At 35.2% G+C, this 72089-nt stretch overlaps 1 protein-coding gene across 1 annotated transcript; it reads left to right on the top strand.

Moving 5' to 3' along the window:
- Positions 1-15774: 15774 nt before the first annotated feature.
- On the top strand, positions 15775-39556 carry LOC131151148 (methionine--tRNA ligase, cytoplasmic). Its single transcript, XM_058102391.1, has 17 exons — positions 15775-16112; positions 16515-16659; positions 18040-18193; positions 18370-18525; positions 18765-18995; positions 19159-19302; positions 26484-26574; positions 26720-26826; positions 26933-27047; positions 30212-30330; positions 30482-30547; positions 30661-30789; positions 30903-31046; positions 31184-31301; positions 38090-38325; positions 38425-38526; positions 39030-39556. The coding sequence occupies exons 1-17, from the start codon at positions 15977-15979 to the stop codon at positions 39258-39260; spliced, it is 2424 nt and encodes an 807-aa protein (XP_057958374.1). The 5' UTR covers positions 15775-15976; the 3' UTR covers positions 39261-39556.
- The last annotated feature ends 32533 nt before the right edge of the window (positions 39557-72089 follow it).

Here is a 72089-nt window from a genome sequence, read left to right as displayed (position 1 = left end):
AAAGACTGGGATAAACACAGATGCTGACTTTACTAGTATCAATTTTAGCAAGACATGGTATCAAAATGACCATTTTGTGCTAGCGACGCAGGCAGAACAAGTGTTCTACCTTAAGGACACAAAATTGAAGGGTGAATGACATATGGCCCAAAAAATTCCTCCTTGAAGTTTGTATGCTATTACAGAAGCTGCAGATGGGGAGAAGAGTGTCAGTGAGGATGCATTCCAAGAATAGGGTTGGTGCCACAACAAAACACGTATAGACTGCTGACTTTGGAATTGAACCTGTTATACATATTGACTTCATCAACAATGATGAAACTGATAGGGAAGATGAAACTATGGTCGAGTACTGTAATGAGGAGGAAGACATCCTAGAAAGTAAGGATGATATCGATATTAAGGATGTATAGGGGGTAAGCTTGGACGTTGTCACCATGTATCTGACATGTGCAAATAATTTCAAATATATTTACTATGCATCCATCTAATATCCAATCATCTTATATTTACTTATGTATTATTTTGTAGATATGGCACCAGGAGGTCGTCGTCGCGTAGTTCAGTCAAGTCTCTCAACAACATCGTCCTCGAGGATAATCCAACATCCTCAAGATCAATGAAGGACGTTGGTGCTGATGCGGCACTGTCTCGGCCCTTAACTCCCTAACCCGACATGGATCCATCCTTTGGGGACTCGACCTAGGGTGAGTTGCCTACCATAATGAGCAGCGTTGGTAAGGTTACGAGTATTTGATGCCTAATAATATGTTCATAGTTGTACATATGTATGATCACTATATTGTTTTTTAACTCTTCTTTCAGCATCGACCTCTACGACACAGGCGACGAGGTCTGGTCATGGTGTGGCAAAGAACACAACTCTTAGAAGGCACCTGGAGAGGACCTGGAAACGGATCTAGATCGACATCCCTCCAGGCTTCATGGCCCCTCTGGGTGATTGGTCCCAAGCTTGGACGTTGGAGCTCGGCATTATATGTCGACAATATGCTCCAGTCACCACCTTCACCTGGCCGCAGGTGACTGAGGCTCAACACATGGTTCCTTACAGGCGCATCTTGGTAAGTAATCCCAAACCATTTTTTTTTCACTTCTAATATACTAGCCAAACAACTGTCTAATGTTTTAACTGTATTTCATATGCATGAGGAGTTTGATATGGACATTCTCATCATAGACCATGTAAAAAGGGCGGTGGACATGTAGTTGTGCAACAAATTTAAGACCTATCACGCCAAAATGCGCTCCCATTTTAGGAAGATGGGCAATCAGGCTGAAGCACACCCATATGATAAGATCTCACTAGAGGATTAGGGGGTGGTGTGTCACCATTTCTGCGACCCTACCTATCAGGTGATGTATTCCTATTATAATAACTGCTTTTTCGTATTCATATGGCTAATGAAAACTTATTGCATCTGGTTTGTAGGCTATCTATGCAAAAAATGCTATGAACCGCAGCAAACTTGATTCGATGCATTGCGGTGGGTTGAAATTATTCGTACGCCATCGAAAGGTCATTACTATAAAACTATCTGAGCAATACATGAAAACTTTTATTTATGTTTACACCTGTTTACATTCATATTAATGACATTTTATATGATAATGTAGCGTAATCCTGAGACTGAGAAATGGGAGGTAACGTTGGTTCTTTAAAGAATAGATAGAGGCTATCAGGGGAGTGGTGCCAGGGTGCGGAGAGAAAACATGTAAGTCAAATATATTATTTAGTTCATTATTTTATTCAAAACATCAAAGTTGTATTCTTATTTCTTTATTTTCTACATTTTCATGACTGAAAATAGGTGAGAATGGTCGAGCTGAGGAATACACCAGTTCCAAAGGGGAGTGAGCCACTTTCGAATGATGACATCTATAGGAAGGTGCTTAGGGAACGCGCGGGGGGTTGGTTGAATGGTCTTGGTAGTGGATGTATCGCCCCAACATCATCATATTCTTCGAGTGTGGCATCTCGTGCTGAGCTTGACCGAGCGTGTCAAGCGGCCGAGTCTCAAAGGGAGGAGATGGTTCTCTGGATGCAAGCGATGGAAATGGAGAACCAATAGCTAAAAGAGAACGTGTCTGGTTTTGAAGCGCAAATGAAACAAGTGAAGCGCCAATCTCGTCCAGATGATGTCGATGGCTCCTCCTCTCATTAAACAAAATTCAAACCGTTAGTGACTGTAAGATGATCATTGGTACTGTTTATATATTTGTTTGTCAATTTTAATTCTATTTTACTATACCTTTTTTATGCTAGAGTCTTAAGAAATGTTTTGTTTGATGTTCACTTTGGGTTTTTCTGTAATGACCCCAAAAATATTTATATAGGATTAGTGTAGTGATCTTAAAAACAATAATAATAATAATAATAATAATAATAATAATAATAATAATAATAATATAATAATAATATTATTATTATTATTATTATATAATATAATAATATAATAATATAATATATTATAATATTATAATATAATATATTATAATATTATAATATATATATATATATATATATATATAAACTCCTGAAGCTTTAGGAGAAATCTCATTTCTCTCCCCCCCAAACGTCTCCCTCTCTCTCTCTCTCTCTCTCTCTCTCTCTCTCTCTCTCTCTCTCTCTCTCTCTCTCATCAATCTCTCTTTCTCTTAATTTCTCTGCTATTTTTCGGTCAAATTGAAAAACAGACATCATTCTCAGGTCCCAATTATGCTCTTCAACGATTTAACTGGAGAAATGTCATCATCCGCACGCCGTAGGAACCACTTCAGGGTTAGGGTAAGTGGGCTAAATTATGTCAGATTTTACTTTAAAATATACCTAAATTATATTGATTACATTAATTTAATTATATCCTTATGTTTTAGTTAAATTATACTGCGGGGATTTGATTATATCGGGTTTTTTGATTATATTGGTATTAAATTAAATAGGTGGGTTATTATACATTTTCTCTGGTAATTTGTTTAAAATTATAATTATTAGACAAATTGTGTAACATGAGTTTATATTATTTTATTGCATAAATGAGCTAATTTGGGGATTTTTGTAGAGTATATTTAGATGTCCTAGCTCGAGAGAATATACATGTGCCCTGCAGCGGATATACAATATAGAGTCAAGGGGTGAATGACTGTTTTCACATATTTAAAATTTTCTCCACAAAATAAAATACTAAGCAAGAAACAAGCAATTATATCACAATATATAGCAAATGCAAATCAAGCACAAGACAATATAATAAAGAGTAGGGAGAGAAAAGCTTAACATCGAGTTTTAACGTGGTTTGGCACCAAGCCTACGTCCACACCTTAGCACCAAACCAAGGATTCCACAATCCACTATAGACGCTCCTTCCCCGGCGAAGTAAGCCTTACAATTCGGGTACAAGACCCTACACTTGGGAACAAATCCCTACGTGCTCACAAAGAGTCTTCACTTCAGTTCACAAAAACCTTCACCAAACCAGTTCATAAAGAACCTTACAAAGAGACGAAAGATTACAAATTGATCTCCTCAAATGAGCAAATATGAAATACAATGCAAACCTCACACTACTCGCTTAAGGAATGATTCAAACAAGATGAATAAGCAAGAGAGATTGAGCAATTTGTGAATGAATGACTAGAATGCAAGTGCAAAGTGCTTGGTATTAGATTTAAAGATATTTTTCACTAAATGCTTGTAATAAATAATCAAAACCATAGTTAAACAAGCCCAAGGACTTGTATTTATAGGCAAAGTGGGCTACTAGCCATTTTATGGCCGTTCGGCATTTAAAATAATAAAAAACTATGCAAACTAGCTGTTTATAGTCATTGGGGCGGAAATCCCAATGCAAACCGATGGTTTCCCCAAAACCGTCAAAGTCATCAACGTGAAAGTTGTAATATTTTTTCTTTACTTTCCATAGACACTAAGATCACCCTTTTTGGATTTTTCTAGCAAAAGTTATGCCCCAAATACCAAAAGGTATTCAGGAAATTTGATAGGTGCATAACTGAGGTTTTAAACCCAACCAAAAAGTATTTTAATCACTTAAAACATTCTTGGAAAAAAGTATACAAAATATATAAAGTCTAATGAAGATTAAAACTTGTCCAAGTGAGCTTTTCCTCAAATATAAGATATCTTGATTTATGAAAACACAATTTGAAAGATCATTTGATATCTTATATACTTAGAATGTCCTTTTACAAAAATATACTTAACTTTCTTAAACTTTGGGACATTAGCCATGCTTTGAAAAAATCGGGACCAAGTATAAAAATGTTCTTAAAACTACGATGTTAAAAACTTGTTCTTTTGAAAACATATTTTGAGTTTAGGATTGTTTTTGACAAACTCTTTGAATTTAACTTTGAAAACCATGAATGTGAGTTTGTGACTTTAATGAAATCCTATAAACTCAAGTGTCCTAGTATGCATATGCAATGCTTAAATCTTGCTAAAAATTATGCAAGAAACACACCCGCAAGAGTTACAACATAGACTACCTCAAACACTCTCCCAAATATATATAAGACTACATTAAGTTTCCTTTGGTCATGCTTGGGTCCATTCGAGTACGTGTCCATTTGATCTTTCCTTCTTGACGTCTACTTGGTTCGATCTTTGCCTTCGATCCAGTACTTCATGTATGAGTACCTATACTAAACATGATCTGCAAAGATAGGAAAACACTAGGAACAATATATAAGTTAATATCATCAAAACACTTTAAACAATGATGGTGTAGCCACCAAGGCTAACAATATTTATTACATGTAATATTTTGAATTTTTACAGTGATATATTTATTCCGTGGTTGGTTGTGAATAACGATAAGATTTGTTTACAAATTGTACATTGGGAAAGATGATGAGAATCATTATATTTGGAAAAGGATGAGATTATTATATTATTTTTATTGCATAAATTGCAATTATATGTTTTAAGAACCCTGATGGGTTAGATGTGGTGGATGCTCGGTACCGTAGCCACAGAAAAATGTTAGTGCAATCACACTATTGTGGAAGTGTTGGCGATGGATAGTCAGTTTGGCCTGAGTAGAGATGAAGTACCCACCTATTTCTGTACCAAGATATGGTAGGCAAACTAATCTTACAGATATAAACTTTTTGTTGATTTAGGTGTAATCCCAAGAGGGGGTGAATTGGGTATTTTAAAATTCTTTAAAAACTATTTACCTCTTTGTCCCCCTTTCTAAATTTAACAAATTACTTATCAAGTTCGTGTGAGGTTATTCAACATACATACATGCAATATACGTAATGAAGTGCATTGCAGAAATTAAAAAAGATAAGGGAAGAGAGAATGCAAACACAATTTTACAAGGTTCAGCCAACCCGGCCTACGTCCTCGCCTTGAGCAATTCACTCAAGGATTCCACTAAAATCCCTACTCCTTAAATTGGGACGGAACTTCCCTTACATCCGCTGCTTACAAGAGGTATAACTTCCTTCTAATCCGCTACTTACAAGAGATACAACTCTCTCCTCTAGCCCGGTTCACAACTCGAACCGTGATTACAATATAATATCAAATCTGCAAAACATTTAATGTTACTTCTAACAAAGCTAGTGAGTACAATTGAAATTCCTAACACATAATCATATGATGAAACTTGAAACTCAATATGTATGTAAAGATACAATCGTTAATGAATGAATATGCTTCACCAAATTTCTCTTTTATCAAAACTTTCAAAATATTTGTATGAGTAATAGTTTTGAAGACAAGATGCACAAATATCAAATATGATCTTGTTAAAAAAATTTGTCTTGAATATTATAAAGATCTAACTCGATAAGCTTTCTCCCAAATTTTCAACCACAATATGATCTTTATAATATGCAAATTAATATATATATATATATATATATATATATATATATATGATGTGATTACCAAAGATCAAAACCTAATATAAGATTTTTCAGAAATATCCCTCAATAATATATATATATATATATATATAGTTATGAATTTCTAAGGATATTTAATCAAGTGGTTTTGTAGTATCAAAAATATCAAGTCTTTAACTAAGAACACACTTGAATGATAACTATTTAATCAATGGCAAAAGAAAAACTTTCTCAAGTAATAAACTTGTCAAAACACTCTCTATATGTATATGAAAACTCAAGATCGATCTCTCTCTAATAATATTCAATAATAAATGATGAGATGAAAAACTCTTGAAAATAATAAATGGATTTACCAAACCCTAATACCAAATAGAAATCAAGATGTGTAAATGAATTCCCTTTGTGTTTCTGAGTTCATTTGCCCAAGCTTGATGAGCATAAGTTGGAGTGTAGGCAATCGTATAGCAATATGTTCAAGTCTCTCAAATCTATGTCAAAAAGATGTTCTCTTCTCTTCCAAAAGTCTTAGCTTTAGCACTAGGATTTAGATAATGTATAAATAGGTATTTTGCCCTTAGGATAAATCTCAACTGTTGGATCAAATATTAGCTCACACGTTCTTTCATTAAAAATTAGATTTTTAAACTTCCCTGCAGGTTCAGATGACTGAGGTTAAAGGCCTAGACGACTGAAGTTCCTTAGAGCTTCAAAAAATTAACCTGGACACGGGGTCAGAAGACTGAAGTTAGGGTTCAGTCTTCTGAAGTGTCAGGTTCAGATGACTGAAGTCTGAGTTCAGTATTTTGAGGTGCTTCTGTCAAGTTCTGTGTTTTATCATAAATTTTTTAGGCAATTCAACTTAATCTTTGGTCTTCTGAAGAAATTCTTCAGATGACTGAACTTAACTTTGGTCTTCTAAAGTTGTAACTTTAGGCGACTGACCATTGAGTTCGATCTTCTGAAGTCACCAATTCCGAGATTTTTCTTTTTATTTCAAAAAATCTACTTTGCTCTCTTTCTTGGCTCTTTTATAAAAGTATTCCTAGGGTTTTAAAAATATTTCTAATTCCATAAATATCCCTTAATGACGTTCATGAGATGCATGATTCCTAAGGTCATTCTAAGGTATGAGTTGAGCCTCAAATTGAATCATATGAAACATGTGAATACATAAGTTCTAAATACACATTCCTATGACGTTCTTGAACTTGTCGCTTGCACCTTCATTTTTCAACTCTTTTAGTTCCATGGATTTTGTCAAGATGTGTATGCTTTAATCTTCATGGCTTTCATGACTTGTTATCTTTCCGTGTATGCTAAATATTGTTCCTATTCACAATTTCAATGCACAAATCAAATACCAAGTGATTTGTCATTATCAAAACCAGATTAGACTTATAGAGTCAACACTTTTGACTTAGCTTTGGTTGGTTAACCAATGCTAAATCTAGTCTTCGAATCGCACAACCTGTCATGTGCATCGGTTAGAAGTTGTTTTGTGACACCCCGATTTTCATACAAATTTTTTTTATAATAATAAATAAATATTCACTCGTCATCCCCAACATTCACAAATCGGCCACGTCAACAACCTTACTACCATTCATATAACCGGGTAAAAAGTCATTTTATTTATACTCCCTAACAGTGGAAGATAGTATATACTTAATAACCAAAATACAATACCCAGATACATATATATACACCTCCATCACAAACTCAAAAACAACTCAACTCTAGGGGAACTACACCTCCCCTAGTCCAAAAACTCACCCTGTGTGTCAGGGTCCCAGCTCCCTATGGTCACGGAGCTCTATCACCTGACCTATCCCTGTTTCCTGAAAATTTTAGATAATTTGGTGAGACACATCTCAGTAAGAAGGAATAAATTATTTATAGTGTGTGGCCATATGAGTTCAGTTATAATATACTTTACTTTTCAAATCAACATTTCATTGGAAAAAAATACATTGATAAATATATTCTCATAATCATATAGATATACAACACAAAATTTTATAAGTTTTAAAATCATTTCTTAAATTCAATTATTTCCAACACATATTTACTTAGGAAGTTCCTAAGAATAGGGAAGATTACCCGCCCATACAAGTAGCTTCCCTCTGTCCTAACACGTTATGCAGCCAGGTATGGCCACATCTAATACCTATCAGGGCACTCACCTTACTCAGTAAGCCCTAAGGCGGAGAGTTTCACTTCGCCTCAATCATTTATATTATTAACTCACACGGTTTCATTTCTTAATTTTATTATTCTTTATTTCTCAATTTCCATTATTTCTTTCATTTATTATTTTAGCCCATTTTATCATTCTTTCACTTTCCGTTTCCATTTTACTATCCAGCTCATGAGTATCCTTGGTACCTACTACCAACATCGCGTCTGTAACTCATGGCTACCTTGAGGATCTTTCTTCTCACGCCATGCTTCCCCCCATAGTCAAGGTTATGCGGCCTGAAGGCTGGATCTAACCGCAATTGGTCGACCCGGTTAGATCAAAATATCATATCACATATCGTGTATGTAGTACGACTGGCCGACCTATAGGCCTGATCTGAACTCATGGGGCCCAACAACCTACAAAACAACTCAGTCAACTATCACGCCACACGCTCCAAGAGTCCGTGTGGTTGCACTACACCACTAGCAACGGTACCGTGCTCAATATCACAACCATCCATTAGGGTTCATTACCACATACCCACAATCATTATGCAGTATTGGCATTTCATTAATCATATTTCAATTCCATATTGCAGTATTCATATTTCCCATTTTCACATTTCAGTATTTCCATATCAATATATATCATTATTCTCATATCAGTATTTCTCAATTCATCTCAAAATAAATGTTCTCATCGTTTTTTGTGCACAATGTCATCATCTCATAATAATATATATCGTATTTCATGTATTTCAACATTTCTCAAAATACCCATTTCAGTAATTCACAAAATCTCATTTTTCATGTAAATCATTTTTACTCACATATAAATATCATATTTCATTATTTTCCACTAATCACAATAATAATTCTCATTTCAATATTTTCTCAGAAATTACTCATCATTATATTTCACATTTTTCAATACACGTCATATGTCACACAGTTCTCATCTAATATTCATAACATATTAATTTCACACACCAAAATATTATAATTTAAAATTACTCAAATGCCACACAATTTATCTGATATTTATATCATAATAATTTACAGACAAAAATACCATATGCTCATTTTTACATATTAATTTACACAGTAATTCTAAAAATATTCCTGTAATTTATTCCCCTTACCTGGCTTATTGAGAGTCTCGTTAGAACCCAAATCCTACGCCCTTGGTGCCCAAAACTCAAATCCTGCAATTTGCATTTTCTCCAAATTAATTAACTCATTTTCCCAAAATAATACCCATCTAACCTTTTCTAAACTCCATATACCCCAAATTAACATTTAAACTAATATTTAATACCCTCACTTAATTTTCTGAATTATGCTTGCGGGTCCCGAAATTACACCCGCGGCACTCATTCGAGCTCTAAATTTCAAAAATCCTACTTCAACCTCAGATGCTCAATATCCTAAGAATTCTAAATCAACATTATTTAAATAATAATAAGCCCCTTAATAACCCTCTTATCCTAAATTTGGGTTTATGCCCACAACAACCCCACGAGAAATCCGCTCCGCTAGACTTGTAGGGAATTATCCCTAGATTCTCATGGTGGTGTCCGATCGTCAAATGAGCTTATAATTTACAAGAAATTGAGGTAAAAGGGGAAATTTGGCTTACCCCAGGAGATACGCCTACGCTGCTCCTGCCATCAATCCGCTCCGGTAGAAATGACGGCAGCAAAAAATGGAGCCCAACAGTATCCTCTGATTTTCGATCGGACGAGGATCCATCGCGGAATTGAGGAGAGAGGGAGAGAGAACGAGAAGAGAGCGAGAGACCGGGGGGGCTGTCCTGTGCAGCTTCTCTGCCTTCTGTTTGAAACTTGAAGCTTCAGGTAAGTTGGATATATATATATATATATATATATATATATAATATTTAATTAATATTAATAATAATATATTTTATTAATAAAAATAAAAATAAATTTTAATTATTATTATTTTTCTTTTCTTTTTTTATAAATTTAATTAACTAATTAATTTTATTTATTTATTTATTTAGTTTTTTGGGAATCACCCCACTAATCTTGTATAGTCATTTCTGGGGTTACTACATGTTCTTTTATACATATTTGTGTATTTATGTGACTTTGGCCATTAAATAGGCTTATATGTTGTTATGTGATTCAAAGTTTATAAATGCAATTTTTAGTATACTAAAGTTATTTAAAACTATTATTAAATTATTTCTACACTAAAGCTTATTTTAGCCACACACTAATAATAATATAGTCCTTACTTACTGATAGGTGTCTCATTCCAATTATTTCATACATTTTAGATGCCTTGAGGAGCATAATCGACATCAGAGTAGCGTAACGGAAGCGTGGGTGGGATGAGTAGGAGTTATCTAGAACAGATCTTAAATTAGTTGTATTTTTAATACTTTAGAATTTTAAGGATGATAATATTTGATATTGGAGATATTGTTGCAATAAAAAGTTTTTAGTACTCTGGTAAATGAATTTGAGGTCTTCCGCTATATAAAATTTGGGTCGTCATAGTTGGTATCGGAGTAAATTTCTAGGTCACTTCATTTTCATTCAAAAAAGGAATATGCTTGTTCACGTTACAAACCAACTACTTTTGAGAGCAATACAACGAATTGAGAAATAAACCAACTACCGCCATCATACTCATAAATAAAATGACCCATGGGAATTAAACTTGCTTCAATTTGCCAACGATTCCCATATTTGTATCGTATGATCTATAAAACAAGTCAAAATGGGGTTTAAGGGGACCTTAGTTCACAGTTTTGCACCCAAGGGTCCAATTCGTGCATACGAGGTCCAAACCGAGTGTGGCTAGTCCTGACACATTCATCATATTGACTTGGACACGTTTGAGCTGACTGTGCCTAAAAACTCCTTTCTGGGAGCTTTTTCCTCACTTAGAAACAAAGTTAGAATACAAACAAACTTAATAAACTTAGTTCATTTTAAGCACTCAGGTGTCCAAGTAAGGCATACGAGGTTCAAGCGGAATTTGGTCAGTCCTGACATGTCCATCACATTGATCTGGACGTGCCAGATCCGACGGTGCCCAAAAACTCCTCTCTAGGAGCTTTTTCCCTCTTAGAAGCAAAGTTAGAATACAAATATAGTAACTTTAGTTCACGATTTTGCACCCACGTGTCCAATTCGGGCATATGAGGTCCAAACCGAGTGTCGTCAGTCTTGACACATCCATCACATTGACTTGGACGTGTCAGATCTAACGGTGCCCAAAAACTCCTCCCCATGAGCTTTTTTCTCACTTAGAAGCAAATTTAGAATACAAATAAACTTAAAACATAATTCATTTTAAGCACTCAGGTGTCCAAGTCAGCCATGTGAGGACCAAATCGAGTGTGGTTAGTCCCATAACGTCCGTTACATCGAACTGGACGTGCCGGAGTCGACGGTGCCTAAAAACTCCTCTCCATGAGCTTTTTTCCCGCTTAGAAATAAAGTTAGAATACAAACAAACTTAGTAAATTTAGTTCATTTTAAGCACTCAAGTGTTCAAGTCAGGTATACTAGGTCCAAATGTAGTTTGGTCAGTCCCGACACGTCCATCACATTGACCTAGACATGCCGGATCCGACGGTGCCCAAAAACTCCTCCCCGGGGGCTTTTTCCCCACTTAGAAGTGAAGTTAGAATACAAACATAGTAACTTTAGTTCACGGTTTTGTTCCCAAGTGTCCAATTCAGGCATACGAGGTCCAAACCTAGTGTCGTTAGTCCCGAGACATCCATCACATTGACCTATACATGTTAGATCAAAAAGTGCCCAAAAACTCCTCCCCGAGAGCTTTTTCCCCATTTAGAACTAAAGTTAGAATACAAACAAATTTAACAATTAGTTTGTTTTAAGCACTTAGGTGTTTAAGTCAGCCATGCGAGGTCTAAACTAAGTGTGATAAGTCCCGACACATCCGTCACATCAAGCTGGACATGTCAGAGTTGAAGGTGCCTAAAAACTCCTCTCCGGGAGCTTTTTCCCCACTTGATAGCAAACTTAGAATACAAAAAACTTAGTGAACTTAGTTTATTTTATGTACTTCAATGTCCAAGTCAGGCATACGAGGTCCAAATGGAGTTTGGTCAGTCTCGACACATCCGTGACATTGAGCTCGACGTGCCGAAGTCGACGGTGCCTAAAAATTCCTTACCAATTGAAAATTATGTGCTTAGAGGCAAACTTAGCATGCTTAATTGAATTTTAACTATCCAAATGTCCAATTTGGGCATATGAGGTCCAAACCGAGTGTGGTCAGTCCTAACACATTCGTCACATCGAACTAGACGTGCCGGATTTGGCAATGCCCAAAAATTCATCTCTAAGAGCTTTTTCCCCACTTAGAAGCAAAGTTAGAATACAAACAAACTTAAAACTTAGTTTATTTTAAGCACTCAAGTGTCCAAGTCAGCCATGCGAGGTCCAAACCGAGTGTGGTCACTCCCGACACATCCATCACATTGACTTGGACGTGCCAGATCTGACGGTGCCCAAAAACTCCTCCCCGGGAGCTTTTTTCCCACTTATAAGAGAAATTATAATACAAACATAATAACCGCAGTTCACGGTTTTGCACCCAGGTGTCCAATTTAGGCATACGAGGTCCAAATCGAGTGTCGTTGGTCCCAACACGTCCATTACATTGACTTGGACGTGTCGGATCTAATGGTGTCCAAAAACTCCTCCCGGAGAGTTTTTTCCCCACTTAGAAGTAAAGTTAGAATACAAACAAACTTAGTAATTAAAACTTAGTTCAATTTAAGCAACCAGGTGTCCAATTTGGGCATACGAGGTCCCAATTGAGTGTGGTCAATCCTGACATATCTGTCACATTGAATTGGACGTGACGGATATCATGGTGCCTAAAAACTCCTCCCCGAGAGCCTTTTCCCCACTTAGAAGTAAAGTTAAAATATAAAGAAACTTAAAACTTAGTTCATTTTAAGCACTTAGGTGTCCAAGTCGGCCATACGAAGTCCAAACTGAGTGGGGTGAATTTCAATTGATCAAACTAAGTTATTTACAATTGTATCATCTTTTTATGCTATGTTCGAATGTTTGATTATTTTTCTATCTAATCATTTTTAATTATAGTATATACATATAGTGCAAACATTGTATATTAATTTCTTGTATAATTATTATTTTGTAGGGTTTGCGACTGTCACAACATTACAACAATGATAGACACTATAGCTGTAGTCGGATGCACGCAACTCTTTACTTTTCCCGCTTTCTTTGTTATCTAAACAAAATTTTTCTTTATTTTTTATTTCCAATTTGTATTTGTATATATGTATTTGAATTTTGAATAATTTATGAATGTTTTAGTAATTCTGGTTTAATTTTATGCATGTTAAAATGTAATTACAGGTTTTTACAGGAATTTTAAAAAAAAATAATTATTTCATAATATTAGTGATGATTTTTCAAACCTTCACTACTAATTGTAGGATGAAGTGACACAACCTAATTTCACAAGGAGGCTTGGGTTTTAGAGACTTAGACCACTTCTAATAAAGCAAGTTTGGAGGTTACTCACTAAGCCAAAATCCCTTTGGGCTATATTGTGCAAGTAGATTTATTTCCCTAATGCTCCTTAATGGGAAGCAAAAGCCCAAACTTAGCTTCACAAAGATGGAAAGGTTAAGAACCTTAATTTTGTGATGAAAGGCTACTTCTTGTCTGTGGGGAGTGGAAACTCTAACATATGGCGGCCCCATAGTTTCCTGACATGGAGGCTAGTTTTCTTCATCCATCCACATTGTTGCCTGAGACTATTAAAGAACTCCTTGGCAAGGACTTGTGGTGTATTGATAGAAGAGGGTGGTTGTCAGAGAGTATTTTTGACTTCATATCTAAGGAGCAAAAGGAATTTATTAAGAAAATCCTTATTCCCTTATGTGAAAGAGAGGATGAATGGGTATTGAAGTTCTCTAAGACAAGGGAATTTTCAATTAAGGTTGCATATAGATTCTTAAGAAAAGAATGCTCGGATATAAATATTAACAATAGCCTTGTCTCTAACTGCCTTTTCACCTTTATTTGGAAAATTGATTGCTTGCCCATAATTATATTCTTTTGAAAAATGGTTAAAAACATCCTGTATGTAAGAAGTGTTTTAAAGAAAAGACACAAGTTGAATAATGACTGTTGTTTAATTTGTACAAATGCTCCAAAAGATGTTAACCATATTTTTATTAGATGTTGAGATCTTCAAAAAAATTGGTAGGCTTCCCATATTCAAACAAAATTCAAATTCCAAGAAGACTTTTTGGCAGTTTTATCCTTGATCATTGTGTATGCTTAAAAGTCATTCCACAAACATCAATAATGGGGACATGTTAAGGTCATTTTTATGTCCACACATGGTTCACCCCCCTCTAAGTGCTCCAAGCACAGAGGCTTAAACTCCCATTCTTTCTTTCGGGTGCATGCCGACATAATTGATGAACGAGGGCATGTTGGCACAATCAATGGACGAGGGCATTGGGCATCGATGTGGGGGTCAGCACACACCTTTGAAGCCGTGATGCACCCTTCCTTGAAGGCTCAACCACAAAAAACTCGAAAAGTGAACAGAGCCACAAGAAGAAGCTTGAAATTATAAAACTCTTTGCTGAAGGGTGTTGGTGCTTTTGGAAAGGAAGAAATAAACTTATCTTTGAAAACAAAAGGTAGAACCCAAGGACATTATTAAAGATCTACATGATTTATTGCATCAAAACTTACCATCTCTCCTGTCATAAATGGTAATAGGAACCTGTAGCAAAGGGAAGATCAGCTGGTCATCTAATCAATAAGCAATGAGAATTCTATGTGGTGCAACGTAGGATGGTGGGAAGATTTGGGTTTGAATTTGATGGGCAAACCTCTCCTTAGTTAGGATTTGGGGCAAAAATACACCTTCAGCCCACTAGCATTGTATGTTGAGGCCTGAGCAATTAGAGAGAGCATTGCCCAAACCATCAACTTTAGATGTGATGATTTTTGTTTGATTTTGGATGCCAAAAAAAAAAAAAAAAATGTCAATGCTTTATACTTTGGTTTGTGTGCCAATTGGGAAATCTCCACTCTTTTTGATGATATTGTTGTTATGCAAAATTGCTATTCCAATATTGCCCAACAAAATATAATGGTCTTGCGCATTATGTGGTCCAACGTGTTTAAAAGTCTATTCTAAGGAATTTATTAAAGACCCTCACTTTGGGCTTTTATTATGTAAAGATTCTATTAGTGAAATTAATATCCAATTGCTTCAAGAAAAAAAAAAAAAGTCAAAATGAATGAATTTGTTTTTTTTTTTTTTATAATTTATCTCATAGTTTTGTTAAATTAGTGACGGAAATTCGTAAGAGTTGAAACGAAAAAAAGTAAAATGAACGTTCAAGATGTTTTTGCCTTCTTAAGGGTATTGTTATGTTCATAATTTCTCTAACTTAATTATAATTTTGATTAAATATACTTGTTTTATAACATTTAAAATTTTTATTTTAATAATTTTAAAAGCTATAATTAATTATTAACTATTTTAAATTATTATGGTTAATAATTGCCCTTGCCCTATTATTATTTTTTTCCTTTGAGAAATATATTAATGATAATAATAACAGAAGTTTTTTTTTTTTTTTTTTAAATTTAATGACATATTTAACTCCGTATTGTTGAAGCGGAGGGAGGGCAACTAGACAGATGCTTCCTTCTGTTTACCCTAACACCTCACAACCAAACGCCGACGCCCGTGGCTCGCATCCCCCTTGGACTTCGACATTTCCTCTGACATCTCCCCACTTCTCCAATTCTGAGACGTCACCTCGCTTGTGTCTGCAATTTCCAATCAGAGTCTCCCTGAAGCTCAAGAATCTTCGATGGGAGATCTCCCCAGCACTGCCGGAAATGGCCTGAAGGCCACTAAAGTTCCGATTCCCGGCAAGCGTAACATCCTCATTACCAGCGCCTTGCCTTACGTAAACAACGTTCCTCATCTCGGCAACATCATCGGCTGTAACTCTCTCTCTCTCTCTCTCTCTGGAGAAGCGCAGTGCTTCTGTTGCCTTCTCTTTCCATTTGTGCGCGTCTTTTTTTTTAGCTTGTAATGGTGAAGAGAGAGAGAGAGAGAGAAAAAAAAAAGATTTAAGATAGCCATGCTTTTTCTATTTTATTGATTTTAATTTGCGTTCTGTGATTTTCGTATTGTTGCATGAAGTTACTAAACGTTTTGGTTCATTTATGTTTCATCGTCTGTGGGTTGAATTTGATGGTTTGTGTTTTGATACTGTTCTCTTGTGTTTTATTTTATGTGGGTTGGATTAAATGGTTTATATTTTTTATAATTCTTTTTTTTTGGTGTTTCATTTATGGGGGCTGAATTAGTTATTTTATTTGGATACTTGATTTTTGTTGCAGGTGTATTAAGTGCGGATGTGTTTGCACGGTATTGCCGTCTTCGCGGCTATAACGCTATATACATTTGTGGGACTGATGAGTATGGGACAGCTACAGAAACAAAAGCCATGGAAGAGAATTGCACACCCCAAGAGATTTGTGACAAGTAATTTTCCTTCCTATATTAAAATTTTGTTTTAATTTCTTATAAGTTTTGCGTCCTTATGAAGCATGGATACTGGTAAAAGGTGATCCTTTTTGTATCCGATACCAATACTCATTGGATGCATGTCAGATACTTAAAAAATGCGTCCGGTACAGTCCTGTTCTGATATTGATGTTTTGACAGTAAAAAAATATATATATCGATTTTCTTAACATGTATCTAAAAAACTGCAATTTTTTGACGACGTTTTTTTTAATGTGAAAAGAATTATATTTTCAAATTTATAAATAATTAAAGAAACTAACTCTAGGTATGACAAAGAAATATAACATTTTTATCTTGTTTCATACTCTGTTTAGGCCTTTGGATAGTTATTATTATATAGTTTTCATAGGATATTATATTGTGTGTGTGATTGGTTTTTAATTTCTTACCAACTAAGCTTTTCTGGAAGCATGGATATTTTAAGTGCATGTTAGATATTTAAAATACAATCTGTACCCTGACTTGTGAAAAATGTGTCCTGTATTTGTATATAAGTGTTTTGCTTTTGACAGTAAAAATATATCAAATTGAGAGATTGCGCTTTGTCTCTTGATTTGATTTGGGATATATATATATAATTTCTCTACAAGGTCTGTTGGTACATGGTTTTAGGTGCGAAAATGTGAGTTGTGATATCAATATCTTAACTTGAAGAGTATGCAGCTATCAGGGAAAAGCTTAGAGGAATACATGAGCGGATTTTGTTCACTAACGTATTTAGCATACTTTATGACTCATGTTGTGATCTGTTTACTGATATTTATTGAATATTTAATGTTCTTTCATTTGGAGGCCTGTTAAAGTATTTGTTATACTTTGTGACTTTTGCTTAAAGGACATGGTTTTAGAATATGTGGGATGCTCAAAATTACTTGTGTTTAAATTCGATGTTGGATGAGGCGTTTGAATTTGAAAAAGGAAAAATTTTAGATAAACAACTAAATTAGGCCATTCTATATGCAAAAAAATCTGAATTATGGTGAAATTTGGTTTGAGTATTTAAAAAATGAGAAATAATGTTGAAATGAAGCTGGAAATCAGCAATTTGGATTAATTTAGACTTGCTTTGGTCTTTGAAATGATTGAAAGCTTGTGGCTTTAAAACCTTGAATAAAAGCAAGTTTTGTTTTTGTTTGAGATTTACAATTTTCTACAGCTTATCAATGATGTTTGTCCACCCTTCGTGTTATATTTTACCAGTCGTTCTTCATTTGATTCCCAAGCAATCATTTACATCCTTTTGTTTGCTGTCATATGTGATGAGTGGGAGTCATAGAGGTAAGTGGCCTTTGTTCCTGTCCCACAAATTTCAACTCATTTTTCACCCTGTTGTAGATACTACACCATTCACAAGGAAGTGTATCGATGGTTCAATATCAGTTTTGATGAATTTGGGCGGACTTCAACTCCTCAGCAGACTGATGTTTGCCAGGCCGTTTTCAAAAAACTGATGGAGAACAATTGGCTATCAGAAAACGCAATGCAGCAGGTAGGTGTACATTTTCCTTGATATTGAGTCTGTGTTTTTCAGTCTCCTTTGTTTTCCATTGTTTGATAGTTGGTGATTCTTTCCCGCTTCAATTTTAAGTTTGTAGCTTGACCAATAATTTTTTTCCTGTACATTTTCTTGGCACGTTACTCGTTTGAATTCTATTTGTAATGCAGCTATATTGCGATACCTGCAAAAGATTTTTAGCTGATCGATTGGTTGAGGGTATCTGCCCTACACAAGATTGTAATTATGAGTCTGCGCGAGGAGATCAGTGTGAAAAATGTGGAAAGCTTTTAAATCCAACTGAGCTGAAAGATCCTAGATGCAAGGTATTATATCTTCTTACTTTTGCCTTGTGCTGTTCTGTTGATTGGGAATCTTCTTCAAAATACACTACTTAATTTCCATCCTTTTTTGAAGAGCAGTTAGCAATAAATAAGCAGCTGGATAAGAGAAAAATCCACCTCTCTTTAACATGTTACAATACATGCAATGCCGTTGTTAAAATATCCCATTTCTACTTCTTGTTTCTTGTAGTAATAGTTAAGCTTGTTCTGTCTATAAACAGGTCTGTCAGTCCACTCCACGCATCCGTGATACAAATCACTTGTTTCTTGAGCTCCCTTTGCTGAAGGACAAACTGGAAGCATATATAAAAAACATGTCAGTATGTGGATCTTGGAGCCAGAATGCTATTCAAGCTACGAATGCATGGCTTAAAGAAGGATTGAAACAGCGATGCATTACCAGAGATCTGAAGTGGGGGGTTCCTGTTCCACATGATAAATTTAAGGACAAGGTTTGATAGGTCTAGCTGCAGTGTATTATAAATTTATAAAATTCCTTTAAAATTTGTCCTGTGGAATTATTATATTCGTAGTTGATTGATAAAAACCATTTCCTTATATTTATGTATAGTTTTCACAAATTGATTATATTTTTTCCAACTGAATGATGCTTAGGTCTTCTATGTCTGGTTTGATGCTCCTATTGGTTATGTCTCAATCACTAAATGCTATACCTCTGAATGGGAGAAGTGGTGGAAGAACCCTGAAAATGTGGAGCTGTATCAGTTTATGGGCAAGGATAATGTGCCTTTCCACACTGTAAGTCTTGTTTTTCAAAATTCCATTGATGACAATGTAGAAGAGGATACATAGGCCTATTTATGTCCTCTATATTTTATGGCAATATTCATTTCCTATTTTTCTCTCCCTCCAAAACTTCACATGTTTTCTGTTTACCATATGTTCTTATTTTACCATCTTACTAATTTGCTCATGTTTCTGTATGTGGTCCCCCCCCCCCCCCCCAAAAAAAAAAACAAAAGAAAAAACACACACGATATGTCAAAAAACCTGCAAAAGTTGTTACACTTAATGAATTTTGAGTTAAATAAATTCGTCTAGAAAGCTAAGAAATTTGGGCCGCTCCATAGTCTAGAAACTCCAGATAAAAACTGCACAAACATTGGACAATGCTTACTTTTGTGGTATTTATGTTTGTCTTGTTATTTGAGTTGTTCATTTGTAATTGGCATTACTTGGCATGGTTGCCTTCATGTTACTATTTAAATTGCCAGTGTTTTGTCAGTGTTTTCCAAAGCTTTAATACCATTAGATGGCATGTGGTTCACGAAATAAAAATATTTCCATGGAATGACATTTCTAGGAATATCATCCCTAGGAGTGGGATGGCAGCCTCATGGGAATATTTTTGTTTGGTTTGCATCATAAGATTCCTAGGAGTATGAAATGAATAGGACGGCCTTGCTAGTGTTTGGTTCAAAATGGGAATCTTAGCAAGCATTTTGAGAGGATTACCATTATACTCTTAACCTGTGTATGGAGGACAGTCATATTTTCATGACAAAACCTATTAAAATATCTAACAAATTAAAATTTCAACCATCATAAATAAAAATACGATGCATTATAATATTATCATTTTTATATTATAACATAATAATAATACTTTTGGTTTTTCTTTATTTTTTAATTTTCTATTATAATTACAAAATGTTTTAAAAGGCATTCATCAAGGCCCTAAGGCGTAACTAGAAAGGCGTAAAGTCCCAAATGCATATGCCTCAGTGAGAAAAACTCACCTTTTACGCTCCATTTGGAAAGGCGTACGCCTTTCAGGAGCACCTGCTTTAGAATATGTTGGAATTGGTGTATTCCCAAGAGGGGGGTGAATTGGAAATTTAAAATATTTCTTCCTAGGTTCAACTAATCTAACAACAGTATTTCACAACTTAGGGTCTGTCTAAGCAAATACCAATCACCCAATAAAAAATTAATTGAGCAAATAATCAAGCAAATATAGCAGACTCAGTTTATCCCAATTATTCACAATATTTAAATCATGCACACATTCATAATTAATTAAATATAAGCATACATGTGTAGGAAATTAAAGTGCAGGAATTTAAAGAGGAGACACAAGATATGTTATCGGGGTTCGGCCAATATTGCCTACGTCCCCGCCTCAAGCTCACAAGTAAGAGTATTCCACTATGATTGCTCACTTGTGGGTGGAGCGAAACCTAATATAACACCTTACAGGATGGTGCACCTAGTTCTCTTAACCGGGTTTGAACCAGTCCAGGACTATTCACAGGGCTAGTCTCCCTCTTTCGATCAACACGTCGTGAATACAACACAGATATGAATTTTGTGTACAAAGAGATGCTTCTAATACAAATAGATGTGTACTACAATTTGCTCAATACACTCCACATATGATAAGGAATTAATGCTCAAGTGAGATCTTGAAAATTTAATTCAAGATAATATATTCAACAAAGGAATATTCAAGTTTACCTCAAAACCCTAATCAAGTATCACAAAAATATTTTATCAAATATAATCACAACAGATACTTAGGGTTTATACTTGTAAAAGATTTTTCAAATGAAGTATGCAAGCTCTTAAGTCTTGCAATTTGAATGCCAAGACTAGGAAGCTAAAACGTGTTATTCCCAATCAAATATTTATATACGAAATATAATGGGAATAAACAATCAAGCAAGACTCTCGGAAAGATTTTTCAAATATATGTGAATATGTGAAAGTAATGTCAAGAAAATGATTTGAAATGATACACAACAACACAATCAAATCTCCCTACACCTTGCAATTGATTTGTAAGTTAGGAGAACAATAAAAAGGAACTCTCTATTTCAAAATGATATATGCAAATAAGTATGTAAGAGAGTATATGAAATTATGCTTTGAAAAGTTTGAGTATATAGCAAAGGGAGTATAAACAATTTGAGAGAAAATTTGCTTAATCACTTTGCTAATTAGTTACTAATTAGGTCAAATGAAGTGCTATATATAAGAACCTTTATAATTTTGACTGTTTGGGGGACCTATTTGGAATTTTGCAAAACGTTTAATGACCTTTTAACCTCATTTACTCTTAATTACCACAGTTAAAAATATGCAACCCGAGAGTTTCGGTTGACCGAGCTATAGTTTCGGTTGCCCAAACAGACACATGCAGAAAATGTACTTTTGAAGTTCGGGTGCTTGGTGAAACATTCGGGTGGCTGAGTCTAAGGCGATTTCCAAACTGCTCGAAGTTCGATCGCCTGACTCTAAGTTCGGTCTATCGAACTTCAAGATTCGGTCGCTCGAGGTTAAAATGAACGTGAGGTTCGGGCGCTCGGGGCAGGTGGAAAAGTCCTATATGCAGGTTTGGTCGACCGAGAACACTCTGTTCATTTCGGTTCGGTCGCCCAACCTTTAGTCAATAATTTGACTTTTCAACGTTCGATTGACCGAGGCGTTTTCAACGCCAAGGTTCAGTCGCCCGAAGCCTTTTCATTTTTAGAACCTTAAGTCATATTTTAAATCATAAATTATTTTCCTAAGTGAAGTGCAGGGTCTTAGGGTCGCTCTAAGGTCTAGGCTTTTTAATTTGGCCTAAAAACCTGGCTACGGTTGACCAAAGGGTGCCCTAAGGTCATTCGGTTCTTATGGTCAATTTACGGTCATTTGAGCATTACAATCCATACTATGCATGCAATGTATTATTACAGACAAAATTTAAAACAGAAATGCATTTACAATAAAAATCTTCTTCTTCTTCTTTCTTTTGCTCTTCAGATTCTTTATGGAGTATGCCAAATGATGTGAGCTTTAAGTCCTTTAGGCTTCCATGTCTCCTGTACCTCATGTGTGTGCTAAATTCTAGACCTGTTCATAAACTGAATACACACATAAGTACCAAGTGCTTTGTCAGTATCAAAAACAGAGATCGGACTCAAAAAGTCAATAGAATATAAAAAGAATAAATAAATAAACGCAGCCTGATAGGAGCGGCAAAACCCCCCCTCTCTCGATAAATCTTCTTCCCTCCAAACTTTCATATCTCTCCGATGATTCCTCTAGCTCCTGCCCTCTCCGATGACTCAACGGCTGCTTCCAACGATTCCTCCAAGCTTCTCGTCTCTCTCTGACGAGTCGACGTTCTTTTCCAGACTCTGATCTACCTTTGGCGACTCCTTCTGACATATCCTCTCCCTTTGACGAACCCTTCGGAGCTGTTGTCTATTTCGAAGCTTGTGTCTGGCTTCGAATACTCCCCCAGCTTCTCTTCTCTCTCTGACGGGTCGATGATCCCTTCCAACCACTGATTTGCCTCTAACGACCCCTTTTGACGTCTCATCTCTCTCCGACTACCCATTCGAACCTCTTGTATCTCTGCAGCGACCCTCTGCAGCCTCTCGTCTCTCTCCGCGTCCCTCTCATACTCTCTGCCACTCTCTCTAAAACTGAAGGTAGCTGCAGCTGGCTTTTAGAAATTAGAATCTTGGATGATGAGACATTGTGATGCTTTAATTTGGCTTTTTATTATGGCTCATGCTTATTTTTAACATATATTGTTTGTGTTTGTTAGTTAAAATTGGCCTATATGATATTTAAAAATTATGTTTTATATTTTTTTTCCATTATTCTAAAATTTTTCACATTTTTTTACTATATATAAATTGATTTTATTTATTAATTATTTAAAAAAATACAGTCCCAAAATGCTTATGCCTCGCCTCGTGGAGGGTAAAACGCCTTGCCTTACGCCTTTGCATTTTAAAACATTGTATTTACGTATTATTTTTTAGAGGGGACTTTTTGGTTAATTTTTTATCAATTTTTATTTTATTTCATTTTTTTTTTTTGAGGATTTCATAACCTTGCCTAGAGTGTAATTTTTCTCTCTTATTATATCTTCTTCTTTTTATAAAACAAAATTCATTATTATAAATATAATTATGACATGTAATAAAAGTACATTATGGGGGCATTAATGTCCAATAGTCCAATTTAATCCAAAAAATAAGATCTCATGGGAATGGGATTCCCATGAAACTTATCCATCGTGGAGGGTGAGAATGGGATGGCTGGCCATGTTTATGGAAGTTCTTTGTTACCAAAAATGTTGAGATTCCTGGCACGTCAAATTCTGGTGCTTAAACAAACATGGTAATCAAATGCGACGGGCATAGCATTCCCAGGAATGTTGAAAGATGCTGGGAACCAAATGCTCCCTTAGGATTATGGTAAGGTTCCCAGTTTTCTTTTAGTCATGCATCTTTTGTAGCATGAATCCCAAAGTTTCTGCTGCAGGATGCAAGAAAGATAAATTATACTATTTTCTAGTTTCAATACTTGTATTTTCTTTGTTTAAGTTATTTTATTTTGGGTAATCACTTTATGATTCTAGGACATTTTTAATTTGGAAATTAATACTTTAGTTATATAGGTTACTAAAGTTAATTTTCATTTTCTGTTGGCATTGTAAGCCTATAAAAGGTTCTTTTGTACTGGTCTTGCTCAGAATTAAAGTTGCTGGACATTTGGTCTTGCATCAAGTGATACCAGACCCTGATTCAATGCAGCTGTTGGTGATATTTGATATGGTTTGCGATTTTAACTCATTGCCAGAGCTGTTTCTTTGATAAGGTTATCTGTGGATTTCAAGCTATAATGGCGGGGTTCACATTTAACTTAAATTGCCTTGCGCTGCCCTGTCACCACCTCCATTGCTACCAAGCTACCAGCTTGCCGCTGTCCAGTTCTCGACCCTCTTCCATTCACAGCCACAGGAATCTTTTTTTTTTTTTTTTCAGAGGAAGTTTCTGTGATGCAGTGCAGAAGTGGTAGCATTAAGAAAAAAACCTGCAAGCCTTAATCATCCCAGATTGAAACCCCAGTCACTATCGCATTAATATGAAGTTCAGATTTAAATTGAAATGTTTGTGTTTGTTGCAGCAGTCCTGTCAAAGTTGATGCACCTGACCAAAGTTCCATCAAATTGTCATTGCTGGAGTCCAGAAGTTATTGTCTTGACCATAGGTTCTTGCTGGATCTTTTCTTTCTCGACTTCTCATTGCTGGCAATGTAGCTGGAAGCTTCTCAAATTTGGCACTGCTTGTCAACTCTGTTTGCGATCAGTCATTTTTCTGCACTGTTTGTTGTCAAGAAGTTCCACACGTCGAAGCAACCTCACCGATCACTGTTTGTCTATTATCCTTGCTCACCACTTGTCAAAACTCTACCTTCTATAGAATTGAAGAATAAATTTTAAAGAAACCAGGTAGCTCAATTTGACCCGGATTCAGCTCCTCCAGATGTGGAATCTGACTTCTGCCATGGATCCTCTTAAACTGCTAGTCCTGCTGTCTCCCAAACATAATGGTCCATAAAAATTTGAACTATATCTCCCACCTGGACTGGATCAGTCCAAACTAGCCAGAAGGCCAAAAGGCAAAGAGAAACGGCAGAACAGAGGGCAAAGCATAGAGTTTGAGTTTGCTTAACCAGGTGGGTCACCTGAGAAGAGTCATTTTTCATGGTTGGATAGGCTTTTTTAGCATTCAATTCAATCTGATTAAGAAGTTAGGGTGTAGAGTATTGTAATAGAGCTCTATTTTTGCATATGCTTTGGATCTTCACTGGGGAGATTGTGTCGGATTTTGTTGTTGGAAGAAAGGTATTTGGCATTTTGCATTACCTGCTACTCTTGCATCAGGGATAAAAAGTGTATCAAGTGATGCTTGTTGAATTTGGGATCTTATTTCTTGTTTCCCATTCCTAAAATACCAGTTATAAGATGGCAAATTTCATAAGTAGAAATATTTATTTATTACTTATTTGTTTATCTATGTATTTATTTATTTTTATGCTGCAACTTTGCTGTTCGATATATGGATACGGATATAGTCATATAAGAGGTTAGGAGATACTTGAGGATATTTTTTAGTTTGAACAGTTCCTGTCTCCTTTTGGAGATGAATGAAGGATTCTTTGAATGATGTTGTAATTGAGTTGGGGGTGGTTTACAGAATAGCATTCCATCTGATATGAATTCCAGTTAGAATGAAATTGACTATGTCTGGAAGGAAAGAAATTTTGTGAGTTATACTACATTCCGCCTGTCTTTGTGCACGTGCACACACACGTGCTTGTTTGTGTGATTCATCTTGTTTGCTGCCTTGGTTCAAATGGTTTAAAATCCCATGTGCTGCTATTTGTTTATTGAAGTCTGTTTGCTTTTTTTTTTTTTAGTTTTAAATTTCAGATTGTCTGAGTAATCCTTTTAGGGTTGTCTATTGTCTAAAACCTGTTCTTCTCAGTGATCACTATTTCAATTAGTTTAGGGGCCCTTTGGTTATCACTGTCAAAAATTACAAAAATTGACCTGAAAACGAAAATTACAAACCAGAAATAAAAACTAAAAACTGAAATTGGTCAATATTTATAAAACTAACATAAAATTAAACTTGATTCAACAAATTCTAATTTTTGTCTTTGATTCAAATAAAAAATTTAAAAATAGGAAAATTGTTTTTAAATGAACTATTATTGTTTCCAAATTTTTAGAAAATTTATGGATATTTTTTAAATTATATTTTAAATTCACTTAGCCATTTTATTTTAATTTTAATTAGAAATGTGAATATAGTGAATTATTTAACTCAAAATTTAATTCTACATATTAAAGTATTTTGGTTTAGTTTCCAAAACTACTGAAACCATAAAATCTGGCTTTCAGTTTTTTTCAAAAACTATTCAAAATTGATAACAGAAACAAAAAACTGACAACATATACAGAAGTGTAGTTATAATCTATTTTTTTGACTGTACAAAAATGATAACAAATAGACCCTTAGAACTTCCAGTGTGAAATTTGTGTGTTAACTCTTTTTTGATTATTCATGTTGCTTTAATTGTGGAGTTTGATGTATTTCAATGACGTGGAGTACTTATCCTAATTTCAGGTGATGTTTCCATCTACACTTCTTGGAACTGGTGAAAACTGGACTTTGATGAAAACTATTAGTGTTACTGAATATCTGAACTATGAAGCTGGTTAGTTAATCTCATTGTTGTTTGGTAAATATGCAATGGTGGCTTGATTATTATTGCCTTTGCGGGGATTATTAACAGATACATACTATGTTTGGTTCTTGGGCGATTTGAATTATTTTGGTTACATTTCCAATGGTTTCTGCAGGAAAGTTCTCCAAGAGCAAGGGTGTAGGAGTTTTTGGCAATGATGCAAAGGATACAGGCATTCCTGTAGAAGTATGGAGATACTACTTGCTAATGAATAGGCCAGAGGTATTTTTGTTGTTGAAACTTGTGATCTGTAATTGCTGTTTTGTGCTTTTCCTTGTTTCTTTTGGTGTCTGTTCCAGTTCTACTTCTTATGGGCTGGTTTGATTAGGTATCAGACACGTTATTTACGTGGGCAGACTTACAAGCAAAACTTAATAGTGAGCTGTTGAACAATCTGGGCAATTTTATTAATCGGGTTCTAAGCTTTATTACTAAACCTACAGGTTTGTTGGCTGCATGACTTACCTTCTGTTTCTAATTGTGCTGTTTGTTCGATAAGTTTGCAGTTTTACCAAGATTTTTTTGACTAAACTGACATCTGTGTGTGGAAATAGTCATGTGCTTCCTTCTTGCTTAGAATGTGATGTGGAAGCATTCTCCTCATGCCTTATTAATACAGATTGGCACATGCTTTATTTATTTATTTTATATCGAGGGGCTGGGGGTTTTATCTGACTGAAAAGAAATACTTAATTCACACTTGAACTGTCTTTATTTTTTTTGCTCTTTTTTTTTGTTTTTTTTTTTTCTATAAATTTTATGGAATTATTCACATTTTGAATTTTCCTTTCCTTTTATTGGCCCTTGTGTCAAACCCTTTTACTGATCCTTTTATAAAGCTAATTTTGTGATTGGTTATTTATCTGGTGCCACAGTAAACTCTTATGAATGCTTATATAATGCAAGGAGTTTTTTATGCGTAGGGGTGGTGGAAGTGGGTAGGTTCGGTTTTAGACAAATTTCAAAACAGAACCTAAACACTTGGTTTTGTATTTATAAAACGAAACTGAACCGAAAACTGAATAAAGAAAAATTAACAAGCCAATCTTTTGATGGTTTGGTTTCGGTTTAACCAATTTCAATGTCCTTCCTAGTTCTAATGGTCTTGAAAATCTCTCTGTTCCACAGTAGGGAGGGTAATCTGAACATGCAAGAATTGGTGCTTATTTGCCTGCAGAACAAAATTTCCAAAACATCTTCGCCCTGCATAGAGTTAAAAAATGAGGAATCCATTGAACCAATTGTATGCACCTCGAAAATCTGTGATTACTATTTGATGCAATGTGTATTTGATTCTACAATAAACACCAATTTTGTTTTGTTTTCCTTTGGGAAAACAAAATCAAATGGTCAGCCCCATAGTAGTTAAAAGCGCGCCTGAGGGGCGCCTAGGCACAAGGCGCAGTGAAGCGAGAGGCTTGCGCCTCAAACCAGGTGAGGCGAGGAGACTTGCAAGAGGCGACGCAAGGCGAGACGAGGCGCACTGGAGCGACAGGCGCAGTGAGTCGCGCCTTGTGAATTTTTAATCATTTAAAGTAGAGAAATAGCCACAGCCAGACCCGTAGCCCTCATTCGACTCGAACGAACATAGCCCTAGCCCCTCTCGGCACTTTGAAGCCCTTCGTGAGTTCGTTTTGCACATTCGAACCAGCAGGAGCCTTCGCGATCCTTCAAACCAGCAACGTGAGCTCGTCTGCGAGCCTTCGAACCAGCCGGAAGCCTTCGCTACTTTGTCTTCGAGCTTCAAACCAGGATCGTGAGTTCGTCTTCGACATTTTGAAGAAGTACGACCCTTCGCGACTTCGTTTCCAACCAGCAGGAGCCCTCGCGAGTTCTTCTTCTTCTTCTTCTTCTTCCTGCTGCCTGCTGCCTGCTGCCTTCTGCTTCTCTTCTTCTTCTTCTTCTTCTTCCTGCTGCCTGCTTCCTGCGTGCTGCTGACTGCTGCGTGCTGCGTGCTGCTTCTCTTTTTCTTTTTCTTTATATGTAAGCTCATAAATTAAATATTTTCTTTAATTAATCTAAGCTTATAAATTATAACTAAATAACTAATGCATAATATTTATTTTTTTTACTGAAATTTACCTACTGTTTTTAAATTTGTAATATTTTGTTTAATTAATTTAAGTTTATAAATTATAACTAATACATAATATTTATTCTTTTTATTGAAATTTGGCTACTTTTTTTCCTCTTCTTCTTTATATGTAATTACTAATTAAATATTTAGTTTAATTACTGCAAGTTTATAAATTATAACTAATACATAATATTTATTCTTTTTACTGAAATTTATTTTTTTTATTGAAATTTAGCTACTATTTTATGATTTGTACTCTTTTCTTTTGATGTTGAACTATGTTGAATTGTTGATGCTTCTAGGCTAAATTTTCAATTTTGTAATTGAATTTTTGGCATTTTAAATTCTAATATTACTAGATATTCATATGTTCATATATCAATTACCCCAAATAGACATTTTACACCATTTTAATAATTGTGCGCCTCACCTTCATGAGGCGCGCGCCTTCGCCTCGCGCCTCGCACCTCGGCTTCAAAGACCCTTTGCGCCTCGGCTCGCCTCATGCCTCTAACTACTATGGTCAGCCCAGAATCAGATAGTTGTTCTTGCGAAAAATTGAAAAACAAAAGTGACAAAGGAGTGCCAGAGTTTGTGAAATTTAACATCTACAAAAGAAATCCAGATCTGAAATTGTTTGTTTAAGAGAAAGGAAAACAAAAAGAAGAAACAAATGCATTGAAAAAAATAGCTCTCATTGTACCAACAGATATCATCCTACTGCCTCAGTCACCAAATGTCATGTTCACCTCTCAAATCTGCAAGCAAATGAATCTCCATGTGACACGGTGATTGGTGAACCTCCTGTGCAACTGGTGGCCTGATGGGTGGCGGTCACCTGTAAGCATTTGCTGGGAGAGGGGGATTGAAAGATGTTGAGAGGAATAGAAACTTTGCTAGGTGTTTGTGGTTTTGAGAGGAAAAATTACTAGGTCAGGCTACCTAACCACATCACATTTTAGATAACCATTCATATCCTTGGATCTTGAATAATTTTGAGTGATTTTAGTAAAGTTTGACATAATTGATAATTTTAAATTCATGATCATTTAAAATCCAAGAATATGATTGGTCGTCTAACAATGTGACGTGGTTAGGTGGCATAGCCTAATAACTTTATTTTTGAGAGTGGAAGATGGTAGGCTTCTTTTTCTTGGAAATCATTCCATTTGACAACGGTATATGTAATTATGTATTGTCTCATCCAAGTTAAGACACTTGCGTTTTACGTGTATTAATTAATTAACATGTATTTATGTTCTGTTTTTTTCAGTTTGATTTCTTGTAAAAACCGAAACTGAAACTGAGAAGGTTGAAATTACGGAACCAAAACCAAAAACGAAAATCAAACCTAAGTGGTTCTTTTTCAGTAATATTTGTAAAAGCCTAGTTATACACTTTTATTTCACTTGTTTATTTATTTTATGATGGCTATGCATATAGATTTGCCTTTACTATTCTCTTTCCTAGCAGTTCTTTAAAACATGTGCTCATGCAGTGTTTTTATTTGATAATAATTCTGGAATACAGGGCAAGGATATGGTTCTATCATTCCTGATGCTTCAGGTGCTGAATCACATCTTTTGACAAAGACATTAGCGGAAAAAGTTGGAAAATATGTGGAGCAATATCTGGAAGTTATGGAGAAGGTGATTAAGCTTTTCAGTCTGATACACTTCCTTTCTGAGATAACATGTTATGTTGCTTCTTATGAATTGTATAAATACACACAGAGACATGTTTAGATTTGCTCCTGCATATTTGTTTAAATGAGATCGATATTTTTGCAAATGGATGTAGGTCAAACTGAAGCAAGGACTGAAAACTGCAATGAATATTTCTAGTGAGGGAAATGCTTATCTGCAAGTAAATCATTCTGTCATTGTCTAATTTTGTGCCCTTATATCTCCACTGATTTGAGAGTAGGATAATTTTCCCTCTCTTTGTTAAGCATACTGTTTCTATGATATGCAACATAGGAGAGTCAATTCTGGAAGCTTTATAAGGAAGACCAACCTATGTGTTCTGTCGTTATGAGAACTTCAGCAGGGCTAGTCTATCTTCTAGCATGTCTTCTGGAGCCTTTTATGCCATCTTTTTCTCTTGAGGTAATTCAACTGACCTGCAAATATATTCATAGCAGTTTCAGAAATTTAATCACTGTCCAGGGATGTTCAACATGTTTCCATGCTAAGGCAATTTGTTTTGGATGGCACTTAAGGTACTTAAGCAGCTTAATTTGCCTCCTGGGACACAATTTTCACTTTCTGATGATAAAGGAGATGTTGAGAGGGCCAGAAGACCTTGGGAGATTCTACCTGCTGGTCACAAAATTGGGACACCAGCGCCATTGTTCAAGGAACTGGTATATAAGTTACTCTGTGTGTGTGTGTGTGTGTGTGAACGTATATCATATTTGTCTGTATTTGTTTTGATTTTGCAGCATTCCCTAAAGAAAGTCATTTGGTGGGCTGATTGTCATTTTGTTAAAACTCGTTGCAGAAAGATGAACAAGTGGAGTTATTCCGGGATAAGTTTGCAGGAAGTCAAGCTGATAGGATTGTGAAAGCAGAAGCTGAAGCAAAGCTTGCTGAGCAATTGAAAAAGACGAAAGTTTCAGGTGACATTCGTATATTTGTTTTCTATCTCATTTAATTGTCACTAACAATTACTAATCTACCTAGTGCTTCATGTTGAGTTATTTTATTAGTCTCTTGCAAAATTTAGAAAATCTTCATTGTTTCTTTTCTTTTAGGACCCACTATCTAGCTCACTTCGAAGACAACCACCAGACATCCAGGCCCACTGTCCAACCTTCATCACCCTATCTTGCACTTGAGAAACCCTAGCTACTTCTGGCACCCTAGCATCCCCAGCCAGAACCCTGCCCCCTGAAAAAGCTGCTGATCAAAGGCAGATGATGAATGTGCAAGCCACAGAAGGCATCATGATCTGATTGCATTCCCACAATGGTCACAAAATTGCTTACTTATATCACAACCTTGCTCTGTGAGCAGCCACCTCACCAAATTCCTGAATAAACCCTTGCCACCCATCTCCTTTAGCCCCACTAGGAACAAAAATAGAAAATATTTGCCCCTTCCATCCCAAAACTTTCTCCAAAAACTTCCCCATTTTGGTTGAACAAATAGATAGCCAATACCTGATGCTTCCAACCCTCATGCTTTGAAACCTCTTCCCAATCTTCCAAAAGCTGACAGCATCCCATCTTAGAAACCATTTGACCAACAACGGAGAAAAACCTAACACATCGATATCGCTTAGGTTTATGCTTGAGCATGAGTAGAAACTCACTCTTCCCCACTCTATCCAGTCTCAAATCGCAGGTTTTCCCTTTTTGATCTGGACTGATCTTCTGCGGTCTCTTTCCTCCATGGTCTACAATCATCATAACTATAAATTCTGATGAAGTTAGAGAGAAGGGGAGGGGTTTTGCAAGATGTCATTGGGAGGATTTTTTCTTGTGTATTGTTTGTTTCCTTGTAGTAATGTGACAATATCAGTGTCCTACAATAATTATATGTTAATATCAGTGTTTCTGAAATTTGATTAGGGCATCCCCTCATTTAGTGTCTGCTTCTAGCAGCCTTCCAGCATTCATGGTTGGAAACATTTAAATTTCAAAGGAGAAACCTCAAGAATTATAATTAATGAAATAGCCCTTGATGATGCTACAAAATTTTGACAGACAATGTCTGCTGAAATAATATGTTAGCTTGATATGCATGGCCCACGTCAAGGAATTCTTTGGTGTCATTCTGTTTTCTATTTTCTGTTTTTATTTCTCTACATTGAAGAAACAGGTTATGACAATGCATCTGTTTTGTTTCTCATTTTTTTTTTTTCTCATTTTCAGTTTTCCTAAAAACTAAAAACCAGGTTTTATGGTTTTCAGACTCTTGTTACCATGGTTTTAAATAACGGCTGCGACCGTTACAGAACGGTTTTTTGGGCTCCCGATACCGTTACACACCACGAGGCCCGTGGGAAGAAAAATCCCAGCCGTAGTGGCCATTACGGACCGCGACCATTACGTAAAGGTCGCTACGGCTGTTACGTAACCGCTACAGTACTGTTATGCCAAAAAAAAAAATTATATACTTTTTCTTCTAACTTTTGTTTTCTCCCCTTTCATAAATCATTCTCAATCTGCTAAGTGGTGAGAGGGGAAAAAATATTATAATGAGGATGATAATGATACAAAATTTACTATTTTTTAAATACTCATAAGAGACACATTGATTAACAATTTCAAAATACTAACTTGTTGGAAAAATATTTTATTTTGATAATATTAGCAATTTGATATTTTTGTTCTATATTTTTCAACTTCAACCTTCTTTTCTTTCCTATTTATTGTATATTTGTATTATTCGTATGTATTACGTGTCTCATAGAATAATGAAGTGTATGATGTATTTTGTTTTATTAATTAATTTAGCGCACATAAGAATTTATCACGCATAAGAACAATGAGAAAGTATAAATATGCGCACACATAATTTTTCTATCAATGGTGGTTTAAAACAAATGTTAACTTTTTGCTCTTACCAAACAAGTTAGTTGAACTAAAGGATCCAAAATACACTAAAATTCTTTCTAGGAAGGGTTAAAAGCTTAAAACATGCAAATACACTAATATGCACAAGGTTGTAGGTGCTTGAAAAAAATTCATGGCTGTTACCCCTGCCCCCCATTATGTGACATTCGCAACTTAGTTCCTGTTACACCCATTATTGTTACGTTACACTTACACTATCCGCTACCGTGATTTAAAATCATGCTTGTTACAGTGCTTAAAGATCTATAATTGATTTTTATGGATTAAATCATTTATTTTATATAATATTTAAACTTGAAATTAAAATAAAAATGACATTTGCATTTTAAAAAAATAATTAAAGTAAAAATTTCATAAGTTTTTAAAAAATGAAAAAAAAAAAAAAAAATTCAAAGACATCCAAAAAAATTATTTTATCTTTTTTCAATGTTCATGTACTATAGGACTGTTCTTGGTACGCTAGGAAATTAGTTTAAAAATATAATAATTATATTTAATTTATTTTTATTATAATATTTTTCGAAGTTATATTATTTTAATAATATCTTTTTACTTGTAATTTGATTTGAGGACAGAAACAAACTTGATTTCAATTAGGTTTTAGTTTTAATTGTAATTTGTTAATTTTAATTATAACTTGTTTTAGTTTTAGAGATATTAACCAAACAGGTTGTTTGCTTTTATTTTTTAATTTCTGGTTTTCATTTCTATAGTTTTTGACAGTGATACCAAACGGCCTCTAAGTTTTTAGATAAAGTGTTGAGCGAACATCATACTATCCAAGTTGCTAGGCAATTAATATATTTGATTGGAACACTAGTCAGTTTGTTTTTGTCGAAAGCAATTTTTTTTTTATCTTGTGATTTTTTGACAGACACGACCCCCACTGCTCACTAGGTGAGAGTCCTGCTACATATGCTTGAATGGTAGCACATTTAATTTTTTTTTTTTTTTAGCTTTCTTCTTTATCACTGACTTGGCTTGGGGCAATATCTATTATGCACTTGCTTATGTGCCATCATTTTGGCCCTGAGGGCATTGTATTTTGGTGGACATTGTACCCAATCAAAGCATCTAACTGCGGTTCTCTAGTCAGTCTATAATTATGGATATAATGATTGAGAGATTAAAAATCCATGGTTTATATGATGTCATAACATCATATTTAATTCAGGGATTACTTTCTTTTTAATTGCAATCACTTCAAAACGTTTTACATGGAGTAGTTGGCAAAACATAAATTGAGATTGAAAGATGTAAATTATCTTTTCTTCAAGAAGAATGGACATGTTATCTACATCCAAATTTCTCAGACCCTACAAAGTTAAAAGTCCTGCAGACATCACATGAGAGTTTTATTTTGCTAAAATTAATCTAGATTATCATTCTTGTTTTAAAATTATGCATAATATAGATAGGCGACAGAGACAGGACTGCTTTTAAAATCTGCAGTAAAGAATGGCAGTATGGAATGATTTCTATTAGCAAGCATTAAGTGAATCTCGCTGAAAGACTAAGGAATTGTAGAGGGGATTCTTGAAAGGGGAGAAGGGTTCGTGTTGTGCATAAATAATGGATGGTCCGGAGAGGCCCTTGACAAGAGAATGAGGTACTTCCCAAGAAGCTCAAGCAGGAATAGGGTGGGCTCTGATGGCTGGAGGGATTCTCCAAGCTACTGAGAATCCAAAAGTTAGGGGGATATGAGAGAGGGAGAGGTTTAGGGAGACATTAAAACATGGTTGGGGTATTTATAGGGGAGAGGTGAATGGGTGTGGGTTGTCATCCAATAAGAAAAATTCTGGTCACATCTCAACCAATAAGTGATAAACTGTTGGCCCAATGGAGTGGTGGAATATGGTTTGGGTAAGAGAAGCAAAAGGAACATGTCACAAATGACACAGTGGATGCTAGAGCAGCCTAGGAAAAAGCTAAGGGTCTGTTTGGTATCATTATTGTTTTCTGTGTTTTGTTTCTGTTTCTGCACATTGAAGAAACAGATTATAAAAACGCGTTTGATTATGTTGCTAGTTTTCTGTTTCTATTGTCAGTTTTTTGCTGTTTGTGAAAAAATTTAAAACCAAAATTTGTGGTTTTTAGCTGTTTTAACAACCTATTGTCAGAAATTTTAATATCCAAAAATTGTTTTGGATTAAATCAATCATTTTATACACTTTTAAATTAAAATGATAATATGAATTTAAATATAATTGAAATAAAAAAAATACATAAATTTCAAAAAATAATAATAAAGCCAATTACAAAATATATTTACTATTTTTCAATTGTCGTGTCCAATAAAATTTTTATTTAGTAAATTTTGAAAGTATAACAATTAAGTAAAATAATTATAATAAATTTTTTTATTATAATTTTTTTTTAATGTGCATTATTTGTAATTTTATTATTTTAATCATATTTTATAATATTATTTGATTTAAAAATGACAATGGGTATTATTTTTTAATTAAGCTTTTTATTTATTTTAGTTTTATAATATTAACCGAACAAGTTGCTGGTTTTTGATATTTAGTTTCTATTTTTGGTTTTTTGTTTTCATTTCTGATTTTTTCGTTTTTGTAATTTTTGACAATGACACCAAATGGCCTCTATGAGATGCTTCTTTGAGATTAAGACTCAACTAACATTGATTCAAGCCCACTAAGCCAAGAATCTCTAAAATATCCTAGGATCAAGATTGGTAGAGAGGAATCGTCAGGTTTTCCCTCATCCAATCTTGCACCCATGTGCCTACCATTTTGACCTCCTGCAAGGGTGCAATCATAAGATAGTTATCAATTATTTCATAATTGTGTTTTCTATAAAAGAATAAAAAAAGAAGTCATAATTGTGCTCATGCAAGTTCAACGTTGGCCAATTTAAAATCTAGGGCAAAATGGTAATTTCACGCATTTACAGATACGAGACATGCTATTTTAACAGAATCCTTTGAAACCACTTCCTAGTTATGGTTGCTAATTTTGAATTTCCATTCCGAAATTTACTGTCTTCTTTGGTTTGTCATTCTTTTTTTTTTTTCTGACCAACCATTGTTCTACAAATTGTTTAAAGCTAATGCCTCCTTACCATTCTATTTTTATGCACGTCAGTTCTCATCAACTCAATAGTGCATGTCTTCATGTTACTATTTTATCCAGTCATGAATGCCTACTCCAGGTTAAATTTGTATTAAATTAGTCACTTTTATTTTTTTTCGACTAGTTTATTTTTGGTTGAGTAAATATTATTTATAGGGCAGTATTTGATTTAGTCATTATAGTCAGTAATATTAAGGTATTATGTCTATTGTGCTATTATTCATTGGGGATGAAATGATAACAAAGGGAAGAATGTCTAGAACTTTTGCCGTCCATGGAGAGCTTTTGAAATGAATTGATTGGTGTTGAAGATTTTGAATCGTAAAATATAAAAATTGCATGAAATTTTTTATAGTGGAAGTATGCTGTAAAACATGGAAAGTTTTAAAAAGAACTTCAGAAGTTGTTAGTGTAAATGGTGCTCTCTGATTTGGAATGGTAGCATGGTAACTATGATACATGACAAATGAGCAGTATGTAGGCTGTACAACATGTGTGGCCTCTCAAGAACTAACATCAATATAATTATGTTCTTAATATGAACATCCAAATACTACATACAATGTTTATGGTGCTCAAGTATCAGCATCATTAGTGCATCATTGTCCGCTTCATTCCCACTCTTGGATTTTGACTATTCGTTGCATGATATGTTTAGCACAATTTAGAAGATTAACAAATTTAATGTTGCTTTTTTTCAAAGTGAAAGCTAAATGAAATTAAATCAGTTGATATACAAGTTGAATTTACTGCTGTCATAAAATTTAAATGTCTTAATTTTCAAATAACGGAGTGTTTTTTCTGATATTGTATTACATTGTTTTGTTTCAGAATGTGTATTAATATGTTAGTTTACTTCTTCAATATATATTTGTAATACACAATCAATCAATAATTTGTGTAGTGTATTAAAGAGGTGATTCTATTTCAATTCACATTATATTAATTTTTGGTTAACATATTTAAAAATTTTATGATGGAATTTGCACTTATGTTGCTGAAATCTCATCAGTTGCGTGTTTTTTGGTGAGATTGGTATTATAGTGCTGATAGATTCCATAAATCATGTTACTATAATGTTTTCTGTGCAATAAAATAGCCATTACCTGCTGGTGGTCTTTCCAATTGTGGAAACCTAGGAAGGGGTGTTCTACATGTCTTCTAACCTCAAACATTTGCTTTGTTTTTCTGATTCAAATATTTGTGCTGTGTCATCATGTGCTCTTTCATGCAAAGGTAACCTTTATTTGTCTTGAAAAAAGTAAGGTTGTCTCTTTTTGCTTGTTGGTTGGTAAATTGTTTTTATCATGGGAATTCTTTACAGTTTGTTAAGTCTTTCTTTTCCTTCTCTTCTACTTCATCTCTCTCGCTCTCCACTCCCACTCTCTCCCCCCTCTGCAGCAGCATGTGGATTCTTTATTGTTAATGCATAGCGTTTCCAACATAACATTCATATACCTAGCTAGCTTATTTTTCTGCATGAACAATGCTGCCTTAGTCCCTTTTCTTTTCCCTTGTGCAATATGTTTATTTATTAATGTATATTTGAATTGATGTTTCCCATTGATTTTGGTGACTTCTTATAATGGGTGAATGTTAAATGAGTTGTTCAGTTTTTGATTGGCAAAAGGAGCAAGTGTGGTTTTTTACAAGTTTCTTTTGTCCTTTTCTTGGTTCTTGCCTTCTTGGCTGTATATTTTTTTCATTTCATTTAATTAATTAATTAAACAGATAGAAATGCAAAGAAGCAGCAGCCAACAAAATTTGCTGCTAAAGCCAAACCCAAGGTCTCCACTGAAGCTGAAATTTCTGTTGCCCGACTTGATATCCGTGTTGGCCTCATTACGAAAGTTCAGAAGCATCCGGATGCTGATTCCCTGTATGTGGAAGAGATTGATGTGGGTGAACAAGCAACTCGAACCGTTGTTAGTGGCCTTGTCAACCATATACCTCTTGAGGAAATGCAGGTTTTTGTCTGCTCTTCTAGATACTTGTTGATTGGAATTTGCTTCTGAGTTTTGTTACTTACACATCTACTTGTTTGGTTATGATATGTTCCTTGGCAGAATCGGAAGGTCTGTGTTCTGTGCAACCTGAAGCCTGCAACCATGCGGGGTATTAAATCCCAAGCCATGGTTCTTGCTGCTTCTGACAGTGACCACACCAAGGTAAGAACTGGATGTCTTTTAGTTGTTGCCCAAGGAGGAACCCATTTTCTGCCTTTTGGATATACTAAATCGTGATTAGCTGGAATGCTTGCTTTCAATCCAATGTTACCTTTCTGTATTCATATTTGCACAATAAATTTTATGATTAATGAACACCTGTCTTGTCGCACTAAAGATTCTTTCAGTGCTTGAGAAGGAAATTATTCAGAACAAGAAAACATGGTGCACCATTTTGCGAAGAAGAAAGTAGAAATGAAATGTCTCGTGAAATTGAAAAATTTACTCGACACCAAAACATGGCACGCCTAGTAAATAACATTTTGGGTGTATTTGTGCGTTCCAACTCTGCTGACAAGATTGCATTTATTGTTATCTTGTAATATAGGCCATACTAACCTTTGTTGTTGACTGGTCATAAACTGAGAAATATTTTGAAAAAATTAAATGAAGTTGCTTTTAGTACAAGATAATTAAAGGGAATTTGTCAATGTGTCATATTTCAGGTTGAATTGGTTGATCCACCTCAATCTGCTGCGGTTGGAGAAAGAGTTACATTTCCTGGATTTGAGGGCGCCCCTGATGATGTTTTGAACCCTAAAAAGAAAATCTGGGAAACAGTGCAAGTGGATTTGCACACTGACACAGAACTAGTAGCTCGTTACAAAGATGTGCCTTTCACCACATCTGCTGGTGTTTGCAAGGTCTCATCCATTGGTGGAGGGTCAATAAGGTAGGAGGAACGAACAACCAATGCTGTGCCAAAACCCGAAAAAAAAAAAGAACTTCAACGAGGGGGAAACGATGAAAGATATCACCTTATTGTTATTGTGCTTCGTAGTTGAAGTTGTAAAAAATTTGCCCCTGTATTCCGATTCTGTAAAAGCTAAATTAGAACCACAATAAAGTGTTATGTATTGGCTGATAGAAAATTTCAGTCCCATAACGACAGTTGTAATTTGTGCTTCTTCTCACTAGCCAAACACCAGCCCCTGCCTGAAAGTTAAAAAATGAAGGAAAACGATTTTGAGTATGGGATGACAACTGAGACATTTTATTCATGGTTTCAGTCTGGATTTTGTGCCAATACTTGAAAATTCAAAAAAAGTCCCGTCATGTGTGTGGTGCTATGGATGTTTTGAATTTCAGTGTCGACGTGTTGGTATTTGATGTGTTAAAACAGAAAAGATCCTACATAAAATGCATTCTTGGGGAGGATTTTGGTTTGATGTGCAAAAATCCCAAAAAGATCTTATATGAAACGAACCAGATGTAAAAGTTTACCTATTCTTCTTCCGTGCTATGTTAGAGGGCTTGTCTAATTGCTAAATGTGAATTTGAAAGTAAGAGAAGCTCCAATAACAGAAAAATAATTAATACGTGAACAGAATAAAGATAAGAAGAATTTTTTATTTTAGTTTATATTGGAGTTTCACTTCTGGCCATTGTAAGCCATGGGCACAGGTCGTCTCATGTCATGGTTTTGAAAATCTGACCAGTGGCTGACTTGGAAAGGTCATCGGTTGATAGGTGGTTGAGTAGGTGACATGATGTCAGCATGATGTTATAATATATATACCAATATATAAACTCATAATTATAAATAATAAAAAATAGAAGATGTCTAAGAATAATGTTATAAAAATTCATAGTATGTTTAGCTTTAGAATTTGTTAATTATTATAATTTTATTTTATTTCTTACTTTTTAAATTTTTAGAATTTTGATATACAAAGTTACTCTTCAGGCAAATAAGTTTTACCATTTTAACATAAAAATGCCAAGGGTTTGTAGATGAAACTAGAGAGTCTGTATATATCGAAGAGGATTACTAATAAATTGCTTATGAAGAAGTCATTGTTGTTTCTTCGTATGCTCGAGGGTGGAGATCTAAATTAGCATATGAATTAGTTCAACCAAATTTTCATCGATTTGCTCAAAGTGGATTTGAGGTTTGAAGATAAAGATAAAAAGCTAATGTTGTTATCTTCTCTTCATTCTTCATTTGAACACTTGGTTATGACACTGCTCTATGGAAAATCCATTCTAAGCTATGAAGAGGTTTGTATGGTTTTTAGGTCAAATGAAGCTAGAAGAAGACCCAACAAAGAGGACCACGAACTAGAGGGCTTGGTTGCCAAGGTTGAGCATAGGAGAGGGAAGTCCAAGGAGAAGGATAAGTATAGGGGCAGATCGAAGTCTAGATCGAGGGCCAAGAACGTTGAATGCTTCAAGTACAAACTGAAGGGGCACTATAAGTGGGATTGCCCTCTTTGGAAGAAAGAGGAAGGCAAGAAATACTGACATTCAAGCTTTGCAAATGTTGTGGCAAATAGTTTAGATGAGGAAGAGCTATTGTTAGTTGCTTTAGGTAACAATTCTTTTCAAGATACATGGACAATGGATTCTAGTTGCATCTTTCATTATTGTCCATATAGGTAGTGGTTTGATAGTTATTGGGAATGTGATGGTGGGTCAATAGTTCTGGGGATGATCATCCTTGTCTTGTAATTGGAGTTGATATTGTGAAAGTTAGAATGTTTGATGACATTGTTAGAATATTACAAAATGTTGGACATGTTCCAGAATTGAAGAAGAACCTACTTTTTCTATGTTACTTAGAAATGACTTTGTATGGTTACTTAGAAAAGACTTTGTATGGAATTTCAACAATTCTTTGAAGTGGAATCCTAAATGTGTCAAAGGGTTCTATGGTTGTTATGAAGGGCAAATGAGTTGATAACAATATGCATCGGCTAATAGGCAGTATAGTTGTAGGTAGTGTATCAGTCGCTTCATCGTATACTAACATAGTTGACACTAAGCTCTAGCATATGCGACTGAGAGATATGAGTGAGTGGGGTATAATGGAACTCCATAAGAGAAAATTTTTGAAAGGGTTGATGGAGTGAGAGTCAATTTTCACTAGGATTGTGTTTTGGGTAAATAGTGTATAGTAACAGTCAAGTTGTCTTCCCAAAAAAATATAGGCATTCTAGATTATGTTCATAGTGATGTTTGGGGCCTACAAGGGTACCAACTAGGAATGGAGCTCAATATTTTGTTAGCTTCATTGATGATTTCTCTAGGAAGCTTTGGGTTTACTTCATGAAAGAAAAGTCAGAGGTATTCTCCAAGTTTAAGTAGTGGAAGGCAGAGGTTGATAAACAAATGGGAAAATTAGTTAAATGTCTCAGGTTAGATGATGGGCTGGAGTACAAGTCTGATGAAATTTTGAACTTTTGCAAGTCTGAGGCAATTGTTACACATTTTATAGTTCGTCAAACTCCAAAACATACTGGGGTGACTGAAAGGTTGAATAGGACCGTGCTTGAGAAAGCTAGGAGTCTTATATGCACAATTGCCCAAGAATTTATGGGCAGATGTAGTCACCACAACTTGTTTATTATTAACATGCCACCTCTTGCAAAGTTGGATGGTAAAGTAGCCAAGGAAGTTTGGCCAGGTCAAAAGTTTGACTACTCTACATTCAGGATCTTTGATTGTCTAGTATACCTTGCCTAAAGCATTTTAAATGACTTTTGCCAATATAGTTGCATACTTTTACATTTGTGGGCATCTATTTTGAAAATCAAAGCTCCCTTATAGTCTTTTCATTGCAAATATATTTTATAAGAGCAAAAACTCCAGTTTCTCCTACTCTTTTCTTTGAAAACATTTTGGAGAAACCATTTATTGCAAGTGAATCTTTGAGCTTGATTTTCACTCATCCTTTCAAAAACAAGAGCAAATTTACTCTCTTCTACTCTTCACTTGCAAAAATCTTCTTGAGAGTAAATCCATAGTTTCTCCCAATTATTTTCTTGATAAATATTTTTGGAGAAACCTTTTTGGCTTTTGAATCTTTGAGCACTTCTATTGCAAGATTCAAAAGCTCACTTAATCTTTTCATTGCAAAAATTATTTTGAGCTAAACCCTAGCTTTGTCCTACACTCTTATATTGAAACATATTTTTGGAGAAATTCTTATTGGGGTTGAATCTTTGAAGTATTTATCATATACATTTTATTCAAAGATTGCAAAAGTTTTATTGTGAAAAATACACGAACTCTATTGAGCTTAAATCTTATCATTTGAGAGTGTATATAAGTTTTACATTGTACATCTTAACTAATTGAGAAGCATTTATTGTACGAAAATTTTATTATCATTTGTATCCCTGTGGTTCGGGTAGTGAATCATGCCAACTGTGGGGTATCACCTAGAGAGGTAGCTCCGCCTAAAAGGAGTGGACCAATTGTGGAGTATCACTTAAAGAGGAGGGCTCCATCCTATTAAAGGAGTAGTTGTAAAGGGGAGCTCCACCCTGTAAGGAGTGTGTACATGGTTTTGCTCAGCTCGGTTGAGGGAGCTGGTTAGTGGAATGTAAAGACCCGGAAAAATTTAATTTATGAGAAAATGAGGGAAAAAGGAAAAGAGAAAGAAAGAAAAGGAATTTTAAAGGGTAATCAGCAGGGCCTCGTTGATGAGCATAGATACTGATAGGGGAAAATTTTAGACCCTAAAATGTTCGTTGACAAACTCACTGGTTTCATCAACGAACTCCCTTATTTAGTTCGTCGACGAATCCACATGTCTCGTTGACGAGGACGCGTGGACAACTGCCTATACATAGCCAAAAATTACATTTTTAGCGTGAAAATCAGGTTTCTTTCACACACACACACACTCTCTCTCTCTCTAACCTTCAGCTCTCCCTCATTGTCTCTTCATTTTCGGCCCGATTTTAGCCCATTTTGACAATCAGAAACTACCGCGAGGATCTAGGGAAGACTCTTTACAAGTTAATCGAAGCAGATTGTTGATTTGGGATACTTGGGCATCACTCCAAAACAAGGGTAAGTAAGGTATTTTAGCATTTAATTGGTTATTTGAGGTATATGTGCTAAGGCATGTGAATAGAGAATGTTCCGGGGTTAAATCTGACTAGATTAGGGTTTATGAATACAGGGTCTTGCGTGAGTGCTGCAGGCACTGGGATAAGATCCTTGTGAGTGTTTCCTTAGGGAATCAAGCAAGGAAAATGTAGTGAGCTGAAGAATAATAGTATTTTAATAATAAGAGGGAGGAAAATGGAAACAGGAACAGAAGGAGGCAGTAGGCGAGCGTTCGTTGACGAAATTGTATTTTAGAAGTAATAACAATTTCAAAGAATTTCCAGGATTCATCGACGAATACAAGGATTCATCGACGAATGTCTTCAGGATCTTGTCAACAAGTTTCCGTTTCGTCGACGAGAAAATACCGAGCGAGGATTTTGGGCTACTTTGAATTTTGTCGACGAAGGGTAAGGTTTGTCGACGAATTTCCTTAAGGACTCGTTGACAAGATGACGTGACTCATCGACGAATCTCGCAGTATAAATAGCCCTAAACTGATTTTTAATTGCAGAATTTCAACCGAACCCTCTCTCTCTCTCTCTCTCCTCTATAGCTTCTCCTCCTTCTTCCGTCGATTTTGGCCCTGTTAGTCGTCGGATCGACGATTTGAGGCCACCACAACGTTTCTGGCGGAGTTCTCTTCAAGTTTGCTGGGACGGATTGTTGGTGAAATGAAGTTGGAATTCGTCCCAAATTTAGGGTAAGATCTTTTATTCAGTTTTTGGCTTCCCGACAGTTGTAGGAAATGATGTAGGCCAAGGAATATTGATGTTTTGTTCTGGGATTTATGGTTTTCAGGGTGTTGAATGGAGAACCCTACAAGTGTTGGACCCGTTATAATAGGGGATTTTTAGTAGGAAACAGGTAAGGGAAATATGCTATGCTAGGTTATATGAATATGTTTTCAGTATGAAATTATAAATGTTCCACCAAAGTATTGTTTACAATAGAGATTTATACAGTTTATCAAATGTGATTAATATGTTTTAAAATTACTGTGTGGCTTGAGAATATAGACATAATACAGAAACATGTTTTGCAATATTTTTCAGAGACATGTTTTACAGGATTATACAGACAGTAAATATATTTTACAGTAATTACAGAATACCATGATTACACAGTTGATATAGATACAGTTTACAATATAATGACAAATAGTTTTACAGTTTATTATAGAAATACAGTTGATATAGATACAGTTTTCTACAACGTCATGGTTTATACAATTATTATAGAATCATGGTAAAACAGATAGTGATATATAGAGATGTATTATATAGTATCAGACCCTATTGGACCATACAGTTACAGAGCACGGTACCGTAGCTACATATAGTTTATAGAGTGCAACCACCTATTCAGATAATACGTGGTATAAAGGTCGATCGCATAGAGCCCACGAGTGGACAGAATCCCCATCAGATATAGGTTGAGGAGGGCTGATTAGACTGTGGAGTATAGTGATTTATTCCTAGTTGGCCAGCCAGGGTAAATCCCGCCTACGGGCCGCACAACCCTGTCATGAGGGGTTAAATCATGACACACAGTTATCCACAAGGAAGTTTACAGTTATTATTATATTTATACAACTTTATAGAAACAAAAAATATATACATATATTAGCAGTATTTTGAATAGAAACCTAAAGTACAGAAATGTTAAGCAACAGGTAAAAGATGAAGATTATATTTCCAGTATTGTGCTTTACAGATTCAATGATACATGTCTATATAGTAATAGTTTTTCTCAGTATTGTAGTTCAATTGCCACACACTAGTAATAGCATATCTCGTCTTACTGAGCGTTGGCTCATCTCAGTGTTGAATCATTTTTTAGGTGATCCAGGTAGGCGAGCAGACCAAGCTCGCAGATAGAGGGGTTTCAGTACTGCCCTGTCAGAGAGAGAGAGTGAGTATATTTTTGGGAATATTTTTGTATACCCCTCACCAGTTGAGGATAGTGGGGACACAGTTAAATATGTGTATTTTGGGAAACTTCTTCGCACTCTGGTATTGTATATAATTATATATGGATATGTTTATTTAATTTCCACTTCTTGTTGTTTAGGTTAATGATTGGGTTCAATCCGGTATGGTATTAGAGCATGTTAAATATCATAGTATATATATAAACCCAGTTAAATAGCAGGTCGTTACAGGAAATATGTTAGTCCAGATATTTTAGAAATTTTTATCAGTAAAATATTACATGTATTTATGTGTTTTGGGAATATGATTCTAGATAATTCAGAGTATGAAATTGTGGGTACGAAATTAAACATTTTCAGAAAAATTTAGAAATCTGGATTTCAGGAAAATTCTATAGATTATAAGTTATTTTTGTACAATAGAAAAATACAGATTAGTACATGATTTTTATTTATTTAATTGTGTGCCATGAGAAATGACAGTTTAGTACAGAGTTTTACACAACTTTTATAGTATCGTGATTTACAGTTATTACAGAAACATTATTTATAATTATTACAGAAATATGATTACAGTTATATAAAACCATGATTATACAGTTTTTACAAAACCATGATTGTTCAGATATTACAGAACCATGATATACAGAGAATACAGAACCATGATATACAGATATTATAGAATCATGGTATTACAGTTAGCATAGTTATTACAGTTATTACAAAATCATGGTTATTTCAGTTTATACAGAATCATGGTAAAATAGTAATATACAAAAATAGTATTATATGGTATTAGATCCCTGATAGACCAGATCAAATTACGGTGCACGGTACGGTAGCTAATACAGATTATAGAGTGCAATCACACATCTCATATAGAGTGTGGAATTTGATCAGTCGATGGGTCCTAGAGGAGAGACGAAGGCTCCCTGGTAGTACAGGTTGAGGAGGCGAATCGGACTACAGAGGTTTACAGTTTGACTTAACCTGGTAGGCCAGCCAGAGTTAAGTTCTGCCCATGGTCCGCACAACCTGAGCATGCGGGGTTAATTTATGCATACAATTATCCACCCCGAGAAATTTTCACAAATATATATATATATATATATATATATATGTAGATTTACAGAAGACAAAAATTACATATAATGACTAAAAGTATGATTATCGATAAAATTTAGAAACATTGGTATTTTAAGTGACACAGGTGTGTGCTATGATATGATTTTCACCATTATGTTATCTCAGATATAACTTGATTGATAATTGCATTATTTATATAAACTCATTTTCCACACATTGGTAATAATATATTTTGTCTTATTGAGATGTATCTCACCCTAGAATTCTAAACATTTAAGGTGACCTAATTAGACTAGCAGAGCAGGCTCTGAGATATACGAGATAGGGGAAACAACATAGACTTCGGGTGAGTTTTTGAGTCGAGGAGTGGTTTTGAGTAGTCTTTAGGGTTTTGTGAATTTCAGGAGATGATGTACATATTTATTTGGGAATACAATAGACTCTGGTGTTGTATATATATATATATATATATATATATATATATATATATATATATATATATATATATATATATTTGGACATTTTATGTTTCCGCTGCTTAGATGGTTGGTTTTGATGTACAGGTGTTCTCGGTACCCACTTTGGTTCAAGACATCATAGTAAATAGTATTATGGGTATCAGAGTAATGTTATTTTATAGCAGAGTATATAAATATATAAAGAAAAAGAATGGTAATAATTTTGGGGTCGTTACAAGTTTGGTATCAGAGCCTAGTTTGCTAGGTTTAGTAGACTTTAGAGTACAACGGAAACAATAATAGAGTATAGGAATAAAACCTAGAGAGGATAGTAAATGGGTAGATCGAGATTATATTAAGTCAATGTTGGGAGGTTAAGATGAGAATTTAAGATTTTGTTCCACAGTCTGGAAGCAGGATTTTCGTAGTGGTTTCTGTGTCTTTCCTGGGGTAATGATTTTAGGAAAGCCATAGTAAACTATTGTCGGGTTTTGTTTCCAAATTGTAGGACTGAATTTTAAATTAAGGATAAGGACATTGGGCTAATTGATGATATGAGTTTTCAGTTGGATAAATGTATTAGTTATGTTATGAAGATAGGGTCTTCAGACTGTGTTTAGTTTTTCTTTCAGGATGGACCCTAAGGGAAGCGTGCTCACGCCAGTGGTGATAATGGTGCAAGGCTCTCTAGCATGGCCGGCGGGGATTCAGATGCAGTTTTGTGCAGTGTAGCTCAGCAGGTTATGACTGAGATTGCACGGAGCTCTTGAGAGTAGGGAGGCCTATAAGTAGATCAGAGCTGCACTATATAGTAGTTCACCAAAATGAAGCCTCTGGCATTCTCAAGGGGAACCGACCCCGAAGTTACTGAAAATTGGATCTAGGAAATCGAGAAAATACTATCGGTGCTTCACTGCACTGATGAGTAAAGGGTCTTCTATGCTATGTATATGTTGATATGAGAGGCTGAGAGGTGGTGGATAGCTGTGAGATTACTAAAGGGACAGAGGCTGACACTAGAAGTCATGACCTGGAGCTAATTTAAATAAATTTTATTTAATTGTTACTTTCCTGCAATCATTAGAGAGGCCAAGGTGGAAGAGTTCCTGAATTTGACCCAGGGGCATTTTACAGTGCAATAGTATATGGAAAAGTTTGTTGAGCTATCACGCTTTGCCTCCTACATTGTCCCAGATGAGGCTAAAAGGGCAAGAAAGTTTGAGAGAGGCTTGAGGCAAAAAATCTATGAATAGGTGGCAATTTTAAAGGTGTAGGATTTCTCAAAATTGGTAGATAGGGCAGCTGTAGCAGAGGAGAGCCGACAGAGGGGAGTTGGGATGCAGATCTAGAGGAAGAGGCCCACTCCTTCGGGATTTCAAGCAGGTTCTAGCCAAGGCCTATGGAGGGGAGACCAATACAACAGAGGTCAAAGGTAGGTGATGGGAAATCGTGGGTATCCAAGCGAGCAGACTTATTCCATCTGCCCTAGATGTGGTTGTAGGCACATTGGTGAATACCGGATGAGAGAGAACGTTTGCTATCAGTGGGGGAGACCCGATCATATAGCAAGAGCATGTTAGGGATCGTTGATCCACATACCAACTCTTAGACCATATCGAGGAGGTCACCAGGAACCTCGAGGCGGTCAGTAGAGGAATACCACCCCAGCACAAGTCTATGCACTGACACCAGGAGATGCAGAGGCGGTAGGAGATGTCATGATAGGTACTGTTTCAATTCTGATATAAACAACTATTGCTTTGTTTGATTCAGGGGCAACTCACTTCTTTATCGCCTAGGAGTTTCTTAAATTTTGTGGGATAGAAACTTAGTTGCTAGATATCAGTTTTTCCATTTCTATTCTGACTAGGGTTATAATGCTAGGTAAGAAGGTACTTAGGAATTTTTCAGTATGTATTCAGGGGAGGTCTTTAGTAGCTAACTTGGTGGTCTTAGATATGTTTGCGTTTGAAGTGATTCTAGGGATGGACTGGCTAGTTGCCCACTATGCCACTATTGACTACCATCAGAGAGAGGTAGTGTTTAGACCTTCAAGGGGACAGGAGTTTAGATTTTTGGGATCATGTGCGCGCGCACCACCACAGTTGCTATCCATCATTTAGGCAAGGAGATTGTTGCTAGAAGGCTGTCAGGGATATTTGGCCTGTGTGAAGGAGGTGTTGAAAGGGGAGTTGAGGTTAAAGGATATCCCGATAGTGAGGGATTTTCCTAATGTATTTCCTGAGGATTTTCTGGGACTACCTCTTGATTGTGAGGTAGAATTTACAATTGATCTAATTCTAGGGACATCACCAATTTCGAAAGTCCCATACAGAATGGCACTGGAAGAATTGAAAGAATTGAAAGAACAGTTGCAGAAACTTCCAGATAATGGGTTTATTCGGCCCACCATGTTGCCCTGGGGAGCACTGGTATTGTTTGTGAAGAAGAAATATGGGTCGATGAGAATGTGATTGACTACAGAGAAATTAATAAAGTGACCATAAAGAGTAAGTACCCGTTTCCCCACATCGATGATTTGTTTGATCAGTTGCAGGGAACATATTTTCTCGAAGATAGATTTGCGGTCTGGGTACCATCAGGTGAAGGTAAGGGTAGAAGACGTTTTGAAGATAGCATTCAAGACTTAGTATGGCTATTATGATATTCTGGTTATGCCATTTGGAATGACAAATTCTCATGCTGTGTTTATGGATATGATGAACAGGGTCTTCCACTAGTATCTGGACCACTTTGTGGTGGTATTCATTGATGACGTACCGGTGTATTCAAAGAACCCAGAGGAGCACAAGGAACATCTGAGGATAGTGCTTTAGGTGCTAAGAAAAAGAAAACTGTATGCAAAATTCAAGAAATGTGAATTCTGGCTGAGGCAAGTTACCTTCCTTGGATATGTGGTATCTAGGGGTAGTATTTCGGTTGATTTGAGAAAGATTGAGGCGGTGGTGGACTGGGTACGACCGAAGAATGTGCAGGAAATCAGAAGATTCTTGGGTTTGGCTAGGTACTACTATAATAACTCGAGGAATAATGGTATTTAAATAATAAAGAGAGAGGAAAGTGGAAATAGTAAAAGGGGCGGCAGCAGACTTCGTCGAAGCGTTCATCTACGACGTGGCATTTAGGGCTTGTCGACGAGAAGATACCGAGAGGTTGTTTTTCCAAGTTCTGAATTTCGTCAACGAGGAGAAGGCATTCATCGACGAACCCCCTTCTTGACCTCTTTGACGAGGTGACATGGCTCATTGACGTAGGCCAGAGTATAAATAGTACAAATCTCGAATTTTATGCACAATTAACAGCAAAATTCTCTCTCTCTCTCTCTCTCTCTCTCTCTCTCTCTCTCTCTCCTCTACTGTTCTCTCTCTCCTCTCTTCAATTCCAGCCCTGAATCAGGTAAGGGAAATATGCTATGCTAGAAAATCTTAGTATGATTTCAGTACAAATTATATGTTTTTACTAGATTATTATTCAGACCATAAATATAGTTTTCAGAACCTGATAACCTTAATATTTAATTATGTGGCATGAGTTGGTAATAGAACAGTACAACATTTATACAATTTACAAATACCATGTTTATAGTTTTTTAGCAGAAATATCATGATATTTGTATGTTTATAGAATGATGAATTTTTAGTATACAGTATCATTGTAAACATATATTTTTAGCAATTTCAGAACATCATGATTTCAGAACCATAACACCCACGCACTCAGATATTTAGACAACTTTTCAGTTATACAGAAACTAAATATTCAATCAGTTATTCAGATTTTCAGATAAGTTTTACGGGGTTATTGTTATTTCAAATCATGGTTAAATAGTAATTTAGAAATATCAGTTATTTATATATTATCAGACCCTGATGGACTAGATTTAGTCAGCTGAGCTTGGTACCGTAGCTATATTCAGTTCAGAGTGCAACCACATTACTCAGATAGTATGTGGTATTCAGAAGTCGATCATGCCTATGTTATGGACAGACTCCCTATCAGATATGAGTTGAGGGGGGCCGATCTGGCTGTCGGAGTTTAGTTGACTTACCTTGGTCGGCCAGCTAAGTTAACGCCTACGGGCCGCACAACCCTGTCATGAGGGGTTAAATCATGACTTTCAATTATCCATCCAGGGAATTTTCTCAGTTATTATTTATATGTATGATTAGATTTACAAAAAATAGTCATACCTATTGATAGTAGAAGTATTATGAATAGAATATTCAAAAAAACCAGTTTATGTTAAGCAACATAGGTATGTTTTATACTGTAGTGAGTATACGAGTTTTCTCAGATTCCATTAATTATGGTATTTTCTAAATCATATTTTACAAGCATGTAACTCGCCACACACTAGTAATAGCATATTTCGTCTTACTAAGCATTGTCTCATCCTAGTGGTTTAATATTTTTCAGGTGATCTAGCTTGGCGAGCAGATCAGGCTCGCAGGTAGAGGGGCTACAGTGCTGCCCTATCAGTAGAGTAAGTATTTTGGGAGGTTATTTCTGTATAGCCCTAGTTTTAGTTGAGGGTACTTTGGGAATAGTTGTATATGTATATTTTGGGAATATTCTGGCACTCTGGTATTGTATATATATGGTTATGGTTATATGATTTCAGCTTCTCGCTGCTTAGGTTGATGGTTTTATATTAATTAGAAGGTAATAGAGCAGTGGAATTTCATAGTATTTATTATTATTATTAAAAAAAAGTAGCAGGTCGTTATAACTACCGTAGATTTGTTGAGGGCTTCTCTAATTTGTCGGGTCCTTCGAAAAGATTGACCAAGAAAGGAGTGAAATTCGAGTGGACCGATGAATGTGTACGGAGCTTTTAGGAGTTAAAGCGGCGGCTCATCACTGCACCAGTGTTGACAATTCCTTCAGGAGAAGAGGGTTTCGTAATTTATAGTGATGCGTCGCATAAAGGGCTTAGGTGTGTGCTGATGTAGCCAGAGAGAGTGGTAGCATATGCCCCTTGAAAACTGAAAGAATATGAGAAGAATTACCCTACCCATGATATGGAGCTAGCAGCGGTGGTTTATGTGTTGAAAATTTGGAGACACTATCTATATGGGGGTAGGTGTGAAATTTTAACTGATTATAAGAGTTTGAAATACTTCTTCATACCGAAAGAATTAAACATGAGGCTGAGAAGATGACTGGAGTTGATAAAAGATTATAACTACACAATCGGTTACCACCCAGGAAAGGCTAATGTGGCAGCTAATGCTTTGAACTGGAAATCAGTGGGAGTAGCAGTGTCAGCAAAGATGGTTTAGCATTTGATTCAGATGGATTTGGAAAGACTTGGGGTGGAACTCGTAAAGGGCGATCACTGGGCATTTATTGCCAATCTAGTACTGCAACCAACCCTACAGGAAAGAATTAAAGTTGCTTAGCTGAAAGATGCAGAATTAATGAAAATTATAGAAAAAGTACAAGATGGTTAGGAGGAAAATTTCAGTATCTCAGATGATGGAGCCTTGAGGTTCCATACTAGGCTGTGTGTACCTGTTGACCCTGAGATTAAGAAAGTTATTCTGGAGGAAGCGCACCGATCCCTGTATACTGTACACCCCAGTAGCACTAAAATGTATAGGGATCTTTGGGAGTCTTTTTGGTAGAGCAATATGAAAAAAGAGATCGCTGAGTTTGTAGTGCAATGTTTGACATGCCAACAGGTGAAAGCTGAGCATCAGAGATCGGCGGGATCATTGTAGGCACTCCATATCCCTAAGTGGAAGTGGAAACATATAGGGATGGATTTTGTCATAGGATTACCGTTGACACTATATGGATAGGATGCCATTTGGATAGTTGTCGATCGATTGACGAAGACTGCCCATTTCCTACCTATCAAAATTAACTACTCCATGAGCAGACTAACGTATTTGTATATTCAGGAGATAGTTAGACTGCATGGCGTACCGGTGTCCATAGTATCAAACCGAGACCCACGATTTACATCTCAGTTTTGGAGGAGTTTGTAGAAGGCCATGGGTTCTCAGTTGATGTTCATCATAGCATTTCATCCTTAGATAGATGGCCAGACGGAGAGGACGATAAAGATACTGGAGGATATGCTATGAGCTTATGTGCTGGACTTCGAGAGCAGTTGGATACAGTTTATGCCACTAATTAAGTTTACCTATAATAACAACTATCAGGCCAGCATTGGGATGACACCATATAAGGCGTTATATGGCAGGAGATGCCGATCCCCACTATACTGGGATGAGATTGGGGAAAGACATATTTTGGGGCCAAATCTGTTACAGCAAACTCATGATAAAGTTAGACTTATTAAAGACAGAATCAGGGTAGCACAAAGTCTGCAAAAGAGTTATATAGATACTTGCCGACGAGAGTTGGAGTTTGGTGTAGGAGACCATGTATTTTTAAAATTTGCACGACGAAAGAGGTGTTGATGTTTGGGAGGAAGGGTAAGCTAAGTCTTAGGTACATTGGACCATTTGAAATACTTGAGAGAGTAGGTCTAGTTGCCTACCGATTAGCCTTACCACCAGTTCTATCCAGGATTCATGACATATTCCACGTATCGATGTTGAGGAAATACGTCTCAGACTCCTCCCATGTGATCAGCTATGAGACACTGAAGCTTGGTGATGCCTTATCTTATGAAATGATATGAGTGTAGATTTTGGATCGAAAGGAATAGGAACTGCGTAGAAAAAGAATTCCATTGGTAAAGGTGCTATGGCGCAACCATGCAGTGGAGGAGGCTTCGTGGGAATTAGATGAACAAGTGCACCAGCGATATCCAAACCTGTTCAGTGGAGATCAGAGATGAAATATTAAGAGTAGAGTAAATGATAGTGTATATATTTGACTTTTATAGTGTAGGGTAGGATAGATAGTGATTTGGTTTTAGGTTATAAATGGTTTTGGGAGAGTTTTCTTTTAGGTGTATGGTTGTAATCTCCTAGAACCCTCCCCTATAACCACGATATTCCTCCATCACAAGTGAGGCTAGTTAATAAAATTACAGTGGGTTTTCCTCAGAGTTTGATACATGAGATAAATAACAAATTTCGAGAATGAAATTTTATAAGGAGGGGATAATGTAAAGACTCGAAAAAAATTTATTTATGAGAAAACGAGGGAAAAATAAAAAGAGAAAGAAAGAAAAGGAATTTTAAAGGGGAATCAACAAGGCCTTATTGACGAGTGCCCTGTGCTCGTTGATGAGGAGATACCGAGAGGGGAAACATTTAGACCCTAAAATGTTTGTTGACGAACTCATTGGTTTTGTCGACGAACTCCCTTCTTCGGTTTGTCGACGAATCCACATGTCTCGTTGATGAGGACATGTGGACAGCTGCCTATATATAGCCAAAAATTACATTTTCAGTGTGAAAATTAGGTATCTTTCACTCACTCTCTCTCTCTAACCTTTGGATCTCCCTCCTTCTCTCTTCATTTTTGGTCCAATTTTAGCCCGTTTTGACGATTAGAAACCACCATGAGGATATAGGGAAGATTCTCTACAAGTTAATCAGAACTAATTGTTGATTTGGGGTACTTGGGCATTACTCCAAAATCAGGGTAAGTAAGGTATTTTAGAATTTAATTGGTTATTTGAGGTGTATGGGCTAAGGCATGTTGATAGAGAATGTTCTAGGGTTAAATCTAACTAGATTAGGGTTTATGAATATAGGGTCTTGCGCGAGTGCCACAGGCACCGGGATAGGATCCTTGTGAGTGTTTCCTCAGGGAATCAGGTAAAGGAAATATGTTATGCTAGATATTTTAGAAATTTTTATCAGTAAAATATTACATGTATTTATGTGTTTTGGGAATATGATTTTGGATAATCCAGAGTATGAAATTGTGGGTATGGAATTAAGCATTTTTAGAAAAACTTAGAAATCTGGATTTCAGGAAAAATTCTATAGATTATAAGTTATTTTTATACAGCAGAAAAATACAGATTATAGTACATGAGTTTTATTTATTTAATTGTGTGCCATGAGAAATGACAGTTTAGTACAGAGTTTTACACAGCTTTTATAGTACCATGATTTACAGTTATTATAGAAATATGATTTACAGTTATACAGAACCATGATTATATAGTTTTTACAGAACCATGATTGTTAAGATATTACAGAACTATGATATATAGAGAATACAGAACCATGATATACATATATTACAGAATCATGGTATTATAGTTAGCATAGTTATCATAGTTATTACAAAATCATGGTAATTTCAGTTTATATAGAATCATGGTAAAACAGTAATATATAGAAATAGTATTATATGATATTAGATCCCTGATGGACCAGATCAGATTACGGAGCACGGTACAGTAGCTAATACAGATTACAGGGTGCAACCACACATCTTAGATAGCGTGTAGAATTTAATCAATTGATTGTACCTAGAGGAGAGACGAAGGCTCTCTGGTAGTCTAGGTTGAGGAGGCCAATCGGTCTATAGAGGTTTACTGTTTGACTTAGCCTAGTAGGTCAGCCAGTGTTAAGTCCCACCCACGGGCTGCACGACCTGAGCATGCAGTGTAAATTCATGCATACAATTATCCATCCAGGAAAATTTTCACAGTTTTATATATATATATATATATATATATATAGATTTATAGAAGATATAAATTATATATAATAGCTAAAAGTATGATTACCGATAAAATTCAGAAACACTGGTATTTTAAGTTACATAGGTGTGAGTTATGATATGATTTTCACCATTATGTTATCTCAGATATAGCTTGATTGATAATTGTATTATTCATATAAATTCATTTGCCACATTGGTAATAACATATTTTTTCTTACTGAGATGTGTCTCACCCCATAATTCCAAATATTTTAGGTGACCCAGTTAGACTAGCAGAGCAGGCTCGGAGATAGAGGAGAAAGGGGAAACAACATAGACTCGGGGTGGGTTTTTGAGTTGAGGAGTGGTTTTGAGTAGTCTGTAGGGTTTTGTGAATTTTGAGAGATGATGTACGTATTTATTTAGGGATACAGTAGACTCTGGTATTGTATATATATGGTTGGACATTTTATGTTTCCGCTGCTTAGATGGTTGGTTTTGATGTACCGGTGTTCTCGGTACCCGCTTTGGTTCGAGACATCATAGTGAATAGTATTATGGGTATCAGAGTAATGTTATTTTATAGTAGAGTATATAAATATATAAATAAAAAAATGGGAATAATTTTGGGGTTGTTACATGGAATCCTCAAGCGGGTTGGCTTGAGGCTAGGACGTAGGCGGGGATAGTCAAACCTCGTAAAAAATATTGTGTTTGTGCACTCTCTCTCTGTACTCTTTATTTTACCGCACTTGTATGTTTGTATTTAAGATGTTGTGATTGTTATATTTGTTTTATATATTTGCATACATTAAATATTCATGGGATTAGTGATTGCTTGAAAAACCCTAAGGTTGCGTAATACTGGTTGTGATTTTAAAATAGGATATATTTGACCTAGAAATTTTTAAAATATCCAATTCACCCCCTCCTCCTGGGAATGCACCATAAATCACATATTGTATGATATTTGTTGAGTTGAGTTAGAGATCCCTTTACAATAACCATTATACATATTTATATTCTTCTGGATTCAAACCTATATTAATTGTATAGTTACAAGCATAAATTCAAAATAATAAATCCTAATAACAAAGGAAGTTTATAAAAAATTTAAAACATAATCATAAATTGAGACCTTTTTTTAATATTAAAGGTCGAAATTATTATAGGTGACACGCTTGCACAATACTTATATGCCTTGTCACTTAATGATGGGTAACCTTCGCTTGATGAGTTAGGTTACCATCATCATCTATTGATTCCATGTTATATGTCGCTTGGGTGATAAGCAGTTCCACCTTATAGGCGATTTGTGCCTCGCTTGTAATGCTTGACTTTCACCTCCTTTGGGTGATTCTCCATTTAGTCACTTCCTTGAGTAGGTGACGCATAATTCACCTTGTTAGGAAATATATATTTTTTTTAATTTTTTTATGGCGACTATCTTAACTAAATTATCACCATCACATTCTGAGGAGTTGCACAAGGATGGCGGCGTAATTAATGCCCCCATGGCTACTCCCTTCATGTTGTTTTTTGTGTGATCCCAAGAGAGAGGGGAGGGGGGGGGGGGTGAATTGGGTTTTAAAACTTTTTGGTTAAATTAAATTTATGCTGATGCACCACAAATCATATCCCATTCAAAATATACGCGTGTATACAAACTAATTAAACAATGAATACAGACATACACATGTGGAGTATATCTTATTTAAATTAAATATGTGCATGCAAAATAATTATAACAATAAATGAACAAGCATACACATACAGAATTTAAAGTACGAAAATTTAAATGTGAGAGAGAGAGAGAGAGAGAGAGAGAGAGAGAGAGAGAGAGAGAGAGAGAGAGAAGATTTCTTATCGAGATTCATCCAATACTGCCAACGTCCCCGCGTTGGGCAAACCCCCAAGTATTCCACTAACCTGCTCACTTAAATGAACGAAGTAGAAGTCTTTTACACTTCTCTTTATGGGGCGGAGTCTCCCCAGCTCAATTCACCAGGCTGAGCCAAATTGGTTCCTCCTTATGAAGTGGAGTCTATCCAGCTCAATTACCAGGCTAAGCTAAATTGGTTCCTCCTTACGGGGCAAAGTCTCCCCAAATCAATCGCCGAGCTAAGCCAAACCGATTACATAAAACAATATTTGTACAAGTAAAATGCTTCTCAAATAAGCAGAGTTGTACACAATAAAATCTAAATGCACTCTCATATGATTTGAACATGAAGTTCACTAGAGTATATAAAAATTCTCTCAAAATATTTTTCAAATAAATCGGTGAGAGTATGGAAAATGATATCTTCTTTTCAAATGACCTTTAAATTAAAATCAAAAGGCTACCAAGAAAAATATATGGCTTTGAATATATGCTCTAGCATTTCTCAAGAAGTTTTTCAATCACATATTTATCAATTAAAAATATGCTCAAAGCTTACTTGAATACCCCAAAACTTTTCTCCAAAAATTATTTTCCAAATCAAAGAATAGGAGAAACTAGGGATTTCTTTCTTAATATGATTGACCTTCAAATAAGAGAAACCTTCCAAGCAAGAATATATGAAATAAATATATTGCTTAAGGCTCTCAAGGATTTACTTAAAAATTTTCTCCAAAAATATTTTTCAAATAAAAGTGTAGGAGAATTTTGACCTTTGATACATAAAAGCACAAGTAGGCTCACAAGCAATATATATATGTATGGATGTAAGATATATGCTTAAGCCATACTTGGATAACAAAGAGATTTCTCCAAAAATAATTTTTCAAGAGAAGAGTAAGGGAGAAATTTGATCTTTGTAAAACAATAAAAGAAGAGGACCTCAAGCAATATATATGAAGGATATAAGCTCAAGCCTCTTCAAATATAACCCCAAAAATATTTTCCCTAAAAATGATTTTCAAGAAGGAGTAGGAGAAATATTACCTTTGAAAGTATAAAAGAAGATGACCATCAAGCAATATATATGTATGATATATGCTCAGGCTTCTTCACATAAAAACCCCAAGAGTATTTTCTCCCAAAATGATTTTCAAATGAAAGAAGAGTAGGAGAAAAATGAGAATTTAAAGAACAAATGGGGTATGAAAATGGGAGAGAATCAAAGAAGGAGTAAAACTAATTTTAATGTGATTCTCTAACATTTTTCAAGTCAAATAGGCTTGTATTCATAGGAAAAAACCCAAATTAGCCATTGTATGGCTATTGGGACCTTAAAATATTGTTTTATTATGAAAAATGGTCGTTTTCCGGCCGTTTGGGTGCTTTCCTAAGAGGTCTGGTTAGCTAGGGTGAAGGTCTGGTCACCTGGGGTGAAGGTTCGGTTGGTTGGGGCTTCAAATTCGTGAGGTTTGGTCAGCCGGAGCCAAGCCTTGGTCGGCTATCCTCGGGTTTTTTGTGCGGACACCCTTCAAATTTTTGGCCATAACGTTTTTTTATATAACTCCCAATTGAACGTTCTTGGTATAAACAAAAAGCTAAGAGAAATTCCACAACTTTCATGTTGAACACTTTTTAAGATAAGAGGTTATGGATTGAGAAAAACGCCCATCAATGAGACGGAGAAAACATGAAGGGAGTTTTTTTTTTGTTACGAACACCTTTTAGTGTTTTAACCAGAATTTTTTTTTCTATATAACTCCAATTTGGAAGTTTTTGGTATTAACATAAAGCTAAGAGAAAATCCCATAACTTTCATGTTGAACACTTTTTAAGATAAGAACTAATTGATTGAGAAAATTGCTTATCTTGACTGTTTGGTCGAGGTTTTTGCTTTCTTTTAACTTAAAAAACCAATTTAACCTTTTGGTATAAGTTTAACTTTGTACATGAAAGGTTTTTATGAAGGTTGGGGTTTCTATGGTGGTCAATCTAAGGTCATTTTGTGAGCTTCAATTTAATCATATGATATGCATGCACATAGAAACCTAATTACTATTACAACTCGAAAAATTAATAAAATCTTCAAGTCATATGCTCCTTATTTCCCATGGAATACGACAGTTGGTGTGAGCTTTAAGTACATTTATGGCTTCCATTTCTCTTCCGTCATCTGTGTTTAGAAAAATGTACCTGTTCATACACTTAGCACACAGATGAGACACTTTCGTTTGTTATTATCAAAATAGGTATCAGACTCAAAAAGTCAACACTTCAGTTACTTGTAAAGCTTATAAATGAGTACTCATAAATCATAGCTTCAGTTTTAGCCAATCAAAAATTATTATAACCTTCCTTTCTTGAGCAATTTATACTTGAAATATTGTCTTTTCCCTGTGTCATCCATTATGCGAGGACAAAATCATGCATTTATGGGATACATTAATCATGTCATTAACTAGAAAAGGTGATATCCGTGGCTTACATTGGCTACCCTTTGCTTAGTTGCTATAACAATTGGGTAATTTTCAAGAGGCAATCTTAGTTAAACAATAACTTAATCCACCATAGCCACTTATTTGCCAAAATGGATAAGCAACCTTCTTTAATTTTCTGCTTTAGTTTGATTACACGATAGATTGTCTGTGATACAAGGGTTAATTTCCAAGAATTCTCTATTTTGCCTTGCTTTATTTTAAATCTCCTCATCACTTTCATTTTATTTGACAATATGGAGGGTATGAAATTTGTGGAAGCATTTTTGCTTTTTTTCATCATGGAAAAGAGTTTGCCCCTTTGTTGCGGATGATTTTCCAAAGGCAATGTTGGAGGGCGCAATCTAGAGATTATTTTACGGTGGGGTTTTGGTTCTATTAGATCAGAGAAAAAAGAATATCAACCGGTGTGCACCAAATATCCTTTCATTAGGGAGTGGATCACCCTTAAAGCATTCCTTTGAGAGGCTCCTAATCATAATGACTGCCAAGAGATTGTGGTGAGTGAAAATAGATATATCTCCGAAGATAAATATCTAAGATGTTGCTTGGAACACCTTAGGGACTAGTACCATCAAGTTTAAGATTAAAAATGCAAGGATATTCAAAAGCTAGTAAGGCTAGAGGCAGAAGTTAATGCCACTCTTGCTAGAACTCATAATTATTTTGAGCTTATTTCCAAAAATAAGATGCTACAAAGAATAAAAAAAAGAAGAAGAAGGAAAGTAGTGGTCTAGAATCACATTGCTGATGCATGTCAACAGTTTTGGGGCGAAGATGACATTAATTAATGAAGAGGACTCACTTCAATGGCTGCGAGATCTATCAACCCTTGCCAAGATGTTGGGAGAATTAGACTAAGCCTCTTTTTATGTTGTAATTTTGTGGCTAAGTCCCAAGCATTAGCTGAATTTAAATAAACCTAAATAAAAACTAATATTTACTTCAAATCATTTTCCATCATAGCTTTGGTGATTCTTGTTATGCATTTCATTTCAACGACCTTTTGAGAATAATTTGTTTTACCTCAAAATAATTAGGTTTATATTAGGTGAGGTTAGCTTAGGTGTTACTCATCATGCCTTTTGCTTGGCAATCTTCATGTAAGCCCATAGGCAAATTTTGAGATTGGGCAATTATGACTATTTTCCAAAAGCACTACTCCATTTAGTGGAACTTATCATTTGCTAATGAGTATGTAGACACCCCATTCTGTCCGAGGCCCAATATAAAAAAATTTAGGCATTCTCAATGTTTATACAAATAACAAAAGGGGGGTCCGAAATACTAAATTTTAGGGAAATACATCAAAGAAATACTGTGAAATACAATAAAAATACAAAAAGGAATATGTTGGAATATTCAATTAAATTGAATGATTTATTTCTCAAAATTGAATGATTGACAATAAAGAAGGATGATTTGTTCCCTAATTCAATTGACTTGCTCGAGATTCACATGGAAAGAAATCAGTAGGAGATATCCAGTTGAGCCTATGATGAAAACTCTCTACCAACAGAAAGTAGGTGCATGGAAAGAAAGGAAATTGCCTAAGATGGTTTGATTTGCTTTTAAATGCTGGATGAAGCCCTAGCCTTATAAAAAGGGGGCATCCACAAGGGGAGTGCACGACCACATAAGAAGGGAGCCAAACAAGAAGAGAGCAGAAAAGAAAAAGAAGACTTTCGTGCATCATTGGGACATCTAAGAAAGAGTGAGGGAGAGAAGAAAATTGTTTACTGAAAATTTAGGATTGGAGGTGCTTGCGCAATCAGCTTGATCTTGACGATCGGATGGTGATTTTTGATCCGATTGATCTAAACGTTTGATAAGTTGTTTTTGACTCATCCTTATTCATTTTTGTTGGTCATATTGTCATTTGGAGTTTTGTAAATTTGGTTTCGTGGCTTGGACAATAATCCCATTGTAGTAGCAACTTCAGGATTGGAGGTGACTACGTAGTCAATTTGATATAGATGATCAGATGGTGATATCTCATCCGATGGAGCTGAAGTTTGACAGGTTGTTCCTGACTTATCCTTCTTCATTATGGTCGGTGGATTGTCATTTGGTGTTTTGTAACTTCGATTTCGTGGCTTGGACAGCAGCCTCATTACAACAGTAGCCTTGATGATTGATGCTTGAGGCAAGTGATTGGGCGAAAATTGTTCAGATTTATTTCTTATTCTTCTAGATATTTGCATATGCTTAAGTCCTATACCATGTATACTCCTTTGTACACGACTATGATTCTATTTGATGCTTATGGAAATACGTTTTGAATAAGTGGATCATATTTGTTCTATGCTCTAATTATCTTAATATGCTTTGTATGCTAGTTATCTTTCCATGACTCCTTGAATGAATGAATGGTGAAGAGTGGTTGTAGTTTTTATGACTAATATGAGGACCTACATAAGTGCAATGAATTCCATTATTTCTTACTTGGTGCAACATGTCTTTAAAAAAGGTTCTTATGGGATGCATGTAATTCATTTTATTGATGAGAGCTAATTGTAAACATTGAAGATTTGTTTCAATCATGAATTTAAATTTTCTCTTACATTGTTATTAACTTCTAGTATTCTCAATTGCTTGGCTTGCTTGTTGTTAGAAATCACTTTAAAAGCATGTGTTGTCATGCCCCCCCCCCCCCTTTTTTGTTTTGGCATGTTTTGTTAGTCTCTGAATTTGTTCTAGGTCTTTCAATCTACTTGTTTTGGGACTATTATGGGGCTGCTGTGTGCTGCAAATTTGGGCTATTTTGGGCTGCTGTGTGCTGAAAATTAGGGCTATTTTGGGGCTATTGTGTGTTGCAAATTAAGGCTGTTTTGGGGCTGCTATGTGCTACAAATTAGGGTTATTTTGGGGCTATTGTGTTGGGGTTTTTTTTAGGGTCTCTTGAGGTCTTATTTTAGGAGTCTTAGTAGGTCTATCTAGGCGACATCATGGGGCTATTGTGTAGGATTTTTTTTAGGGTCTTTTTAGGTGTCTAAGCAAGTTTATTCTAAAAAAAAAATTAAAAATTCTTAGAAAATTTTTATAAATGTTGGACGAATTATGGGATACTTCTAAAAACTCTTTGGTTCCCAATTCCCTGATTTTTTTTCTTGATTTCTTGGCTCAGGTGTGTTCCTATGATTTTAAAAAGGATAATGAGGTATTTTGGACCTCACCTGTATTAGTTCTTAGGGGGGGGGGGGGGTTTATCTAACAAGATCTCTTTGTTTGGAGGTCTTATTAGACATTCCTAGATCACACTGGGTTTTTTTTTTTAATTCCTATTAATTTTGTTCATTCTTCTTAATTATTCTTTTATTTATTCATTCATTTATTTGTTTGTTGATTTTAAAAGGAGTTAATTAAAGGTTATTAAATTCAATTTGGGGGATAATTCATAACTAATTAGGTGTTTTTTGTCGAACGGGTGTGTAGGGGGTGCAAATACCTTCCCCTCGCATAATTGTACTCCCGATCCAAACTCTGGTATAAGCAGACCGAGACTATTGGTTCCTTGGCATAGGTTTAGTCTAGTGACCAATAAAATGAGTAGTAATTAAATGTCCTAATCGCACTTAGGTAAATAAGAGGTTAGTGGTGATTCAAAATCAAAATTTTCAATATCATGTATCATACTCCCTCACCTCCTCGGGCCCCCCACTCCTGGGACATTGCGGCATAGTAAGCATGTTTCCCCCCCCCCCCCCCACATTTAGGTCATGAAGCATGTATTACCCTTTCTAGGACAAATAGGGTTAGTCAAATTATTTGTGAGAGATACTTCTACAATATTGAACTTGGAACAAGTTTGGATTGGCCAAGAGTGGAGGATGGAAGAGGATCACCCAATATTGGATTTAGGCCAAGCCAACGGGTAGTCCTCGCCTGGATCAAAGTTTTAGCCAAAATACTCACCAATCTTCAGATTGAGCTTGAGCTTATCGTCATTGACAAGATCATCTTAGGCTTTATCATCGGTGATGTTTAAGTCCTTGGCCAAGCACTTGATATGGTATTCTTTATATTTTTTCGAATAAGAATCCTTTTTGTCAGCACTGAATCCTACTAGGGGTAACATGGTACACAGGGACAAGAAGGAAACCTTAATTTCCCATGCCTTTCTACCCATTTTGTCATTTTGAGGCATTTACCTTCATTTTTAGCCAATTTTGACATTTTTGGGGTGATTTAGAAGGATCCCAAAATGGCTAGAAATAGTTCGATGAAGCCTCAAGTTTTATGGATGAAAATTGAGACAAAAACTCAATTTAAGTGTTTTTCTACCACTTTTTAGCATTTATCCTCATTTTAAGACAATTTTGGCTATTCTACGTGATATGAAATAGTCTGAAATGGTTCGGAGCAAACTGAAAAGGTTTTGGGCTTTTTGCATGACAATCGAGAAAACCCTTTTTATTTATTTATTATTTTTAAAATATTTTTCATGAGCCCCATTAGTGATTTCCTTAATTTTGGTTAAATATTTTTTTAAAAAATAATAAAAAATATTATATTATTAAGTAATTTGTTTTTAAAAAATATATAAAAAACAATTAATTTGGGTGCATGAGTTCATGCGCCTGTGTGTGTGAACATGCACTAAGGGAGAAACGACGTCATTTAAACGGTTAAAAGTACAAAAAAAAAAAAAGAAAAAAAAAAATTTAAGGTGCATGCATGCCCATATACGGTTTCCACGCATAGACACGTGCTTGCACATGCTCAGTGTTAGGTTCCTTAAAACGATGTCGTTTTCTTAATTTGTTCTACACAATTTTCAACTATTTTAAGGGTTTTAATGAAAAATTTTAAATAAAACATCAAAACAACTCTACTTTTTGGAGGACTAAAGTGCATTTAAAAAAAAAAAAACTAGATAAGAACGACGCTATTTAGAATATTTTTCTTCTTTCTTCTTTCTTCTCCTCCCCTCACTTTGGCAATCATGCACTTGTGTTATCAACCAGATTTTAGCCATGAAATCAGGTCACCTATCCCCCCATGTATTCCCTAACCTTCTTTTTCCATTTCCATCTCCCCTTAAGCTCTTGAACCCACAAAAATCCTTATCCATCATCTCCCATCACCCTCTACCCTAGACCCCTCGCCCAACTGTCACCATTCTTTAGTTTTCCTTGCATAGACACAAACTCCTTCTCACTCTTTTGTCCAATCCTCTGACTACTACACTTGACCATCCTTTTTCGTACTATTTTCTTTGGCCTATAAAATGGCATTGCATGCATGGTTTATGGGGAAGATTCGGCAATTTCATCTCTCTCTCTCTCTCTCTCTCTCTCTATATATATATATATATATATATATATATAATTTCATTATCTCTCTATCCCTTTGTTCTTTTCACTCTACACTCTTCTTTACTTGCATTCCCCAACAACATTTGCTGCCTTACCTACCAAACCAAACAATAGAATTCAACAAAGAAGTATAGGCATTGCTTAGAAATCACCATAGGTTCCTAGTTTCTCCTTATTTTTCATTCTGTTCTTAATCAATTCTGTGTAACCATGCATGCTTCGCTACTACTTTAATATAATGTCATGCCTGTATGCATCATAGTTGGGCATATATGGTGTAAAAACTACAATAATGCTTATGCATAGTGATGATATATGAAATGCATGCATGGTTATGAGTATGAGTATATGTAAATACAACTAGGATTGTATAAATGATTGTGAAGTAATGCATGTACATAAAGTAGATGTATATGGCTATATGTATGTAAGTGTGTTGACATGTATCCCATATAATGTTAGCTTATATATTCAAGGGTGAGTACCTTGTGTATGAATAATGGGGCATGGAAACATGGTGTACATTTTAAGAGTATGAAATTAAAGATGTATTCCCAAAGGGGGGGGGGTGAATTGGGTAATTAAAAAATTTATTAGTGGAATTTCAGATTACCTTAACCCTTTTTAATTTAAACTTCAACAACCACACAATCACAATATCTAAACAGCGACCGTACTATACCAATCGGGAATCTTAGATATGAATATGAAATCTGAAAATATAATCCAAACTCAATACTTCAATTAATTCAGTTTAGCAATTTATTAAAATCTGATTTTCAGCATTACTCAATGATGTTTTCAGGATATAAATTCAGTAGTGAAATATGAATTATCTTAGCACTTAAGCTTCAATTAAATAATCAATCACAAACCTTTACCTTAGCTATTTCATCCAAGAATTTAGATATTAATGCTTGTCTTCTGAATCTTTTAGTCCAATCAATACAAATCAACCTTTAAGATAATTACTTGGTTCAATCACAATTCCAAATATTTAGCAAGTTCCCAATATTCAACGAGTTTCCAATATTCAGCAAGTTCTCAATGAATATAAAACATACACGCAAGTTATAACTTGAAGAAATTAAAAGAGATAGGGAAAAGAAGATCAAACACCAAGATTTTTACAAGGTTTGGCGAGCAACCTATGTCCTTGCCTCAAGCAACCTGATTTGAGGATTTTCCTTTCCATTTCATTACCAGGTCAAGTGCCCCTCTCTCCATTCAAGGTGGAGACGTCTCTCTAACGAGAACAATCCTTTCTCTAGGCAACAATTCAAAGCCCTAAACCTTCAATAACAAAACAAACAAAACAAGATTGTTTGTACAATAAAAATACTCAAAAGAGCAGATTTGTACACATTAGAATCACAATATACTTCAATAAAATCAATAAAAAAATGAAGCTCGAGATTATATTACCAGTAATCTGATTATAGAGTGTGGATTTCGAAAGATCAAATCAGAATTTCGCAATGGTTTCAGCAAGAACACACAACAACCATTCAGAAAATAATTTCAGCAATATAACTCAATTTTTGAATTGTATGTGTGCCATGAGTTTACCTAATTTGCGAGAATAATAACTTTATATAGAGTGTTAATTTAAGTATAATCCCAAGAGGGGGGGGGGGTTGAATTGGGTATTTAAAAATTATTCAAAATTATTTTATCACTTAATCCCTTTTTTAATATTTACCAAAATAACCACAAGTTAGGGAATATTTAGATTTTAATTTATTAAGCTATCTAATGAAATTAATTCAAATTAATATCTTAATAAACTCCATGATACCCAATTAATTCTCAAGTGCACGTAATATTTAGTGACATACAAACATGCAAGATTGACATTGAAATGCAAGCGAAAATTAAAAGAGTTAAGGGAGAGAGATGCAACCATAGTTTTTACGAGGTTTAGCCAACCCGGCCTACATCCTCACTTTGAGCAACTCACTCAAGGACTCCACTAATCCTGCTCCTTTAATTGGGACGGACCTTCCCCTTACAATCCGCTGCTTACAAGAGGCGTAGCTTCCTCCTCACTCCGGTTCGCAACCCGAACCGTCAGTACAATAAAATGGTTACAACTTTTCTGCAAAACTCAAATGCTCCTTAACAAGCTAATGAGCACAACTGAAATCCTAGTACATACTCAGATGATATAAGATGAAACTCAGTGAGTTTATGCAATATGATCAATGAAGTCTTTTGCAATAACAACTATATGATCTTTGTATAAAGATTAAGTCTGATAAAAGTGTTTCAAAGATCTAAGTCGAATTTATAATCTTTATAAAAATATTTAAACAATAAGTTTTCTCCAAAAATCAAAATCAAATATATGATCTTTATAAAATATTTAAACACTAAGTTTTCTGCAAAGTTCTAAGTCAAATATATGATCTTTATTAAATATTTAAACACTAAGACAAGAAAAGGGACGACTTATATAAAATGAAAAGATAAATAAAGAGTCGATTATATTTATGATAAGTTAAGCATAGTATCTGTGGACGATAAGATAAGAAAAGAAACGACTTATAGGGTTTGAGCACCTGTAATGCATGCCAAAATAGTTCACTAATAAAAAAGAGAGAGTGAGTTATTATTATCTATCTAATTTAGTTTTTTTTTTTTTTTGCATCTTCCTCTTTTACTACCAATAATAATAACTCACTCTCTCTTTTTTATTAGTGAACTATTTTGGCATGCATTATAGGTGCTCAAACCCTATAAGTCATTCCTTTTCTTGTCTTATCCTCCGCAGATACTATGCTTAACTTATCATAAATATAATCGACTCTTTATTTATCTTTTCATTTTATATAAGTCGTCCCTTTTCTTGTCTTATCCTCCGCAGATGCTATGCTTAACTTATCATACATATAATCGACTCTTTATTACCAATAATCGAGAGCATTCTTTTTAGATAATTTAAAAGTTGTTAAATTTTTCCACGTTATCTAATTTAGTTTTTTTTTTTTTTTTTTTTTGCATCTTCCTCTTTTACTACCAATAATAATAACTCACTCTCTCTTTTTTATTAGTGAACTATTTTGGCATGCATTATAGGTGCTCAAACCCTATAAGTCGTTCCTTTTCTTGCCTTATCCTCCGCAGATACTATGCTTAACTTATCATAAATATAATCGACTCTTTATTTATCTTTTCATTTTATATAAGTCGTCCCTTTTCTTGTCTTATCCTCCGTAGATGCTGATGAAATCTTTGAATAAATAATAAACGTGATGATTTTCAAAGATTCAAGAACTTTAGCAAATCCTTTTCTCAAAGAAGATTTTCATAAAACATATATATATATATATATATGTATGTATGTATATATTTAAGAACTCAAAATCTGTCTCTCAAATAATATTTAACAATTAGTTTGTGAATGAGTAAAAGATTTGAGAATAAGATTGAATATCAAACCAGATACTTTGGTTACCAAATTTCTAAGAACACGATCTTGATTGCAACTATATGAATGAATGCCTTTTGATCGTACAAATCAACGTAGTGAATGCCCAAACTTGATGTGAATGCTTTGGAGTGTAGGCAAGAAGTTTGTAATACATTCAAAGCTCTCAAGATGTATGCAAAAAGTGATGCTCTAGGGTTTAGAGCTTATGTTTATAAGTGTTCATGACATTTGATCAAATTTTGGCCATTGGATCACTTAAATAAAGGGTTTCTGTCCATGTCTGTGTTGAAATGCTGTTCTGCACAGCGAGCTCGTCGATGAGTGGATACATTCATTGACGAGTGTTCAACACTCATTTGTCGATGAGAACATGAGTTTGTCATCGAATGGACTGTCTGATATTTTTGAGCTCTTGGTATTTTCTTGTCAATGAGAACAAAATGTTCATCACCGAGTGGCCTTAAGAATTCGTTGATGAGGCCAAGAGGTTTGTCGACCAGGCCTCTATTTTCTAGAATTATTTTGCCTCTAAAATATCCATCCAACCTAGAACTAACGTAAATAAATTTTCCATGAAATGCATGAGTCCTAAGGTTAGTCTATGGTCTTTTTGAGCTTCCAAATATATTATGTGAGATATGTAAATACAATCAAACCTAAATACTCGTTACAATTGAAAACTCTTGAAGCTTGCTTCTTCATCCTTTTGCTCTTTTAGTTCCATGGAGTGTGTCAGGTTGTATATGCTTTGATCCTTATGGCTTCCATGACTTCCTTACCTTCTGTGCATGCTAAGTAATGATCATGTTCATAATTTCAATGCACAGGTAAGATACTATGTGATTTGTCATTATCAAAGCAGGATTGGACTCATAAAGTCAACATAGAGTAGAAAGATTTTAGACCATTTTCCTCAAAATTTCTCTGAGTTTGGAAACCAAATCATCCAAATTTAGAAACAAGTTCTGTGTTGTTAATAGTGTAAAACATAGACATCAGTCGACTGGGCCATAGGGTCAGTCGCTTGAGCTCTTTAAAAAATAGCGCATTCAGAAAGTCAGTACTGGGTCAGTAGACTGGTCACGATAGTTCAGTCACCTGATCTTGTTCTGTTCGTTCATTAACAAAGTCAGTAGCATATCAATCGCCTGATGCTATATCATCAGTCGCCTGACTACTTAGCCACTTATTATTTTTCAAAGTTTGGTTCCAAAACTTAAACTTGTAACTTGGAAAACTTAATTTAGACTTTATGAAAATATTTTACCTGATTTAAAAATAGGTCTTTAGTCCATAAAAATTCCTAATTGCTTCAATCTTCAATATTAAGTATCAAAGCACTTACATAAGACTTTAACAAGATAAAACTCTCTAGGTTCCTAAGTCTTCATGTTGTAAAGTTTTCAGTATCCTTTTGAGCTTCGATCAATGCTTCAATAAACTTCTTGTTCCTCATGACTTGAAGCTTTATATCCATCATGGCTTATAGCTTTAAGTATAAACGTCATTCAAGATCTTTAAGCATATCCTTAACAAGTCATTGTATAAATATCAGAATTTTCAAAACTCATATAAGAATATATATCAAGCTTTTAGTAATCTCAACATATATCATGCTCTCATGTCATGCTTTATTGAGTATAACTCACCTTGAATGAACTATTTCTCTAAACACATTCAATGTTCAATATTTAATAAGGTAAGAAATTCATTCATACGGTGTATCTCATGCATGTGCTATATGCTGTATACAATTTCAACATTATACAATTTCAATTTCATGTTCTTATTTTGAAAATGCATGTCATGTTCTCATTGTGCATATACATTTCATGTTCTCCCCCTTTTGACATCAATAAAAATAATTAACGAAGAAAAATAACATGCAAATCAACTTAGGACCATAAATTAGCATTCAGTTCACAAGTAAAAGGTCCAAATTCAGCATGCAATTTTCTCAAGTCAATCATCCTTCAAGAGTCCAATCCAGATATCCAACATTCAACATGCAAAAGAAAGTCAAGATAATCCAAACTCAGCATGCAATACAAAATATCCAAAATTAATAGTGAGAGAAAGTAGTGAAAGATAAAAAAATGTTAGGAGTTGTATCAAACACAAATATTACAACCCAAATTTGTTCAGTGAGATAAGAAATAAAATTAAGCTGCATCGCCCCCATTAGTTTTCATACCCTTTTCATCATCATCACCTCTTGATCTTGTCTCCATGGGAGCCTTCCCTCGTGAAGAAGAAGAGCTGCCCATATAGCTTTCTATGCATCTGAACCTCTGATCAAAAGCAGCAAAGTGGGAAGTAAAGCTGGTTTGAAGTGTATTGAAATTTGTGTTCATGTCTCCACGAAATGCACTTAGATGAGAATCGATATGCTGTTGATAATTTATAATCCATAAGGGAGTATCATCTGTTGGTGGGGCATCTTGTTGAGATTTTGGAGCTTGTTGCGGTTCTGGAGCCTGTTGTGGAGCTTTACATGCCCTACCACCCTTAAGCAACCATTCATGTTATTGATACTTTTCATAACTCATTTTATTAACGGTAGTGGATGAAAAGATATCATAATGCGTTCACTTGATAAATAGGGTGGATGGAGTGGTAATGCTTAGATGTTTAAATATAAGGGTCAAAATTCCTCCATAAGGAAGAATTACCCTTCTACATTCTTCGTGTGAAATCATCCATTTCAAAATTAGGCTAGGCAAGTTAAGACGCTTACCCTTGTACAAACACCACATCATAAAGCAATCTAGGTAGGATATATGATCACAGGACCCTACCCTAGGCAAGATGTTATATGTAATGAGTTTGTACAATATTTGGGCTTCCAGATTGAGTTGTTGGTACAAAATAGGATGACCAAAATAAAAGGGAGCTTTAGTCATAATCATGGGTAAGAACTCCTCGGGAGTGAAATCTTGAGCCATTATCCAAGATTGTCCATGCTGTGGACACTCTAACTTCCCTTCTTAGATTCTAAGCCTAACAGATAGAGTTTGAGGAGTTACGACAAATGATTTATTCATAATCGAAGTGGTGTACAAAGTATCACCCTTTGTCATGTTGGTGTAGAACAACCGAACTAAGTTAGGGTAAACACCTTTAGCTTGATAAGTAATAAAGCATTCCTAACCGAAAGTATTAAACATAGGCAAAATGTTGGGAAAATCATCTCTGAAGAAAACATCTTACCGAGGATGGGTGCGGTAGATCGGATATGTTCTCGATAAATTTGTCTAGTGTGAGGAGTCATCAACCACCTTTCTATATCTTGAGTATCATCCTTTCCGGAGGTGGAGCCTCGATTTGCCATTTGCTTGGCTCTTGGCATGATTCTTGAGAAAATATTTGGTGAAATCCTTGAAAATAAGAGTAGAATGAAATATGGAGTGATATTTTGAAGATTAAACGGTGGAATCTTCGTTGGAGATCACTTG

The sequence above is a fragment of the Malania oleifera genome, chromosome 3 (assembly GCF_029873635.1).
Source record: "Malania oleifera isolate guangnan ecotype guangnan chromosome 3, ASM2987363v1, whole genome shotgun sequence".
Classification (NCBI taxonomy): Eukaryota; Viridiplantae; Streptophyta; class Magnoliopsida; order Santalales; family Ximeniaceae; genus Malania; species Malania oleifera.
This window is presented reverse-complemented; position numbering and strand designations above follow the sequence as displayed.

Bases quoted from the DNA above. Each gene is read 5' to 3' on its own strand.
- LOC131151148 (XM_058102391.1), top strand. From the start codon at position 15,977: ATGGGAGATCTCCCCAGCACTGCCGGAAATGGCCTGAAGGCCACTAAA. The intron at 19,303-26,483 runs GTAAGTCTTGTT...TCCTAATTTCAG, and splicing joins ATAATGTGCCTTTCCACACT to GTGATGTTTCCATCTACACT. The intron at 38,527-39,029 runs GTAAGAACTGGA...GTCATATTTCAG, and splicing joins CTGACAGTGACCACACCAAG to GTTGAATTGGTTGATCCACC.